Consider the following 72089-nt stretch of genomic DNA (forward strand, 5'->3'; position numbering starts at 1 on the left):
TAATTATTGCACAGCCCCTAATTTCAGAACCCCATGACTAATTAAAATATTGACATTTTTGAAATATATTTCCCACATGATGCATCAGCTCTAAAATTCTTCTAAAAGTCTTACGAGTAACATAACACAAGCTATGTGTTCCGGCTTGGTGTTAGGTGCTTAAATAGATTGAAAACATTTTGAATTTATTTCTACAAGCATGAAACATGAAACATATTTGTTGAATGACATCTTGTAATTGTTGTAATTCAGCCAGAACACTTCGTCAACGATGCAACTCGTTTTCCAGGAAGAATTTGTTTTGCGATGTGTATGTTTGTTCCGTAGCTATTGAAATAGCTCCACCCATAGGAGGTATTCACCCCGTCCCAGTTTAACCTGCACGTCTCCCGAACACGAATTGCAATGGTCCAAAAATGACCATGGTACTCATGTAGGTTGAAAGCTGGCTAACGTAGTACCAGAGAGTTGATATTCTTGAGAGGGCACTCTATTCACGTGGTTTCTTTTCCAACGCAAAAAGATCACGAATTTTGGTGGTTTGCAAATGAAAAGTGTCCGCACTATCGATTGATTACGTAACTGTTATGAATAATTTATTAGGTTTTTCAATGCAATCGCCTCGACCCATTAATACATATTATCTGTATTATCAAAGTACTTGGAATAGCAATCCGGTGAGTTCACTGAACTACGCCCTAATACTGATGGAGTTTTAATGGCGTTTAATGGCGCTAATCCTCTCCATACACAGATGAACAAATACAATAGATGAAGGTCAACACGTATGACCTCCTATGTGACATGTTATATGTGATGTACAAAAACCTGAATATCATAAAGATCAGTATTCGTTTGTGCATATGAACAGCACATTTTACGTTGCTAGATATTACTCATTATATATAATGACAAATATTGGTATTATGACAATACGGTATATACATTGTATATAAAACGACTTATAGATCCTACTATCATGGCGTCAGGTCAATGTTCATCATACCCCGTATGTTTCTTAAAATTCATTCATATTTGAGACAAATTGCTGTGCCAATTTTATTGGTGCACAAGTAGATCCGTGTTTTTTTTAATTTTCATTTCCTTTTAATGAAAGAATTAAGGTTTTCCACTGCACGTGGGCCACAAGGGTGATACTAATTTTAATGCTATATTTTCAAAACGAATACGTGCTCCCGGTTGGCTCTATAGCGATTTCACAGAAAAGGTATTTCTAGTGCAATGCAGCGTCGGACTCTAGCTGAGAGCGTAGCCTAAGTCATTCCGGACTCCAAAAAGGGCTCTCCATACACAAATGAACAAACACAAGGAGGGTAGTCTCCTCCGTGACCAGCTTGATTTCGATGGAGCGGAACCAAATTGGCTGCGGAGGAGACGGGTCATTTTTCCATGCAAATTTTTCAGTGTCAGCCGCCTGGTAGTACGCCATTATATATACTTTTATTTGTAAATGGATAAGCAATACATTACGTAATACCCTCTTCTTTTGTTACATCATAGTTATAATTTAAATCAGCGAATTATAATCTCTTCATCATCATGATGTTTATTTTCGTTAGCACCCTTCAGATAATCCTACATAACTCATTCAACCCAAGTATTAAAAGAAACCAACCGGTTGATTGTGAAGGAAATGATTTATACGTATTGGTATACATTATACAGCAAAATAAAATTTAAGACAACACTCACATTTTTATTCGGAATATTTCAAAGAAACCATTCTCCATTATCAGCGGGTTATACTATTTGTCGACCGATTGATTCCTTACAGACAGTCTTTCCAGTAGAAATTCATCCATTTTGGAAAGTTCACAACCTTGTCCATGTTGAGGTTGGAGCTATTCCCTTCTTGAAATTACATCACGGAGAATCACGCAATTTAGTATTTAAAGCCACCCACGGAAAATCGCGGAATTTGGTGTTTTAAATCACGGAAAACTTGCCACTTTAGTCTACTCCTTAATTTACAAAAGAAGTTACTTGCATTACATTTTTAATTGTTTTAAGGTTGATAGCTTTGAAGACAGACTTGATTTTCATTTTTTTTACCTCACATTCTCATTATTTTTCTTCAATTTATTTTTCTCAAGAAAAACACGTTTTCCGCGAATTTCCCTTTTTCTTAAATTCCGTAGATTTTTCCGTTTTTCCGTGACACGGAAAACTTGATTTTTTTAAAATTATAGGTGTCGCATCACTCGACTTCATGAATATTGATTAGCAACATTTTCCATTATGTCAGCGCTCAAATTGGACGCAATCATGCAATAGTTGAATTAAAGATCCTTGGTCAAATTTCTAACGTTTGCATCCGTCGATGAAAACCAGTCGACGTTTTTCAACATTTATACCACGCTTTCAAAAATCGATAGACATGTTGTTTCCGCTCCCTGACTTTGCAACCGTTTTACGAGGCATCATGATGCAGCGTTGATACCTACTCTTGGAGGGGCGCACGTACCCACTTCACTTCAATTAAACCGAGGAGTAATCGTGATAGGGCAATACAAATACACTTAAAAGTGGATTTATGATTCATCACGACTTTCATCAAGTCGTATACACACGGAGGCTGAAGTGTCGGAAACTTCGAAGCGTTTTTAATGTGTCTAATAACCAAAAACAAGATACCCCCCCCCCAAATCACTTTAATGAAACTGGGGATTCGTGCTGTGTGGACATGAGTTTTAGTTCACTTTTATTATCACCAAAAACGCTCTTTTGCATTCACGTATCTGTAGACAAGTAGCGTGAACATGCAAATAAATGCCAGTGGTTTCTTTCAAACTACTGAAAAAGACATTAAAAAGAAAAACGAGATTAGACCTATTTATCGTGTTTATGAAAATGCAAATTGGTCCTGAAATTTAAAACCTCTTTACTTATGGCAGTAGTATAATTATCACATCTTGAGAACATTCTTCGAGCTTTTCCATTTTTTTCGAAGAATTGAACATGCTTCGAGCTTTATTAAAGCCATAATGTTCGATTTTATAATATAATAATAATTTTTTGGCATTATTTGTAATGTTTACACATGTCTCAACTTATACCTAATTGGATTCAGCCAAATTCATTGTAATGTGTTTTAGGACAACAGAGCAAGTTTGAATTGAAGTCATATTGGGCTATTCCATTTAAAATCCACACTACCCCTGTGGAAGATTTAGCTAAAGTCTTCCACAGAGGGAGTAAGAGTTTTGAATAAAATAGACAATTAGGTATCTTCCATTTGAAATACTCACTCCAGTTGTGGAAGATAAAGGTAAAGCCATGATACAGGGGGAGTATGAGATTCAAAATGATCAACCCTGACCAATTACATTTGAAAAACATACTCCCCCTGTGGAAGATATTTCCGAAATCTTCCACAGGGGAAGTGTGGATTTCAACTGGAATAGCCCATTTATGACTTCAAACCCCCTACAGAACATCACAGTTAAGCGGCTAAGTGAGTTTAACCATGGAGGTATATAAATAAATGGAGAATGATCTAGCCAAGCATCTTTTGTACTACGTTGGTTATGACCAATTATTGTTGAATAGGCAATTTCAGGGAATATTGATTTATGCTAAGCTGATTACATTGTTAAGTCTGTTTCACTGGTCATTTATTTCAATGGGGTGCTAAATGCAGTTACTTATAATGTTTAATGGAAAGTCATTTGAATTTGGATTTGGAAGATACCTTCTCTTAAATAACAGTATTGCGAACCACCAGCATACATAACTCGATGTAGAGAGTCTTTCCTATTCAGAGGAAATATTGCAATTACACACCTTATTGCCTTTTAACAATAACCATTGACACTAGCACATATCAGAGAAGATGTATGAAAAGGATGGAGAACAGAATTATATCCTTGAGATAATCCCGTAGGTAATCCTGTTGCACCTATCATAGTCCTTTATTCTCAAGTGGTGGGTTAACCAACAGTTAACAATGAGAGGAAATTCCTGAACCTAGTTCAGTTGGGGATGATTTGAAGTGACCGCCAATTATGACCATTTGATATTTAATACCAGCAATGTGAAAAAAAGAAAGAAATAATGTAGTGCCAAAATAATGTACCCTTTTACGGAAGGAGCAAAGTTTAACAAGTTAGAACTCCGCTACTGAAGTACGAATGTCAGCGGCGAATGTCAGGTTATTATTTCCCAGTCTTTAAAAAAAATTGCAGGCAGAGGTGGGAATCGATCTCGGTACCTCCCGGTTAAACAGCACTGTGAAAGACCACTAGACCAACTAAATATCTGTTGTGAGATGTGTGACATTAATCTTTGATATTGCTTAATGGAACAAATCGCGGAATTAAATCAGTAATAAAAGAAATAGATTCTTATATAGCGGTCAAATTAGATAAAGGGAAATATTTGTCCCTGCTCGAAAGAAAATATAGGTTAGAAAATTATCAAATAAATTTAAATTACAAATTGAGATTTTATATTTCTTTCTTTCACGAGGCGACATTATCACAGACAAACACTGTATAAGCTAAAAACTCGACGCTCATCAGTAGATGCTGTCATTTAGCTCAATGGTAGAGCATCAGACTGCTGATATCAATATCGTTGGTTCGAGTCCTCCTGCCAGCAATGGTTATATTTATGATTTTAATGCTACGCTAAAATTTGTTCAATTTTTTTCGTTTATTTATTTATTTATTTATTTATTTATTTATTTATTTATTTATTTATTTATTTATTTATTTATTTATTTATTTATTTGTTTTTGTTTATTTATGTAAATAATTTGATATATTTGAAAGAGGTATTTGAGCAATTTTATAATCCTATGGGGTCATTTTGAACCCCCACCCCTCCCAACTTGCTAAACGCACAACACCTATGAGTTTGCATCATACATGTCATCATTAGTCACGATTATGCACTTTCAGTTTCCCACGCGTTTGAACGGGAATTGGATTGCGTACTTTTTCGATGTCTAGTGAGCAAATTTATTCATTATTTTGAGAAAATGATGTCAAATTTTCTATTCTATATTGTTTGGTAATAATGTCTTTTGCCAATAGTATGTTTAAAGTTGTAATTTTGTGTTTTTGATCGCAAAGATCGGATATTTTCGTTCCCGATTCGAATTCTGAACCCTTCGCAAGGGTGCCGATTTCGGCAGACCTTTGACGATAATTTTGCCTTTTTGGACACTTAAATGCTTTCGATCCTTAATTTTGTTTCAACCGAGTCTTAAATTATCAAGCACAATACAGTTGGTACCACATTTATATACATTGATGAAATTTTAAAGATTTTTTTCAAGTTTCTAACCGGCGCAAATCGTTAAGTGTGTATTTCCCATTGACATCCAAAATGGCGTAAGCCAGTCCTCAATATACATAGGTACGGCGTTTATAGGACTGGCAAGCGAGTCTATGTCATCATCATAAAAATTTGAAATTCAGGTCCCACAAAAATACAGTAATTGTGCAAAAGAGGACATAAATAATTTCTTTCTGCAACCATAATGGGCCGCAATGTATCACTAACCGCATAGTCCGAGGCAAGGTTCATTATTGTCAGGGTTAGGGTCTTAGGGTTAGGGTCTTATGGTTAGGGTTAGGGGTTAGGGTTAGGGGTTAGGGTTAGGGTTAGGGTTAGGGTTAGGGGTTAGGGTTAGGGTAAGGGTTAGGGTTAGGGATTAGGGTTAGGGTTAGGATTATATTCGTATTTATTATACTAGTAAAGTAAGAGTATATTGTGTGTATGCAGTTTATTCCGTAATCAATAAGTATCATAAACAAACACCTTTCTGGCACAACGAATCATAGCACAGTCGTGTAGGCATTAGACTATGGATACAAAGGTTGTGGGTTCGAACCCCAGGTGAACCGTTATAGAATTTTAATTCTATCGATTTCTTTTTATTTTATTAAGTAAGAGGAAATAATAATGGTAATAAACTCGTGTTATATCTAGCCTCATAGGCCTATTAATTACATGTATGTACTATGTGTTATCGCATTGTGGCCCATTATGGTTGCAGAAAGAAATAACGCACGCCGGCAACTAGACTACTATACAAAAAAATAGTATCAAATCTTTCCTGCTCAATCAATATAATACTTGCAAATAGATCATAGTTTACTAATCTAATCCTGTAATATAGACCTGTTATATCACCTGTATTTGCATGTAGAGTCTATACATGGTTTGTTATGGTAGGATTAGTGTCCGATCTCTGTAATGTAATGTAAATGAAGCATATTGATATGCAGGAAGAATCGATCAGGGCGCTATCTATTAGGGAAAGATAAACACTATTCAAAATATCAATAGACAAGAAGAAAGGGATGTAGAGATTTGTAATTGAGTCATGCATGATTTATCAGAAGGTTCTTTCCAATTCCCAAACGTAATGTGCTCATGTTTCAGAAAATTTGATATCAAATTGTCATTTTCGTCCAAAAATTGCATTGAAATCAGTCTTTTTGAATAAAATAGTACACCCTATCTGTAGGCCTATATCTGTGGTCATATTGTGACTCCCTACATTTTGGTCATGATTCGTGAAAAATGAAATTAGGCTATGACCCCCTATTTTTCTTTCCAAAAAGTTATGACCCCCCCCCCCCCCCGTATAGGCCTATTTGGAACCCCCTCTCCAAAGAAAATGATGGCCCCTAATAATATTAATAATCATTTAGGCCTAAATACTGATAATTATTTATTATAAAATGAGAAGTTTAATGATGATGACAAGATTGTCTAATCATTGTCACTTTTACCTGAATTCAGAAGTACTTCCGTTAACTTTTGCCGCTCGTAACTCAAATTGCCCAAATTGGCCCAACATAATTTTTTCACAATCGGAAGGTAAAAACGTTTTGCTTTTATTTGCACTATATTTGACCTCCCTCAGACCCCCTTAAAAGCTTAATATATGAACATGAAAACTAAGTATATTTGTCAAGTTACGGCACAACTAGTGTAGAAAACAGTTTCGTAACTTGAGAACAGAACATCCGAATTTCATCGGGTTTTCGCACAATCATACATTGAAACTATAAGCTATCAAAACTTTGAACTTCGAACAGCTAGCTGACGTCATTATACAGTCTCTTTTACAAGCCTTCCGGTACAGGTCAATGTAGGGTCAATTCCTATGAGGAAATTTTGGGAGTGACGATCAATGAACCATGGTAGAGTCTCATAACCATCGTGGAGATCAATAGCTTGGCTGAAGTGGCTGGTTCATTCAAGTTTGGTGACTCATTGAATAGAGGTAACGGGATAATCTCCACTTAGGAGATTAGAATTCTGGCGATCATTCTCCATTTATTTATATACCTCCATGGTTTAACCTTATTAGTTTGACTCAAAATGACAAGAAAACTTTCCTGACAGTTGCCCGAGTTGTTACGAATAATCTATATAATAATACGCTATTCTCTGTCTGTGGATCTGTCTGTAGATCTGTTTGTCTGTCTGTGACTGCTAATGTGAGGCCACCGTAGGTCATACGGGGCTCAAACTTGGTGGGTGGGTGCAGCTTGGTATGAGGAAGAACAAGTTTATATTTTAAAGGTCAAAGGTCAAGGACGGGTCAAGTTCAATTGAAGTCTAATTTCAAATCCTTAAAATGGCAAATCTAGCCATGCCATTGTGTTGACCTTGGACTATCAAACAAAAGTTTCCACAGTGACCTTTTTGTCAGACCAACGGTTAAGAGGTCAAAGGTCAAGAAAGGTAAACATTTCAAATTGCCCCTATAGAGCTCAAACTTGGTGGGTGGGTGGACCTTGGACTAACAAACAAAACTTTCCACGGTGACCTTTTCATCATACCTATGATTAAGCGGTCAAAGGTCAAGAAAGGTAAAAATTTCAAATTGCCCCTATGATATGCTATTCTCTGTCTGTGGATCTGTCTGTAGATCTGTTTGTCTGTCTGTAACTGCTAATGTGAGGCCACCGTAGGTCATACGGGGCTCAAACTTGGTGGGTGGGTGCAGCTTGCTATGAGGAAGAACAAGTTTATATTTTTAAAGGTCAAAGGTCAAGGACGGGGTCAAGTTCAATTGAAGTCTAATTTCAAATCCTTAAAATGGCAAATCTAGCCATGCCATTGTGTTGACCTTGGACTATCAAACAAAAGTTTCCACAGTGACCTTTTTGTCAGACCAACGGTTAAGAGGTCAAAGGTCAAGAAAGGTAAACATTTCAAATTGCCCCTATGGAGCTCAAACTTGGTGGGTGGGTGGACCTTGGACTAACAAACAAAAGTTTCCACGGTGACCTTTTCATCATACCTATGATTAAGCGGTCAAAGGTCAAGAAAGGTAACAATTTCAAATTGCCCCTATGGAGCTCAAACTTGGTGGGTGGTGGACCTTGGACTAACAAACAAAAGTTTCCACGGTGACCTTTTCATTATACCTACGATTAAGAGGTCATAGGTCAAGAAAGGTAACAAATTCAAATTGCTCATTATGGAGCTCAAACTTGGTGAGTGGGTGGACCTTGGACTGACAAACAAACGTTTCTACGGTGACCTTTTCGTCATACCTACGGTTAAGAGGTCAAGAAAGGTAAAAATTTCAAATTGCCTTTGGAGCTCATACTTGGTGGGTAGGTGGAAATTGGACTAATAAACAAAAGTTCCATTGTGACCTTTTTGTCAGACCTACGGTTGAGAGGTCATAGGTCAAAAAACAAAGATTTCAAATTGCTCATGGAGCTCAAACTTGGTCGGTGGGTGTAACTTTGGCCAAGGAAGCCCAGGTTTGAGATCTGCAAAAGCCAATAACTATGACAGCCGAGAACCGCGAAATACGGGTAACCGCCTAGTACTTTATAATACTTAAAGAATAACCAAATTAAAATTTGAACGAAATCGTTTAAGACTTTAAATAATATCAAACTTGAATGAGACAATAGCATTATTTTTTTTTCTTTCAGTAGCTGTTTTGAGAATACAACTTCCCAGATGGATATTTTTGATGAGACATGGTATGGGATATCCTATCCAGCGTAAGCAGAACATTCTAAATTGCACAGCGTCTTGACATGCTTAAGGGATCTTTCGGTGACCGAAAACCTTACGTGGACACACTTGGAATGTCGCGCTTGGGTGAGTGCGGGACGTGTATTTATTTTTCTGCAACCATAATGGGCCGCAATACCACCAACACTTAGGGTTAGGGTTTAGGGTTACAGTTACGGTTAGGGTTTGGGTTAGGATTAGGAATTGGTTCAGCGCATTACGGCCCATTCAGGTGGCGGATGACATGATCGAGTCGGCAACTCGTGAAACCGCCCCGCCGTATGGCATTTTCCATAATACTCGGTTAGTTTTGTGGGGTTCATTATCGAACCCCAACGGTTTTAACTTGTATTTATATTATTTATCAACATAGGCCTATTTGTTTGTGATATTTCAAGCGTTTTAAAATAATCCCATTCAATTACACGGTTGACGATGAAAATTTACTGAATTTAGGGACTGCACGTCATACACCACCTGGGCCCATTATGGTTGCATAAAATAAACACGGGCGGTTTCGATGTTTTTAGCACGTCTGAACACGGCTTAAGACTAATAACATTATGGTAAACCCTTCACCATGTTCACGTGAATAACAGGTAATGTTTAACCCCCCCCTGGAATTTCCATTAGCTCGATTGATTTTTACAACAACAAAAATATATTAAAAATTGGATTAAGAGCAAAGCATCTACATAACGATTCAATTCCAACAAATGCTCGATATCTTAACAGCTTATTCCCAAAATTTCAGCTGATTCCAATTTTGCGTTTCTGAGTTATGCATGATTTTGTATATTACACTGTTTCAGACAACGTGTTGTATTCTGGTGTACCAGAACGTAATTAAAATTTCACAATATTTTTCCTGAACGAATTAATCTTCAAGAATTTTTTTGTACCTAAGCAATATATATGCAAATTTATGAAGTACATAAATATGTTCATCACCTCATGTCCTGAACTTATCAAATATCTCTACCTACAAAGTGCTTTTAAACCATTTTAGTATATAATTTTTGCCCTCTATACTTTTTGTTTACCTATTACTATGGAATTATAGTAACTCAGATGTGTGCCTCATAACAAAACATAATTTATTCTATTCAAGGAGAGTACTTGAATAGAATAAATTATATCTTTTGTTATACCATCTTCAGACTCTACTCAATCAGGCATACTAAAATATCTCTTCCACAATGAATGGTATAGCAAATTTAACACTATGTGGCATCTATCATGTGTTGTTTGGAAAAGAGATTTCTATAAGGCTATAGGTCAGGTCAGGTAATAGGTCACCTGGTTGAGGTCAAATTTAGGCATCCATTTTGAACAACATGTGTTATATCAACATAGCATAATGAGGCATCAATTTTGATATTTTGTCTTTTACTGGATATATAATGCTATGATTAGGGATAACCATCAAAATTTCATGTTGCCCCTATTGCTACAAACTCATCAATAGAAGTATTTTGGTGGTTAAATGGTCAAAATCGGTCAAAAACTTTTCGAATTATGAATTTTCAAAATTTCCCATTCTGACCGGTCATTGGAACGAAATGAAATGACAAGGTCCAAAAATAGCAATTGGGAGCAAAATTGGCATAATCATATATTTACCTTTATATAATTCTTTATTTTAACATATATGCAAACATGAAACAAGCATATTGTGAAAGTATCAAAGGGTTTCTTATGAAATGGCACTTTACTAGTCAATGGCATAAATTATTTTTTCAAACCGAGGCATTGAAATCATGCATTTAGAGAACATTTGGCAAAAATCATCCAAGATGGCCGATATGGCACAAAATCAAAATTGCACTAAGTACAGGTGAACTTTTTTCACAACCAAAAATTTCAACGTTATTGGGTTTAATGACCAATTAGTAGGTGTATGCAAAGAAAATCTTAAGTGTCATTGAAGGTCACAACAATAGAGGTTATCCACTTCACTCATCATGCTCATGTGTGACTTCTAACAAAAGGTGCTGGTTCCCATAGTATTCCTTATTCAATACAATTCAATGCATGACCTCGAAGTTAGCTGCATGACTTTCGCGGGCTATTTTGAAACAGTTATGGTTGCACATTCAGGTACTTCTTTTGAAAGTTCTAAACAAGGTATAGCCAGCAGCAAGTTGTAGATGGTATAGGCCTAAATATAAGAAAACGTTTAGGGTTTAAATCAGGTGAACAATACATCAAATGAGCACGAAACTTCACATTTATGTTCAGAAAGGTGTCTTCTTAGCATGATTCGAAAGGAGTATGGAAATTCCAAAGGGAAGCTGGTGATTTAATTTGTAACTCGAGATCTACTTGTTCAATTTTTTAACCTTTTTACAGAGGGTATGATAGAGGTATTACTGGCAACTCTGCCAAATTACAGCTCAGTAGGCCACGTTGTTCACCTGATCTTATTGACATGAATATTTTGTGCCATTCTTGAGCAGTGCTGAACTCAGCCACTGGCAATTAAGCGCACTGTGGCGATGGACCAATTTTGACTCGCACTTACAGGAAAATGAAATAAGTTATGTTGCTGTAATTTGCAAGATAGTTACAAAACATAATTGGCATTAATATCCCCAATTTTTACAGAAATATTTTGAAAAATAAAAGAATGAGCTCAATTTAGAAATGTCTGTGCAAGCAGTGCACAGTTGAGCTCCCTGCATGTCTATGGGAGTGTTCTAATCAAGTTGATGGTTCATTGGTCATCCCTAATATGATGGACAGAATAACATTACTTGGGAATGGATGTAAATGGTGAGTACAATTTAGATTGTCTAGTTGAAATGGATTGGACAAACAAAGGTAAAATTGGTACCAAAATCACAAAAATGAAGCTTATGAAAAACTACCTAAACTGATGGTATAGGTGAAGAGAAATGCATTTTTTTTCAACATAACTGTAGTTTGGTTGTAGAAACTTTTAACCTATGGCTTAAGTGAAATAATGTCGCAAGTTAAAAATACAAAATATAGCTCAACATTGAAAATAGAAGCATTTTAACCAGTTCGTTTGTTGATAGCTGTGGAGCACTGAAAATCACCAAGTTCATGAGGTCATCAAGAACCACTTATTTCCATTTTACATATCAACATTATTTCTCTAATGCGTTAGCAACACGTATCCAAAATTTTAACGAAATCCGTTGATAGTAAGCTTTCCAAAATGAAGTGAATTTAAAACATCAGTGATGTGCCACCTTTTGGCTTCTACCTTTAAAAGCATGTAAGCTGCATTGATACCGATGCCACCAATAGAACGAGAAGATTTGCCCCTTCATTTTGCATACTACTTTGTCCAATTTTTCTCATTTCTTCACAAAAAACCCCCCCCCCCCAAAAAAAAAAAAACGCAATAAAAATGCAATGGGTGTAGTATCCCCTTACGAAGTTTCCAAAACAATAGGAAACTAGAAATGCTTTCTTTGTTTGGCTATATCTCAAAATCAATATTTTCGATTTCCGACTGATTCTGCTTGATCACATCATGTTCTGTGTTTTAACTTTACCTCCGGCTTTTCCTTTTAATGAGTTGGCCTATTGTACGAAAGTTCAATGAGTGGCCAATGGACTGCATGGACTGTAACATATTATTGTCAATGAGATGCTCCCGAAGCGATTGAAAACACTAATTGCACTGATTTTTAACAAATATCAAAATTTTTATGTATTAAATATATGTAGCTAGAAATGAAAATCAGTCGAGACCTATACTTTCATATCCGTGTTGTGAGTTACATTTAAATGTACTCAGGATCTATTTTGTATACCAATGCAAGCCTACACCCACAAACGAACAATAAGATAACTCTTACATCCGCAACTTAAACGCAGAATGCAGAAAAAAGAATAGATTTGAATGAGATGTGATAAGTGTATTCAACAGGAAGTTAAAGAACCGAATAGAGTGCATGACACGGTAGAATTAAACATGAATTTGCAAAGATGTAGCCTATAGATAATATGGTATATATATATAAACATCATGTTTGCTCTTTGGGAAAATTCCATCAGACATGAAACATGACCAGACTGGTTTATGGCTAACGATTTAAATGAGAAAATAATAAACGTTCTAACTTGTTTTTTCTTGTTTTACATAATACCATAATGTCTTTCATGGCCACCGCTAGATATGGTATATCTGATATGGTTGATGAACTCTAGTTTCTAAAAAAGCCATGTTGAACAATCACTGACCTCAATGGATGGGAGCTATTTCTATTTAAAACTTTCATAGAGTAGGAAAAACAGCAAAACGCTTGTTTGAGGTATGTTTTCCGCAAAGGGGAAATACTTGTTTGGTGCATTTGTGAGTTTATACATATGAGCATGATATCCACTTATGAAATACAAGTGGCACCGGAATTGTATTCAATAAAACAACCCACGACTAAATATTATGTGTCTGTAACAACATACCAGAGACTACTCGTAATTGAAACTCGTAATTGTCACTGATATGAAAATATCATGTTATCTATCGTATGTTAACAAGTTTATAAATACATCGTCTTCAAATACTTCACCTTCAACGCTGTACCTTTCTCAATGCAATGCCCTGCTGTTAGCGTATTTCGAAAAGTTTTTCGATAATTATTCTTGTATCACTATAATAGGTCTGACACCGATATAATTATTTGTTTCGGTGTCACAAGTTTAAGGTAATTTACGCTTACGCCGTTTTTTTACAGATCGCCTGAAATTGCATATTTTGGTTTCAGCGATTGATGAAAAAAAGAGTGATATGTTGCTTGGAATGCTAGATAAACAAAGCTCTTTCATCGACAATTTGCAACGTCTTTTACGTACTAGGCAAAAATAAATCATGGGTATTCCCAAAATTCGCTACTGGTTGCTATGTAAATCATGCCATGAACATTTGACATTGACCGCGATTCATGTCCATGAGTTACCCATGAACATGCCCTGAACAGAGCTCTTCATAATTCAAATTTAACTTTACTTTATATTATTCTTAAGAACGGAACACTGCAACACTTTATTCAACTGGAATTTCAAATTGACTGTCAGCTTGCTTTGTTCGTTTTCAAACCCAGAATACCGTCGGTTATTATTACAATCATTCACTAGTCGTCACACAGTCCACAGTCCCTACCTGAAATCGTCCCTGCACTTGCATAATGAAAAGGATATAAAAGATTGATGTCTAATGCCTTTTTCTCTTGCATTATGTATCATTTGGTATCGATATACGCCAGAACTTCATTATCGACCGTGTTAATTATTCGTTCTACTCAATTAGACATGATCTTATTAAGTCTGTTTTCTAGTCCATAATGATTGAGCTTGCTTTGCAGAATTGAAAAATATGAAAGAACAATTTTCCATTACGTTTTACTGAGCTCTTTATTAAAGCTGGTATACATTAGTCGTTGCTCGTTAGACTCATTCCCAAGTTTTTCATTTTCAATATGTAGCAACAACAACCAAAGTCGCTTAAAATGATTGATAAATTGGAAAATATCCTAAAATATTTATCTTTTCAGAAGTATCGACAACATATTCAAGAAAACTGAATGTCATGTGATTTGCATAGAGCACATTTGTGATCAAGTAAAATCACTCTGAAGTCGGGCATATTCACATTACTGGTCGAACACGATAAGATTTCGGTTAATATTACATAGGCGGTTTTCTGATAGCGCTCTCATAGGTCTTTGAACCTGTCTGCAGCCCTATAGCTTTTGATTCAACAAGTTACTTTTTTTGGGGGGGGGGGGGCGGTGTACAACCTTCAAGTAATTATTTTGTGTAAGCTAACCCTAAGCATATTCATAACCCTAATCCTAACCATAACTCTAACCCTAATCCTAACCCTAACCTAACCATAACCAATCAATGACAGTGGCTGTTTCAAGTCTATAAGTCTCCTTGCATGATCGCCTGTCGAATTCAACTACCTTCGTTCAGACCCCGGCCCTATTGGGTAGCCGTGTTAACGTGCCTAAGACTGAAATCCTATCGTATTCGACCAGTAATGCAATTTTCAGTTGTTCACAAGATTGTATAAAACAATTTGCAAAGCTACATTTTGCAGAAAACCCCATTGAAATTGAACATTTAGTTCCAAAGATATGAACAGTTGAAGTGTTTCCAAAACAATATGCAACACAAATGGAGTTATTGTCTTTGTTTGGCTACATCTGAAAATCAATATATCCGACTTCTGACTGATTTTGCTTGATCACATTATGTGAGGAATAGTGTAGTTTAGGATAGACGGAGCTCTGAATGTCCCTTTAAAACTGAATTTATACTACATCGCTGAACGATAGCGATTAGTTTTTAGTCAATGAGATAACATAACCCGCGTTTGGAAAAAGCGCGCTACCTTATTGGTAAAATACCGATCGCTTGTCGCTCAGTGATGGGAGTATCAATTCAGCTTTATGATTATAATCATTAGAAAACAGAGGAGTATTTCAAACCATGATGTTAATTCAGAATCCATGTCTACTCGTGCTTATTGTCGGGGGAGGTGAGACGTGATCATTTAAAAAATAGTACTCATCCAAGGGCCTTTTCCTGTCTTCGAATTTATATGGATTCTATCGAGCAAAATTACTTGAACAACGACGTCACGACGACCTCCTATATTATGGACGGGGTGCTTGCTTGAACACAGACCCTTCTTTAGGGCAGGGCTGTCAACTCTCACGCATTGGCCGTGAGTCTCACGCATTGGGTCACTTTCTCACGGTCTCACGCCAAGGTAGTATAATCTCACGCCTAGGTAGTAAATCTCACGCAAAAAGCTGGAAAATGAGTAAAATCTCACGCATCGTCATGAATAATTTGTTGCTCCTACCCCCCCGCTTTTCACATTATCGAGTGCCGCGGCTCAAATAATCATGCTACAAATGTACACTGTCGAGTCGGCAAATCCCGGTACGCTTGTGTCTCACGCCAAGCAATTCCAAAAAGTTGACAGCCCTGCTTTAGGGTCTGAGGATTGAACCCGGGGGATTGAAGCTGTCATGGCATTGCTTATTATACATGTTAAGGTGCAATGACAAAGTAATGTTGCCCTACGTTTTCTACTTCAACAATAGTTTTCGTCAAATCTGTTCACTATCTGGACGAGGGTTTCCCCCGTAAAGCGTACAATGCCTCACTTCAAATATATAGTTTTAGTTTTGGTTTTGGTCACGTGGTTTCCTATTGTCCTGCCTAACCACTTGAATCATAAGATATCGAACTCATTGTTTCTACCTTTTGTTTAAAACCGAACATTTGTGTCAGTCAGTTTCGGTTTTGGTTTCAGTTTCTTATAAGTGGTGTGACGAATAAAATTACAGGATTTTCGAGTTACCTGATCTAAGTATACAAAAGAAATGTTTAAATTTCGCAGTGCAATATTCACGAGCAGAGAAGTCGAACAAAGCAGTCTACATTTGAAAGCATTGATTTAGTTTGAAAGCATTGACTTGAGACTACGAAATAGCCTAAGCTGATTTCACTGTGAAAATATATAGACCGTCGAAATATTTGCATTCGACATTACAAAAGGGCCACTATTGTAATTGTATAGGTGCTATAAACAAAATCGATTCATGTCCTTAATCCCATGTACCAGAATCGATGGAAGGCCATTATATGACCTCTAATAACCTAATGACTTTTACTGAAGCAATTTTTACTGCAAAAGTAGAAGATAGAGGGAGAAAAGATTGTGTGATGTGTGTGTGTGTGGGGGGTGGAGGGCAAGGGGATATGGGCCGGGAGAGAGAGAAACATATGAGAGAGAGCATTGGAAGTGAAAGAGAAGGGGGAGGAGAGCTCGAGATGAAGATATCGAATGTAGGGGAGGAGGAGGGGGAAAGGGGTAATTTAGGGAAGATGTGGTTAGATGGGAGGGGAGCCCCTCTTAAAGAGGTATGGGTTGTGCTTCCTGGGGATAATAAACTAATTCATAATCAAATCATCTCCATGCATCGTTTATGTTTCATACAAACAAACAAATCCCCCACCCCACCCCATCCTTCAATATACACGCATGTATATGATTTCTAGGCCTAGAACTCGTGAGTGTAATATGCCACCTACCGTCGACAGAGAGCACCAACTGTCGTCCGCGGGATAGATTTCCGATATCAATCATGATAATAATTATGTTAGCACAATAGGCTATTGTATACTTCTGGTTATATACCCTATATTGTGTCCTCCCAGCATAATAGTGTTATGATTGCAGAACAGATCAGCTCTACTTTTTAATCCCTTGATTTTTGGTTTCTGAACAAAAGAGAAACCAAAACTATATATTTGAAATGAGGAATGTTGGCCAACTAAAATTTTTATAAGTTCAGGCCCTACTAGTTGATCTTTCTAAAATAAAGTAAATGTTCCTCTGAGTTCAGAAACATATTTCATATTTCAATCATATTTCAAAGGCTCGTAGCAACATTTGCTGAGGAGGACGCCCTCAATATTTTTCAAAATTCTGTTTTTTACACGATTGTAATATACGTTATTAAACTATGAACATGCCCTGCAGACTTAAAATGCTGCAGTTTTGTCAAAATTTGCGATATTGAATAAAACCGTCGTTTTATTATTACGATGAAAATATTAGCCAAACGCGTACACGTACACGGCGTGCGGGAAGATGGTACACACATCAAAGGCCCGTACAGTAGCACAACCGAAGGAGTGACATGCATTGGCGACATCTGCGCTGGTAGTAAATTTCAGTTTTCTTTGCTTTACCTCAGTTGTCCGGCTCAAAATTAAAAGCTCGACCTTTATAAAAAATGTTCTTAAACATGTATGAAACAAATTGTTTTATACAAGCCCCTCTTGGCACAAACAGGTATGTGTAGGTAGGTTTGCCTTTTCTTGTGACAATCTGCTACCTGTCAGACCCAATTGATTGGAATTATCTTCGGTTTTTGTCACAGAGTCTCAGTTTGTCACCTTTAATCAGTAAGAAGAGCTTCTCAGCTTACTATATCCGGTATAATCACAGTGTCAACTATACATCAGGGGATGCCTGAAGGAAATCTTAATGAGTTTTCATGGACTCAGAATATCTGACAATATCATAGCTGTTTTATGTTGTTTTCTACATTATGTTACTAAAGCGGAAGCAGGTCATTAATAATCATGGGGCACATTTCGAAAGACGGGGTCAACGGAACTTATGAATGACTCATGAAAAAGATACAAAAGGCAATAGTTTAGTTTAGTTTAGTTTTTATTTAGCTTTGCAACATATACAAAATACAGAAAAATGGTAAGACATCAAGTACAAAGCATCAAAATTTAACAACAATAATAAAATGTCCACAAACCACCAAATGCCATCCCAGTTTGGAACGGCATATACGCCACAACACCAAAAGTTGCAAGGCAAGGATAGCCCATAAAAGCCTGGATACGTATGCAGGCTTATTTCCAATGGGGTCCCAAAACAAAAATTGGCTGTGGACGTGGAGGAATATAGAAAAAAAGAGACATTTGGACACAAGCCTACATACGTATAAATTCTGCAGATTCCTGCTTCAGAGCACTATCAGCCAGGTGTTTTTGACAGCCTTTTTGAATGCCATCCTGCTGCTTATGGACTGAATTTGAGGTGGCAACTCGTTCCAATCTAAGATGGCATTATAGTAGAAGGACTTGTTGGCAATACCTTTGACTCTGGGCACAAAGAAATTAAAATGACTAGATCTGGTACGATGATCTGGCAATATAAATGGATAATCCTTACGCAACTTGCGATCAAACTGTTTGGTGTTTCATAAGTTAATTGTTTTTTCAACGCATTTTCGAATGTGACCGAAAACGCATTTTCGAATGTGAATATTGCACTGCGAAATTTAAACACTTCTTTTGTATACTTTGATCAAGGTAACTTCAAACCAAGTCTGCGGTCACCGGATTATGTAACAAACTGAAATGAAAACCGAAACTGTTTTCTAAAAGTTTTTAACAAAGAGTACAGACAAAGGTATCGGTAATGACGTCAATCAAGAGCTTAGGCAGGATAATAGGACACCACGTGACCAAAATCTAACCAATCCTAATAATCATAACTTGAAACGACCGAATCTATGATTGCAGACATACACATGTGATGAGTGCAACCTACTTGTAGTGCAGGGCGATATTTTCAAAAATTGTATTCATCTATTGCTATGGTAGTTAATTATGTTACATCATCACTGCTACAGTTGAATTGTGACGTCATTGCTTGGCAGTTTGTGCGCACATCATTACTATTCTCATTGCTCTATACCTGGCAGTATGCGCACCAGTGCATTTAAAACTCCCGCCACATCACAATAAAGCTGTTGAACAGTTTAGTTGTTGTATGCAGTTCGTCCAAGCATATCGATATACCAATCCCTAGCCGTAGTTTATTCACTTCGAATCTTTGGGTTGCTTCTTTATCTAGAACTGGAAGACGTCAAATATACATTGCATCGCAAACACCGTGGCAAAAAAGAGCAACAATTGACCTAGTCTCACAGACATTTAATTCATTTGGTATAGGATTAAATCTTTTATAAATCAATGGTTATTGGAAAGTGCAAGTCGTTCAAGTTAACCCCACCTATATAATATGAGAGACATCTTAAATGTATGAACAGCTGTTTAAAATAAAACCCAACTTTAAACCATCTTACGCAAACCAGCCGTTGTCATTCGATATTTTAAACAGCTGGTTTTGTGTTCGTTTTGCATAATGCAATTAAAAAGTATATAACTACGCGGTTATTTGATCGGCACATTTCGGAATTTGTTCCCAACTTGATTTAGTTAAAATTTTATGTCCACATAACCTAATTCCACAGATCAAAAGATACAAAAATTGCAGTTCCATCTATTCCAATGTCAATTTGAATGGATATGAATATGCAAATCATGTTTACCTGGTTTTTACGCTCAGTGGGATAAGTAGGTTTGGTAGCGGCCGGGGCAAGAAACATAATTGGCGCCCACCCCCACCCCACCCGAGAATATCTTAGGCGCGGGCAGTGGCGTAGCTAGGGGTTGTGGCGCCCAGGGCTAAGGATACATACATGTAAGGATACATAATTGAAATAATTGAAATTTTGGACAAATAAGGCCTACCGCTAATTAATTTTGGTTACTAGAAGTTGAATATCGGTCTTAAAATGTTCTTTCAATTGATTTTGTGCTGAAATGCGCGCGAAAAGTTTGACTTTCATCGCTTGGAGGGGCGCAGAATCGATGCTCAATTGGTCAATTGGGGCACGTTGCCTGACCTTGATATTACATGATACCAAATCATAATATGATGATTCACGGAACCTATCGCTTGGCTTGGTATAGAAAGAAACGCCTTAAAACAGGGGCGGCTCCATGGGGCGTGGCCCGAGCCGTCTCTAAAAATATTACTTAAAAAAGAAAGAAAGAGGGCAAAAAAAAAAGAGCATTTGCATTTGTCGTACAATTGTGGAGAGTGAATTTAACTTCAACTTCTGTGTATTGAACAGAAGCTGCTTTTTAATACGAGCGGCGCCACTGAATCCACCCCTGTCTAGAATATTCCTCACCAATTAGAATGCTAAGTGCTGTTGAATAATGATAAAAACACGTTAAATGTGCGTGACACAATTAACAATGAATAGCTTCACTTTATACAGTTCTTAAACATTGTGGTATTCTACGTATACAAGATTCCCCTTATTTCAGCGGATGTTCAAATTAACTGTCAACTTGTTTTCTTGGTTTTAGTCAGGTGCTTAGTGCGGAAGCACGTTTAAATTGTTAGTGCACCCACAAAAAAAAGTGAGTCGCCCTGACTCAAATTAATGCGTCATTGGTTTGTCCGTATAACGAAACACTTGAAGGATCATGTGAGTCACCATGACTCATTACAAATGAGTCTGATTATTCTAAGACTCACTTACAGCGAGTCTTCATGACTTGCTAGAATTTTACAGATGAGTCATATGACTCAGTTTATGTCACTTGAATGAGTCATTAATTTTGTTCGTATAATGAAACACTTCATACATGAAGTGAGTCAAGCGACTCATTTCATACATGAAGTGAGTCAAGAGACTCAGAATGGATATATGAAATGAGTCCATTACATGATGATGTGATGAGTTATAAGAAATGCAGGCCTTGTCTTTTGAGGTATTTGAGTGCAATAACACACCATCACACACCTAAAATGGTCTTAAGGAGTGCAATTTTCAGCACACCTAATTCTGGTAAAATAGGGAAAAAGTGCCCAAATGCAAGTCACGATGAAACAGAAACTAGCAAGTATTCTTACTTTACATGCATATAGATCATTGGCAAAATTAAATGGATTTGCAAGTCTCTTAGATATGCCTATTATGGACCTATATACTTACAATTTTAACAGAACAATCTGTAATAATTATAACACACACATCACAATCAGTTTAAGTAAAATAATTAGCATTGATAAATACGTGTCATCTTATTTATTTTCTCTCAAAAAGAAACATTCAGGATAACACTGATGTACTTATTAATAAAACATCAAAGTGGCTTTCATACAACAGTGACATCCATTAGAGACATCACTAATAAATGTTCAACTCAATGAAAGCCACTGCTGTACACTATGGTAGCTACCATAAAACATGGTGGAGTTTCAATTGTGAATATTACGTTTTCTGCTGGTTATAACCTCACCAATACTGGTCAAGAATGAAAAAGTACCTACAATCTCCCTTCTCAGTGGTCTTCACACGTTGCCTTTTTATATGATAAGGTTCAACTGAGGTGGCCACCGACCAATTTCCCAATAAAACCAGCTGTGGAAATTCTTCAGAGACAACCAAAAGATTAATAGATGACTGTGGAGTAAAGATTGCAGTACTTCCAAGTATTATTATGTATTCATTAACTTCCAATTATTTACGATTAATTAATACAAACCACAAATATAGAAGGGAGATACCAAAATTCCAGTTTTAGTCCTTGTCTTCTAAAATTCAGTCTAAAGCATAACAGTTGTTTAACAAACTTGTCTCTTAAGCTTCAGCACTATTAACCTCATCATTAGCCTCATCATTAATGACTGTATTCAAGTTGTGCACCTCACTTTCTTAGATGGGGCTGGCGAAACTATGTCAATGCACCTTCTGAATGAACGTGAGTGCGTTTCCCATTTTCTTGTTGTATGCCAAATTGAAATTGTAATGGACCAGCATAAGTAAAGAGACTGCTGATATCAAGTCGTTGGTGGTGCAAATTACTTCGTTCTCTGCCAAGATGGTGAACGATGCATTCAGAATTTCCTGAAATTTGTCAGTGCTTTCACCGTTGGCTTTACTCTCGTTGAGAATTCTTGCCATTGGTCCATCCGTTGCCTGGAAAGGAAAACATAAATGTGAAATAATTTTATTTCTGGTAATGTACACAAGACACAATTAGGTGAGATGGAATGGTCATGGTCACCAAACTCCCTAAAATTCCATTGCATATCAGGTTTGGACATCACCTCACATTGCATACTGGTAAATATTTTCCCTTTTCAAGGCTGGTGTGCTAGCTGTCCTGTAACTTAGTGATTTTCACACGAATAAATTAAGTTTGACCGATTTAACTGGTGCGATGAGTGACCCATCATTCAAAGTAGAAAACTCCATTGTGAAAAATTGGACCATGCACCTTTAAAATTAATTTTTTTGCCAAAATTGTACAAATAAAAAACACCACGTACCGCTTCAATTCACTCACTAACTCAAAAATTCTGCACAGAAGTTTACACCAGCTTGAACCTAATGTTATGTTTTAAACTTACCTTGCTCTGCTGACAAAGTAGTGCCTTCTCTCCCATCAGTGTAGGAATTAAAAGAAGTGCCCCAGATGATTATGATCACTGCAAATTAAAAAGAAATCAAGACTGGATTCATTAAATATTATATTATTCATTAATAACCTATAGGTTAATAAATGCGTATCACTTGTTGGGAGTGAAATTGTACAAAATATGTAATGCATGTGTACTGAGATGTTGATGCGTCTAATGCATCTCAGTGTAAGTGCATTATTGTGTACAACAAGTGATACGCATTTATTAACCTATTTCATACATGAGAAAAAAATCCCGTGATTTTTGCTATTTTTTATAACAAAATTGGTTTCTTGCCCTGCGGGGCTCTTTTATATTGGAACGCACTCTGGGTGTTTAGTTGTAGTATGGGAGTCTCCGGCCCTGCTGAACATCAAGATCATGTTAACGGTTTTATTCTAAGAAATTGGAGGAAACCGTTTTTTACATATCCTATAATTTAGTCCAAATTCGTGAAATCTAAAATGGACTTTCCCTTTTATAGGGAATTTTTTATTTTTCCAAAAGGTTTTTTTTTTCACCTTTCCAAAAGGTAGATACATACATGCAATTACCACAATTAACCTCTACGCCTATCCCCCCTCTTTTTCTGAGAAATTGAAAAAGACAACTTAGTAGGCCTTCCATTTATTTTGTCCATTTATTCGAAAAATCGAAAACGATCCTTCCGCTTTTATCGCGAATTTTTTATTTCTTCAAAAGGTTAATTTTATATTATACCTTCTCAAAAGGTGAATACAAAGATGTGTAAATACCATAATTAACCTCCACGCCTATCCTCCCTCTTTTTCTGAGAAATTGAAAAAGACAATTTAATAGGCATTTGTTGCCCAAATTCGAAATCGAAAAGGGACCTTCCCTTTTACAGGGATTTTTTAAATTTTTTCAAAAGGTTAATTTTATATTCTTACCTTTCCAAAAGGTGATTACAAAGATATATAAATATCATAATTGACCTCCACGACTACCCCTTCTTTTTCTGAGAAACTGAAAAAGACATCTCTAGTATTGGCATGTGATTTATCTAGTGAACTTCGAGAAATTGAAAAAAGGCCCTTTCCTTTTATAGGGATTTTTTTTTCATTTTCAAAAAAAAAAATTTTCCGTTTTTATTTTTCCAAAAGGTTCATATAAAGGTGTGAAAATACCATAATTAACCTCCACACCTATCCCACCTCTTTTTCTGAGAAATTGAAAAAGATAACTCATTAGGCCTTCCCTTCATTTTGTCCAAATTCGAGAAATCGAAAATGGGACTTTCCCTTTTATAGGAACTTTATTCGTCTTTTTTTTCAGAGTCTGTAAATATTCAATAGATATAATTTAAGCTTACATAAGTTTTCAGTCCGATAGAGCTTTTATTAGGCCTCTGCCTATGCTAATACTAGATGAGGGGATGGTTCAATGTAATACAATAGACAAGATTCAGCCGGCGAATCCAGTCATAAAAATCGTCTAAAACAATATAAATAATTACCTTTGCGTACCAATTTTGCTCTCGTTCTCTTCAGTAAAACAACTTCTCCGCGGCTTTTGGGTGTCACTGATGAAATCATTCGTAAAACTGCACGATTGAAACGATTTTATTCACAGATCTCTCACTGGCTGCAGAGCAATATGGCGACGTCGGCAAAAAGAATGTGCAATTTTGGATGGCGTCACGCAGCCTCGCTTTCAAGTCAAGTTGACTCACATTTTTTCTAAAAAGGCTCAAAATACGATCTTGACTCATTTTTTACGACCAAGTGAGTCAGTTAAAACATTTGCAAATGCGTCAGCTCATTATTGACACACTGGTGAAATAAAAATGAGTCAAGAGAGACTCATTGGTTGTTGCTAATGAGTCAATTTTCACCTGACTCACGAAAATTGTACAAAAATGAGTCAAATGACTCACTTTTTTTTGTGGGTGTGGACATTGTTATATGCTCGAACTAGTTCGTGATCGACATCTTTAACCAAAATGAAAACAGTGTACTGTATTATGGAGCTAACGAATTTTAATTCATTCTTAAAACTTCTTTTACCATATTCGGAATACCGTCGTTCATTGTTCTACATTCATTTTCACCAGTCACCACACACTCATAACGCATTAATCTGAAATTGCATTATGAAAAGGATAAGACATCCTAAGATGTCTAATGCCTTTTTCGCTTGCATTATGTATCATTTGATATCGACATACGCCAGAACTTCATTATCTATGTTATGAAGTCTTTATAGTCCCAAATTATTAAGTTTGTTTTAAAGAATTGGAATATGTAATTTTGCAATAGATTTTAAGCTTTTAATTTAAGACTAGCTGGCAGATATTTTCAATATCAATACGACAGAGATTAAGACTCATTCCCACATTTTGTATTTTCAAAATACAGTTGTTACTAAAAATGTAAAAAGCGTTCAAACAACAGTACGACAACAACAATATCTTCAACTAGCTCGAGACGTTATATTAAGGAGACTTTTGAGGCTATGCCGACGGCCAGATCTGTCAAAGTTTCTGAAGTCGCGCTTAGAAATGATTGATCAATCGGGAAAATGAATCATTTTCGTTTCGTCAATAAAAAACAAACAAACATGAAAGGCTACGTTCGACTTTAAGATTCCGCCTCCTATTGGATATGCATGGAATTCTTTATGTCTTGACATGAAAAAAAAAGCGTCTATAGCTTATTCCTTGTCGGGGTTAGTTACTGAAATAGTAAATATTTTAAACCTGCAAAAACCAAAACAGTGCCAAAATGTATAAGGAATAGTGTAGTTTGGGATTGACGGATCTATGACTTTCCCTTTAACGAATAATGAGAAAAACAGACGACTGAATATTTCAACCCAGGATGTTTTTCAGCATCTCTCATCACGCATATTGTCAAGGGAGGATAAGACGTGTTCATTTTAAAGATTGGTAAATGGTAATCATCCGGGATGCCTACTCCTACCTTCCATATTATATGGATTTTTATCGAGCAAGAATATTACTTTTTACAGCACATCTACATCTCGCAAACTGGTAATACAATTGGACAGGGGCCAAATTATCAATTATCTAAGTTCAAAGACGACACATGTACAATTATGCATTGTTATTGTACCATTTGATTTATCTCTACATAATTATACCTCATTAATAAGCCATCCTGGAGATACACGACCATTGACTTTTCCAGAGAACCAACCTGTGTGATATTTCATTTACTCACTTAAAGCACTCTAAACATTTAAAGGAACACTCCGGCAATCACAACATTATGCCTGATATGTTAGAAAAACAATTATTAAACAAGAATCATTTAAAATTATTTAAAACAAACTCATATTGACCATAAAGCTAATAAAAAACAGTTGGCTCTCAACACGCTATATTTAAAATTCATGGTTATTGGTGCTCAATTGTCGTCAGCCTTCGTTGTTTTACTGGGACGTCATTGCCACAGGCAATTTCGGTGCCCGGGAAATTTGAATTTTTTTCTTTCTAACATAAGGAATAATGTTGTGATTGCCGGAGTGTTCCTTTAAGGGCACCCAGTGGAAACTGAAACTATAGTCAGTCTACTCTGAAGTACAAAGTAGCGACGTGGACGCACACATTGTGCCGACTTTGAAGGCACGCAAACATGCAGCATAGACGCATAACTGCGCACTGTTTACGCGCTGTATACGCGCGCGTTGTCACTTTGTACTTATTTATTTATTTATTTATTTATTTACAACATGTTTACCCAGAGTAGCCCGATTCAGCCGAAGCTGGTCTAACACGGGGCCCTGCAAAATAATAATTATACAATTTACAACTCAATCCATTATTAAAAGATACATTAAAAGAATATAAATCTCAAATACATTTGTACAGTTTGCAATAATTATTAAAACTCACATGCCATTATTAAATGAACATTGATCCATAAAAACATCATATAAAACACATAATAACTCAGTAACATATATATTTCAAGATGTTATTTATATTATACACTATTTTTTTAAATTTTTTTTTTAAATGTCGGGCATATCTAGGCATTAACAGCTGAAATCTAGGAGATAACGCTGACGAAACTTCGGCCAGATACAAGTGACCTGGTGAACGAAGGGGGTGCCGTAGATAGCTGGTCGGGGTATAATTTTATAGGACAGGCAAGTGTAACCGACAATCGGGCGTTACCCTGATCGGAACCGCCTGTAACAAGGTCTTTTTTTATCATGGATCATCTGCCCCGCCATTACCAGATGAACCACGGGGAGAGCAGAGATTTTTTTTAGGTCCTGCGGGGAATCGAACCCGGGACCTCTCGCACCAAAGGCAAAGACCTTAACCAGTGGACCACGCTGCTCCCCTGGTGAAAATATACATTTTTGTAATACCGTTTAAAAGTTTGCACATTTATTGAGTTTCTAATATCATTTTCAATGTTGTTCCATAATTTTACACCACTGTAACTGAACGATGATTTAAAACATTCTAAGTCATATCCATGAATTGAAGGTGGCAAAGCCAACTGACCAGCAGCAGCCTGTGGTGTGTTAACATTGTGAGTTGTACATACATGGTTAAACATTTTTGCAAGATAATGTGGCGCCAGGCCATTAAGAGATTTATAAACCAATAGTGCTTTAAAATAATCATTACGAGTGTGAAGCCGTTCCCAACAAAGAATTCTAAACATGAAATCAGATGAAGTTAAGTTGTTCACGCTCAAAATCACTCTTGCACAGCGTTTATGAAGAACATTAAGTTTGGAACTGTCATCTTTAAAACGACCATACCATGAGATATTGCAATAGTCAAATATAGGCTGAGATATTGCAATAGTCAAATATAGTACTTCAGAGTGGACAAACTGTATATACCCTCCTCTATATATTACTTGAAGCAAAATTAATCCATTCGTACGCAGCTTTTGTGGTTACACTTGGTCTTCAACGATCTCTTTCTTCGACTAAAAGGAAACGACCCATTGCCAACATAAAACCGAGGATTTATTGTCCGATCGCCATTGCTTTAATAGGATTCAGCTTAATTTTCGTCTCACATCACGGTGGACAGATTCCATTGCATGACAGAAGAGATTTGTGGATAGGAATGTAATGAAGCAAATAAATATTTAAAAAATCAATCAAAAAATCATCAGTTAACAGGGTTACAGGGCATCTAATTTTAATATCAAGTCACTGTTATAATCCGTATAATGCATAGTGATGGAATCGACATCCTGAATGGACATGATGGATGAAAATACCATCATTGCCCGGCATCATTGCCCTAATTAGCCCTTTAACATGTTTAAAGCGTCTATATTACTTCTGCAAAATTGCATTCTAATGCCCCAGTTCTTTGGGTTCGCTAGTATCCCATGATGATAAATCTGATATACGATGGTGACGCCACCAACTAAAACTTCATATATTTCACAACTTGAGGTCATAATTTGAAGCTATAGATTTCTATAGATAGAAGGGTTATTTAAACTTACACTTAAAAACTGTAGTAAAAGTATCGTCATTCCACATGGTAGCAGTTCTTTAAACCAATAAGTCAGTTCTTTAAAGGTCATATATATTGCTCGGACAACATCATATCATTGGCAAGCTAATATTATGAGGACAATAAAAATGACTCCCTTTTTGAGAAAATAAGACGTTTAAAATTGATATTCCGCAAAAACCAACTTAGCGGTGAGTTCCTTCGAACGAGACAGATTTGACCTAGAAAAAAGTTGACGTCATGAAATGAGACGTGCCTGCTTTGAGAGAAGGGACTGTAAACGCTCTCAATGCACAGAACGCATACTGTTGTTGTTCTCAGAAAAAAGGTCTAATCAAGTGTTACAAATGTAATGGTTTTAAAACATAAAATCAGCCGCTTCTTTTTTATGTATTAGTAAATTGTGATATTACATTTCATATGTATATCAAGTTGTTGAGAAATATTTGGACAAAACAATAAAAAATATTTTAAACCAATTTTACAGTGCAGTTTAGAATTGGAGCGTGATGTATATCCACATTGTATTTATTATGCAAACAAACAATTTCAGTGGCCTTTTGTTCGAACCTTCCCGATTTCTCGTGTACAAGGTCGCATATTATACACATGACTGAATGTCAAAAGAGCTCATATCCAGGGATCATGTGTATGTAACATGACTCTTCATTTACTGTGACGTCACCAGTCTTCTGCCCTGGAATCAATTTTGCTTCGAACGGGGGAAGGACCGTACATTTGCGTACGAGGCAGCATTTTACAAACACAATTTCTCTTTTTTCAGGAGAAATACGAATAGAAAAATTGCAACGAGTGTCAACTTCCCAGCAAACACAAAACGTTTTCGACATCATTTGCAAAAGGTTATAAAATGTTGTCAGGTCAGAAAACGTTTAAATGTCGGGTTATATAAAGGGTATATTAAGAGTATAAAATGTTTTCATAACCTTAAAAAACATTGTTTGATAATCTACTGCTCAGCAAACAAAAATGTTTTACAGAAAACGTTTAAATGTCGGGTTATATAAAGGGTATAAAAACGTTTTAATAACATTCCAAAAACATTCTTGAAAACTTGATACAAAACATTCTAAACAAAATGTTATTTTGGGGTTGAAAAAATATTTTGCGAAAAATGTTTGCCCAAAATATTTTCAATAACATTTTAAAAACGTTTTCATGACCTTTAAATAACCCGACATTTAAATGTTATTAAAATGTTTTGAAAAAACATTTTAAGAACATTTCTGTGTTTGCTGGGTTCAAATATTTTAACATAATGTTATTTAAGTATTGACACAATATTTGGCAAAAATGTTTGCAAAAAGGGTTTAACAATAGCATTTTTTGAAAACATTTAAAAATATTGTTGTAGTGTGTTTTCATACAAAACGTTTTAAAACGTTATCATGACCTTTATATAACCCGACATTTTAATGTTATTAAAACGTTTTACCTAAACCAAAAGCCAAAATATAACTTATTTAAAACGTTTTTAAAACGTTTTTGTGTTTGCTGGGTTGTAATGTAATAATTATTCTCTTCGAATTGAGTTAAACATGTTTTTGCAATAGATATGCCCTTTAAACCAATAAATTTGTATAATAACCTTTGAATGTGTTAGGTACAAAAACTCATACTCCAAAACTTGATATGCGGGTGAACGATATTGGCTGTTGAAATGTCTATATTAAAGGCCCATTCAGTGATTTGCTCATCCGGACGATCGTAAAAATCATCAAAATTCAGATTTTGGTACCTTTGTAATTGGCATAGATGTGCTAACATAGCCTGCTAGTGGTTCGGTCGAAAGCCGTGTATTTTAGACAAAATAAAGCATTTGCATGATTCTGGACTTTTGATACTGACAGTACAAAAAGTCCGACTCGAGATCGAAAGAAGCTCACTCTCCACGTACCAACACGCGTTGCGTATTGTTTCTACTACTTATTACATCAGTAGCTACTATTTTAAACAAAATACACAATTTTAACTGTTTTTCATATTTGAATTGACCGTTAGTTTGCCTCGGTGACCTTTAATTGCTTATTTTGTTTTCTACTACAAAATTGTAGCTTAAAAGCGTCTGTTTTAAATCAATTTAGACTCTACTTCCCCGTGTTAGAAACACTGGACTAGGAAGTTTTTCCAGTCGATTGGTGGCGCACTGTACGAAAATCTCGATTTTCTCAGAGTTGAAGTAGAAAACCTTTCTAAAACTTCTGTTTTTTGACTAATTTGTCGATGTATTCAGGGGAAAAGTGGTTTAATAAAATTCTGTAGACTTATTCTTTATTTCTAAGCAACTCTGACAAATTTCCATTTTTTTTAATGTTCCTGTGAAATCACTGAAAGGGCCTTTAATGCAGCTTTTATAGTTAGCATTGTGAAATAAATAACACTATGGAGTTATTGGACTAATGCTAATTTAGGACTATGCTTTAGACCATTGGGCCATGTGAGGTCACACGTACTTAGGGAATGTTCATAAATACCTTGGTGGGGGGGCTGGAAAATTTGTAGGGGGTCAAAAAGTTTTGACCTTCCAAAAGGGGGGGGTCAAGAAAGTTTTGACATGGCAAAAGGGGGTCAAGAAAGTTTTGACACCCATAAAAGGGGGGGGGGGCAAAAAAGTAAAATACAAAATTTTTGCGCGCTACGCGCGCACATTCTCAAGATAAGCCCTTTTCATCCCGATCATGGGCGTAAATATGTAAAATACAAATACATTTCGCGCTACGTGCACACATCCAGTCAAGCATTTTTTTGAAGCTCCGGTATACGTATGTAAAGCAACTGCAATTGTTTTTCGTCTGTGCCCCAAAATTTTATTTGCCCCCCCTCCCTCAAGAAAGCTGGTTACGCCCCTGATACATCAATGCAATAACTTCTGAGACCTTACTTGAAAGTAATTTATTTTATGATGTCCTGAACTTATGGACAATTTAGGCCTATTATAGACACAAGGCCTTTAAGAGTGACACTGATAAATGATAAGTATATTGCAGATCTGTTTGTTTAAATGTGTAACAAGGTTAAAACTGCGTTAAGTTTAATCAACTATAGGCCTACTAGTAAAATAAAGCATTACCTATTATAGTGGAAACAAGAGCGGAGTATTTTAAGTATACCTTCATTATGTGTGCGGGGGGGGGGTAAAAAAGTTTGGGTGTATACAAAAGGGGGGGTCAAAAAAGTTTGCAGTCCATAAAAAGGGGGGGGGTTCTAAAAGTTTAACATACAGACAGAGGGGGGGGGTCAACAAAGTTTTGACATACCGAAATCAAAATTTTCCAGCCCCCCTACCAAAGTATTTATGAACGTTCCCTTATGATGCTAAAGTATAGCAGTTGGTAGATTATATTTGAACTTGACCAGTACATTGTTTTAGAGAAAGGGGGAATACATATATCTGATGATCCATGGTGACACTACCACTTATGTGACACGTATGCAGGGCTGTTAAGATCCCCCTTTTCAGCATCGCTACCACGTAAGACCCCATATTTTTTTCCGAACACATGCTCTGTCACCCAAAGACCCCTTATTTTTCCATTCAATCTACCACCCAAAGGCACTTATTTTTTCAATTTGAACGTCAACTTTTATTTATCACTGATTTTGTTACAAATTTATTTAGAACTAGAAATTCAATGTTCGAGGTTTCTTTTGGCTCTCACCAGACCCCATATTAACAAAATATAATTTTCGTCAAATAATTTAGGTCAAACAGTCCGTCTCTCACCCATTGACCCCATATTTTGCTCATTTTGCTCGCACCTAATGCCAAAAATCATGCTCTGACCCAATGATCCCATTTTTAAAATATATATTTCACCGAATGCCCCTTATTGCGAAAGTGTCAGCCTTACACCTGCATCTCATATTGAACTGCCCCTTGGATCGGAATGATCATAGTGCTTATGATGGAACAACAACTTGTACATTATGGGAGCCATAAAAAAGAAGATTTTTTATTTATGTTTTAGTTGCTTATCATGCTAATTTCCGAAGAAAATTCGGTTGAATTTCTTGTTCAAAATGCTCTCAGGCCAAAAGGCGACTGATGAGCACCGTCACGATGATCTTCTGTACATATTACGATTATGTAGAACCACGTTTTACTCACTAGGGGTAGTTGGCAGGCAAACCGGGCCGACACAGTTCTTCTTTCTCAAAAAAATAAGTATTAGAATCCCGAAACACAATTTTCTAGTCTAAACCATATTTCAACAGTTCGTATACAAGCTTATACATTTGTGATGAAAAGAATTGACCCGCTCGGCCTGAAGCGAATTCTTTACAATCCACGCACGAATCAAACAAGTGTGAAGGCTGTGAGTTTTCTTGTTATTGTGACAAAACTACCACCTGTTATACCCAATTAATTGGATTTAACTCGGTTTTGTTGGTTAATGCAGTCTCAGTTTGTCACCTTAAATCTGTAAGAAGAGCTTACTATATCCGGTATAATCACATTGTCAACAATACACCAGGAGATGTCTGAAGGCACTCGTAATGAGTTTTCGTGGATTCAGATCTGTTTTAACACTTTGCTGTGGTGATGGCAGTATTATAATAGGTTGCTTTCTGTAATATCTTACAAAGGTAGAAGTCATCTATGATCATGAGGCACATTTCAAAAGATGGGGCCTGCTGAAATAATATGTGTATGATTAGGGATAATGAAATAGATACCCAAAATACAAAATACATCACAATAAATTAAACCGACTTTATTTCCAAAACACGATGCAACAATAATGGACAACAAAACAAGTGAAATTGGAAGAAAGTTAATAAGACCCGTGATAACCTTACTCCCTATTTAAACAACGTAAAAATGTTCCAACATGTTTCCCTGGTCATGGGATTTGTTGCCACAAAGATTGAGCCCCGTACCCCTTACAGATGTCCAGATATTGAAATTATAAGATTGGACCCCAGCTGACCTTTGACCTGACCCACCTATTTGAGCCTCAATGCTGTTTGTGAAAGAAGAAGCATTTTGAAGACATTTCGATTCAGACCGAAAGTGCCCCTTAAATGACCTTTGACCCCAAATCTGTGAACACCCTAAAGTCACATGTAAATAACAATGCATGTGTGCAAATGGCGTCACCATGCTATGTTACTTGTGGCAGAAGAAGCATTTTGAAGGAAAAAATTGCCAGAAAGAAGAAACCAGAAAGAATGGATAGGATTAGAGTACCTACAATCAACGAAAAAAGTCTTGGAACGCTTGCGTGTAAATAACGGAAAACTGTCACACCCTCTCCCCGTGCAATGTTAAAAATATCAATGTCTTCAGCGGTGTCCCAATGTGTTCCAACATTGATTGATGGGGAGAGGGGAAGGGTAAATCATTGTTGTAGATGTCATGTTTATTGTCAGGCAAAATATACGTCATAATTTCCATGATCATATGAAATTCTGCACGGAATTTCGACAGAGTGTACCAAGCGTTCCAAGGACTTTTTTCGTAGATTGTAGCTAGGTCAACAAGTGATCAACTGTTCACTCTGAGACAAATTATGGAAAAACACCTTAGTCGAAAAGGACAAAGGACTCTGCTGCTACATTGACTTTGAAAAGGCCTTTGATTCTGTGTGGCAGGAGGGCCTGTGGAAGGCACTTGGGTTCTTAGGATTCCCCAATAAAATTATAAAACTGCTTGAAGCACTCTACCGGAAATCTGAAAGCGCTGTAAGAGTTAACAAAGAGTTAACAGAATGGTTTACTACTACTATAGTTGGAGTGCGACAAGGGTGTGTGCTCTCACCTCAGCTATTTAACATCCTCATGTTATATGCTCTACACGACACAAACATATGAGTAAACATTCAGGGGCAGCTTACCAATAATCTACGCTTTGCTGATGACATTGCACTTGTTGCTGGGAGTGAAAACGACCTACAAACTCTGGTTGACCTTGTGCATAATAGGGTGCAACTCTACTAATCTTATTACAAGACTGCCCCACTCCAACCCTAAACCCTAAACTCCGTAAACGAGGACTGGACTCAAATCTAGCAAGTTGCACCCTATTCGGTAATCGTACCAATTATTGGAAAAGCTGAAGTACAGGCAATCACCAAATTGTACACAAATATAGATATAAAAATCAATGGAACACCACTAGCCCAGGTTGAGGAGTTCACATACTTAGGAGGGAAGCTCTGTCAAACGGAATCCTGCACCGAAGACGTAAAATTACGCATTATGGGAAAGCCATAGGAGCTCATAGGGACTGTTCAAAAACTACACAAGATATGGAGGGCCAAAAGATATACAGAGAAGCACTAAGATCGAGTTCTACAAAGTACTTACCCTCTAAATACTGCTGTATGGAGCGGAAACATGGACTCTAAATAAAGAAGATGAAAACAGAATTTCAACATTTGAAATGATGTGCCTTCGTAAAATAATGGTCACGTCTCAACAGGATCAGAAACACCACCATTCGCAAAACCATCCTGGACAGAATATCAACACAAAAAGACTCCGATACTTCGCCCATATCCAGAGAATGTTTTCATCACGTTTTCCCAAATTAGCACTTGAGGCGCATATCCATGGCAAACGCCCAAGAGGGAGACCACCAAAAAGATGGAGTGACTGCCTGAAATCCGACTGTAGTAAAGTAAATATCAGCTCTTTGATCGAAGCTAGCAGGCTAGCTCAAGACAGAAGGAAGTGGCAGGACATCATGAAGCAGATGGCACCACTCAACCCCAAGTTGGAGTGAACGCCATCTAGGTCAAATAGGTCAAATTTCAAATATGTATAAATAGCGCCCTCAATTTACACACAAATGTACAGTTTATAGATAAAATTACCACAAAAAAGCAGAAAAGATGAATAATTTGATATAGAAACGAAAATCTATATTAAAAACAACGAAGAAATATAATGTGTAATAGCTGTTGGTATTTTCTAGGTCTAGAATTGAACATTGTATAATGATCACATTAAACAACCGTGCGGTAGATTTCTCTAGCTTTCTATTAAAAGTAGTAGTATTGTCAACATCCGCGCACACAGCCCCGTCAATATTTTAATTCGAGCATTTATATGTAGAAAAGACTTATTGACGTAAATATGAAATGACATAGATATGAAATTACAACAGATTGCTAAGCTCCTATATCATATTGCTCTGCCTTTGTTTGCTTTTGTTTATTTCATATTATTCATCGTGTAAATCTGTACCGGAAAACGATTTCACTGATGTACGACCGAGTGCTTGACAAATATTTGCCTATCGAATAGGTTTTTGCCCGGGTTTTTCTTTTGCACAAATTAAATTTGACCATTTACATATAAATTTCAATGCAACCTACAATAAACTGATGCATTTGATTGAATATGCATATTGTTAAAAGAGTTAACTTGTGACATTTTACAAAAAGCATCACAAATATTATTATTAAGTCCTATACTTTTGTCCAGTTTCTTTAACACGCAAAATGTAGGTCAGACAGGTCACCAGATGACCTTCTCAACAGGGAGGATTACGTCCCTATCATATTATTTTAATTATTAAAGGAGTATTTCGTGATCCTAGCATCCTCTTTTTATGAGATTTTTCAGTACATATCCACGAAAAAAGCATATTTCCAAAATTTCAGTTGATATGATTCCGATTTTGTTGTGAGTTATGCATGATTATGTGCATTACACAACTAAAATTGGGCATGATGTAATGCATCTTTAAATGGATCTGCCTTGTGATTGGTCGCCCATACCTCGCTATGGTTTAAATCATCTGGGCCCGCGCCATTACCATTAACTACACCGTAAACAACTCTTAAGTTAATCTCTCATCAAACATCTAGCGCGTACTTGTGGTTAATGGACTGATAAACAAGTATGCTTGACAGTGTGTTTTAGAGAGCAAAGTCCAGGGGGTAAAGTTCTGCTTACAATTCAAAGTTCATAGTCGAAATTTCGGGGTTCGCTATCAAAACTGGTAGATTCCAAAATCAGAATTGTTCAGTATTAAAGTGAGCCGTTATAATTATGCAAGATAATGTTGCATTCAATTACTTTTATTGTCACTAATCGTCTGATATTTTTAACTCTTTATGACCATTTTACTATTGAATACTTTAATTTTAATAAACATCAGTATAATTTTGAGTTCAACGAAATGGGTTCATCATGACTAATAATAACATATTTTTAATAAAATTCGACTATGGCATAGTCTACGCTCTCACAAACTCAAGTCTCTCCTATAATACCCCATTCCCACTTCAGGGCACTTCCACTTCCCTCTTCCCAGTGGCGTTGCACATCATCCACATCAAGTAAATAATTATTTTGTATAGGCAGTGAACGAACCGTTCTATAAATGCCACGCCAACTGCTGAGAGTAGCTGGTAGTTACAAGTTATACTACGCGCGCAATGAGCGATTGGTATTGGTATCTGATTTGCTAAAAACTAATCGCTATAGCTCAGCGATGAGTTCAGCTATGAGTTGTTTTTCAAAATATCCAGGCCCTATCCTATTGTTGAATGTCGGACAATTAAGCTTGTAGTTACACTGTCTCTATAGAATTGAAAGCTCAAGATGAATAATTGTGTGAATGCCACTTGACATTTCTTGACATACACAGAGAAAGGCCTTATGAATGTAGCTACTGTAACAGGTCATTCAATCATTTACATCATGTGAAGCAACATAAAAAGCTACATACAGGAGAAAAACCTCATAAATGTAGCTACTGTAACAAGTCCTTCAGTGACATGAGCAGCACGAACAAACATGAAAAGATACATACAGGAGAAAACCCGTATAAATGTAGCTACCGTAACAAGTCCTTCAGTCAAATGGGCAACAAGAACCGACATGAAAAGATACATAGAGGAGAAAAACCTTATATGTAGCTACTGTATCAAGTCCTTCAGTCAAATGGGCAACAAGAATCAACATGAAAAGATACATAGAGGAGAAAAACCTTATAAATGTAGTACTGTAACAAGTCCTTCAATCATTTACATCATGTGAAGCAACATGAAAAGCTACATACAGGAGAAAAACCTTATACAAGAACTTCAGTGAAATGGGCAACAAGAATCAACATGAAAAGATACTAAGGAGGAAAAACTTTAATAAATGTAGCTACTGCAACAAGTACTTCAGTCACATGGGTAACAAGAATCAACATGAAAAGATACTTACAGGAGAAAAACTTCCTAAATGGAGCTACTGTAACAAGTCCTTCAGTCATATGAGCAATAAGAATCATCATGGAAAGATACATAAGAGAAAAACTTCATAAATTTAGCTACTGCAACAAGAGTAGCCCGGAAGAGTAGTGTACAATGTAGGTTTACGCTGACGGAAGCATTGTGGAGCAGGAGTGAAAATGTGTCTTCATGACCTTACGGAAGTGGCGCGAATGAGAGGAATTCGCGCCTTTTGACATCCTCCTGCTCTCTGATTGGATAAAAGTAGGATGTTCTGGTCAAACAAGGTGAAACGTGTGCCGTTACTCGTTCGATGTGCACGTTGTACTATGTTTATAGCCCGGGGGTCACTCCCATTGTGGCTTGTACACCATCCGCGATAATCAACTTTTGAAAAGCACCCTAAACAAGGATTTAACCCTTTGCTAAAACGAAACCCTAAACAGGGATTTCATTCCTAACATCACATTTCATACCCTAAATTTCATTTCGGCGTATTTAGCAATTGCAATTTTGCTACCCTTTTTTCCAATTTTTCATGTTTTTGACACCCTAAACGCGATACACGCGTATCGTGCCTACCCACGAAAAACGACCCTTTTTACGCGTTTTCATTATCGCGGATGGTGTACAGGCCACAATGGGAGTGACCCCCTGGGGTTTATAGTAATTATTTTTCTTGTTGGTGGTTTGAACGTTTCAGGGTTACAGTATAATAAATGTTAATATGTTTAAGGGCTTACATTTCTGTTGGGTAAATAAACTGTACAGTAGTACCGAATAATACTAGACTAAGTTGTACCTGAAGTTGAGTCTGATGCATTTGTTATGCAATGGGTGTGGCCGTTCTTTTGACCAAGTCTTAAATATTGGTATTTTACAATTTAACCTCAAATGACCTTTGACCTCAATATATGACCTTGAACACCACTACCAATTAGTGCAGATATGACCCAAGTTTGGTTGCATTAGGATTTAAACTGTTCATGAGACCTAATTTTAACCAATAGTCTCGTATTTTACATGTTGACCTTAAATGACCTTTGAATATTACCTTTAATCTCCACCAATAGATGAGGGTTCCCATAGTGCAGCTATGACACAAGTTTGGTTGCAATAGGATCTAAACTATTCATATGACACCAAATTTACAAGTTGAACTCAAAGTTGAATCTTTGTCCTCAGTATATGACTTTGAACCCCACCCAAAAAATATAGCCAGAGTTTCTGACAATGGCCCACCTATCCTTGAAATCAATCCGCCCATCCATGCCCGAGATACAGCATCCGGACAATGCAAAAAACAGTATGCCTCCCGGTGGAGGCATGAGCAGGTGTAACACTTTCAAATGGCGCACCCAAAATTGCTTTCCCCCTCTCGGCCTGCCAAAAATTGCTATTCCGAATCTTGTTAAGTCTCCATGGGCACTATAAAAGTACATCGTAGGAACTCAAAACACAATAACAATACAATGTGTGTTTTATTATTTACAATGTTTTTATTAAAAACAAATTGACACTTTGAAACATCAAATTTACCCTCAGAAAGATTAGTATACCTATTACATAATGGATGGATCAATGTAATATTTACATACCGCAATTGCCTACCCTATTATTTTGGGGTCTTCAAAATCTTACGTTTATACAATTTTACATATGTGTAAAACTACCTTTATTCTGCATATTTTGTATTCAGCATATGTGAGTGGACGCGGCGAATCAGCCGTAAACTCGGCAAATTGTATTCTAAGTTAAAGTGTAAAATGTATGTGAAGGTCGTATTCATAGGTGTATCAATTCGTTGCGACAAGTATCTTATCAAAGCTGTTTAAATCAATCAATAATACTACTGCTGAAGAGGATAATAAGCTTCTACCTATTTCTATAGAATAGTTCTTGTCTTTGTTTGCTTTGGCTAAATCCTGTTCAAGTGGTAGATAACAAAGCATTATATTTTGTCTAGGTATATGTATAATCAACAATGAACAATGAGAGGATATTTCTGAACCTCGTTGACTTGGGGATGATTTGAAATGACCGCCAATTATGACTGTTGGATATTTATTACCAGAAATGTAGAAAAAGAGACACATGTAGAACCTATAAAAATACAATTTTGTCGAAGGAACAGAGTTCAACAAATCATAACCCCGCTTTTGGATATCGTTTGAAGTCAAATGATATACCATTTTAAAGCTTATGGTATATATTTTCTAAACACGAAATAAAACAAAATTGACCGGGCCGACTTTACGGCTGATTCGACGCGTCCAGTCACATATCATGTGGCAAAGGGAAGTACTTTGGTTAACATCAAAGGTTAGTTGGTTGATTACCAAAGGGCACAGGAGCTGAAAGTTTAGGGTAGTGAGAATTAACTGGTCCCAGCAAATTTATGATGAGGTTTTGATGTGGTTTTTTGACAATTTCAACATTGTTTTGTTTGGTTTCAATTTCATTGTAATTTTGATCAGTGTTCATGACCCATTAAGGTTAAATCTGGCAAACCAAAAGGAAAAAAAGGAAAACTTTTATGTTTCTTTACAGACTATTCCGAATCGTATGAAAAATAATGTTATCAAAATCCTTTACAGAAGCTAGACATTTTGAGTTGCACAAAAATGAAAATATCTTACAGTTTTAAAGTACTAATACAAAAAGTAGATAAACAAAAATAAATTCTAAACTAGAAAGGCTTTCAAGTTTCTGTTGTTAACGCAAGCAAAGAGTAATACAAAACGGTACAAAAACAATAAAGTAAGAGTAAAAGAAAATATGAATGCAGGATGAATTAATCCTTGACTACTCTGATTACCATTACCTCTGATTGTCCGTTCGTACAGGACAACGGACAACCCAAAACACCACTGTTTATTAAGTTAGCATTATTCTACTATATGGACAACCAAAAAATGTGACGGACAACCAAAAAAGGGACTCAGTTGTCTGGTGGACAACCACTTTTTGTTTCGTATTTCGACCTCTGATTCAGGTGCATAAATATTGCTTTAAAACTTAGATCATCTGCAAGATGATGCATAACAATCTTTCAGCCCAATCTGAAAACTAAATTGCAAAAGGTAAATTTCAAAGTGCAAATTGCACAGCGAGTCAATAAGGTTTGCTACTATTAATAGAATGTATGTCCCTTATTACTCTTGCTACTTTTGGTATACAAATTATTCAATAATGAAGAACATGATTCTTTTGTCAAATAGATAATAAACTGTTTCAATAATATTACATACTGTATATACATTAGATATCTGCCTGCAAAAGTATATGTATCATTCTGAAATACAAGGCACTTTCTTGAAAATCTAACACTCAATAAGAAACTGGAAGTTCCACTCAATTACATAGACTTATTATTTAGCAAGTAATTGCTATTTACATGAATCATAGTAACATTTTAAAGTGATAAATTGGAACTATTCGCTTCAACACACTATAAAATTGGCTCATTGCGACGTGTTAGTTTTAACTGGATTTGAACTGTCTTCATTCTTGCCATTTTTAAAATCTTACCCATTTTCAATTACATGGGTAATTATATAATTGAAGGAACTAAATCACAATGTGAAAAGGAATCCAACTGTGCAGAACAAAGTTACCCATCCACAAAATTTAATTGTCTTACTGAGTATTAATTTTTTCAAAAACCTTTTATGTGAGTGTAACCATACTTTTGTGAACAATTTATTAATGTATGCAATAGTATGTAAAAAGATTTATTTCAGTACCGGTGTATGTGTATAAACGGCACTTAGTTAAATACAGTGTGTAAAATATATAACTTTCATAATGTAAAATTGCTATAGTATTTGTTCTGTTTGATTTAAACAAACTAGCTACATATTGTGTGTCAATAAGACACAATAAAGGTCTGTTCATACTACCACCGCATTTGCGATCGTTGCTTAGCGATGCGATGCGTTGCTGTCGCACTACATCGTACTGCAAACTACTGCAATAAAGTTAAATACATTTTAACTTGGAAATGCGACGAGTTGCGTTGAGTTACGGCAAAAAGTAATCGATATATCGGCATCGCAAAGCAACGCATCGCAAATGCGGTGGTAGTATGAACAGACCATTAAAATGCTTATAATGTGTTTGTTGTTACAGATATAATAAACTGTAAAATATTCTAGTGTTTATCTGTTCTAATAATCAACAGTAGATTATGCATGTACCATAAAAACTCGATAGTTAGCATATGTGCTTACTATCAAGCGCTTTTGAAAACATAAACTTGTACCAAAGTCTGGCGCTTTACCAATTGAGCTAATGCGGCTGAGACACAAATTTGCAGGTTTACTGAATGTAAATATATGTATTGCTGATTTGCTCAAAACCATTTACAATATTGTGGATGGGGCTCTTCATGTTTGCATGTTTCAAAAGCACTTGATAGTAAGCACATATGCTAACTATCAGGGTTTTACGGTATGTTATGAAAGACAGCAAATAGTGTTGCATGTACCCCAGCAAACACAAAAATGTTTTAAAAATGTATAAACATGTTTGGTTACGACCAAAACATTTAACTAACATTTAAATATTAGGTTACATAAAGATCATGAAAACGTTTTTAAAACATTTTATATGAAAAAACACTATAACAATATTTGATAAATGTAGTCCCAAACATTATTGCAGAATATTTTTGAATTTCGCAAAATATTTTGTCAACACTTAAAGAGACATTTTGTGATCCACAGCCAAAACAAAAAGTTGACATTTTTTATATCACTGGAAACCACTGGCTACAAAATGTGTATGTACCAAATAAAACTTCTTCCAGATTAATTTGTTTAGCAAAACTATCATCAAATTTGAATTGCGTTCAGGTATACCAAAACAAAATTACAACACAGTGGTCTATGGAGCAGTGTAATACACATAATCAACTGCCACTTTGGGAATAGGCTTAAATCATGGATATCTACTGAAAAATGTTATAAAAGAGGATACTAGGATCACAAAATACTCCTTATAAGAACATTATGTTAGAATGATTTGCATTAAGTTTTCAAAAATGTTTTCTGAATGCTAAAACGTTTTACAACCTTTATATAACCCAACATGTTTGCTGGGTACCCTTGTTGACTTATTGAAGTATAAAACAAGCTATACATGTACATCAGATTATAAACAGGGATTTACATGTGTAAGCCATATACAAGCAATTTTACAGCACAGAATATTGAAATAATTCTCCTACAGCTGTTCTAGCTGGTTATATACTGTGATGCAACAACCATTCATATAATATATGATGGACATTTTTCATATAGGATAGTGAACTTATAATTGGCCTTGCAGTACACTTTTATACAATAATAACATTGTTGATATGGGACAACTACCCTAACCCTAATGCTCCAAGGGCTTTTAGGCGACTGGAAGGGAAAGAAGGAACGAATAAAGAGAGAAAACAAACAAAGAAGTTGTTTGCTCCCGTCAGGATTCAAACCCGAGACCCCTCGCATGCCAAGCACGGGGTCACTTAGGGTGATTGCGTCATCACATCACATGAGATGCACGCGCACACAAAGTGTATAGTATTTTGTATTACCTGGTACTGTTGGGGTTAAGTCAAAAAGATACAAAGCAAAAGGATAAATGTTGACTCCCACTTTTTTATATGTCCGCCATGGAGGACTAAATAGTGTACTTTGGTATTATAGAGACCACCCTTTCAACACCATAGCTATTTTTATAAATAATTTCAAAATGTGTGTGGCTTATTGTTTTTGTTTTTTTGCATTACACAACTAAAATGTATATTATTTGCTGCACACAAAAACCTTATAATAAGTTGACAAAACTACAGTATCGTACATATATATTTATCACTGTGTATAATGCTTATTCTTGTTTTCAACAATCTATATATAAAGCATTACGTTTCTCTGACTAGCACCCTTTATGAAGTTCTACTTCTCATCACCATTCATATGGTGTTTTTTGTGTACATATTCATATAGTTCAGCTGTCTGGTATACAATGTCGGTCTGACTATTCGTCTCTCACAAGTGTACAATAGAATGAGATATAATACATACACATTTATACACTCGAGGCAATTTATAAAGTTTATACCAATGGACACTCAGGCACAAATTGGTTCTTGACAATGAGTAACAGGTGGTGAAATACCATTTATCTCACTAGAACAATGCTGTGGGGTTAACATTACTACAGTACTATCCATATACCAGATATAGTGAAGCAGCTACCTGAGAAATTGAGCTATGGAGAGAAAATTCATTCTTAAACACTTGAGAAAGTTCTTAGCCGTGTGATATGACGCAAAATTACGCATACTCGCTATTTGAACCAATCGGGAGATGCATACCAATAACGGGTCTGATAGATTCTAAGCCATGGGTAATTCCTTGTGGAAGGTATTTCCAAAATCTTCCACAGGGGTAGTGTGAATTTCAACTGGAATAGCCCACTGCGGGGACTGCATCTTGGTTTCATTCAGGGAAACTGCTTGTTGAGTATGCCACAGCTGTAATTTCAGGTGATCCTACACAAGTTTGGTCACACTGAAATATATTTTTTTACTTTGTTTCTCATGCCCCGAACAGGGCTTTTTTTATGATCATAGGGTTACGGTACCTACAGGGATCCCCAGGGTTCTAGTTCAACAGTTACATCCAAGGATAGGGGTGTGGGGAAGTATGTGAATAATGCATAAATGATGTAACACTGACAAACTCTTTGGCGCTGCATGTTATTAACACATCCACATATACATGTAGATACCTGTCACGTATCGTGGTATTGCATAATCAATTTTTCCAACCCTATGACACAATACCATGACTGCTTTGAAAAAGGACCCATTGTGCAAATACTGTGCAAGTACAGGTTGTATACAAATGAAGCTATTTCACTTGCTACGGGTCTGGGATCTTGTAGTCAGGTGGTGTGTTACCCTCTCTTCTCTTGCCAATAGCTGCCATGAGCACATCTACAGCTGTTTGGACGGTAGCTTCTTGTTGTGCTGGTGTGCCAAGCTGTGGATTCACTTCCACTAAATCAACCACGCTCATCAGATCTAAAACAAAGAAAGGAATGGCAAGTTTTCAAGGTGAATGGTAGAAATCTTTAATTGATGTACTATGTCTGGAACTATTTCCTTATTACCTGATATAATAAAGGCCATTATAAAGATACTATTAAAGATACTAGTATGCGTCTGACGATCATGTCCATAAAACTCCCACGGCCCATAGTTAGTTAGTAGCGTATATCTGGTGCCTCCATCAGAGATAAGGAATCACAGAGATAATATCAGCCAATGTTGATACTTGAACCAGACAACAAGCAACTTCTCAATAACACCTAGTTTGTATATAGGCCAAGTATAACTCTCAAATATAATTGAGACAACAATGTGAATATACTATAGTACTTATGGCATGAGAATTGTACCCAACATGATCAAGTTAGGCAATCAGGAATTTGTCAGTCCCAATACATACATGTAGAGCGTGGGGTGATTTTGGTCATTTTTACTAACAAATTTAAATACCAAGTTCTACAAGTACACCAATTAAGAAAGCTCAACAATAGTTAACTAATTAATAACTTTAATTAATAAATTTACCTATGTTAACAATTCCGTAAGAATCAATATCTGTATCACAAACGGATGCATGATCAACATCCGCCACTATGTGAAACGGCAAAAATTGGATTTGATGAAATTTAGGCACAGAATCAGCATCATTGGTCAATAATTTGGTATATGCTTCAAAAACGAGCTGAAAACCCCAAATCTTCCATTTCACATAATGACGGATGATGTGGCATAACCTCTTCGTACATACTGTGTACAATTGTACACATGGACTTCTATTGCTCCCTGTATACCAGGGGAAGCTTATTACTCAAACAAACACCATGTGCACAATTGTGCATTCATATGCTATCCTCCAGTGCAGAGCGCCCTCGCCTAACTGAATGTCACTTTTCATAATCTAAGAGGGCATCACCCACTACAGCACGTTGCCAGAAGACATGTACTTTCCTTTTTAATTTTATATGAAATATCATTGTGGACAAGCTAAATTCTAGTCAGGGGGTTAGTGTAAGACCTGTAGAAAACATGGAACACTATTTTTGATCAAATGCTACAAACATATGTGGTGTAGAATTTTTTTTAAATGGTGTGTACAATTGTACACAGTGTGTCTCACCTTGTAAATATAAGACTAATATATTGTGTTCAGTTGTACACAGTGTGACTAATCTTATCAATATATAGGAGTTATTTAGTATACTTTGTACATCATTATAAGTTATTTTTAAATCTTTTGTCAATACTTCCATTCAGTTTATAATTTGCTCTGGATGCATTTTTTGGAAAAACCACTATGTAGGCCTATTATTACAGCGATAGTTAGGAGTAACTGGTCGTTGATGGGCCCGAAATGGATCGTATAGAGTGGAGTAACAAAATTAGTCTCAGAAATCAAGTTTATTAAGTATGATGTCTTTTTCGGTCTCTCCAAAGGCAAGAACTGTTTATTAGCATTTTATACCAAATTAATGAGAGAGCCTACAGATACGGACGTATGAAGGCAACAGAAAAAAGAAACAAAGGGTTCAAGTTTGTTGCTTCACATATGTTACCAAGTTTTACTGCCATTACTTAGTCATAATGTGTACAATTGTATCCAAAAAATCATTGTAAACATCGCCACTTAGTCACAATGTGTACAATTGTACTACACATGCCCTAAGGTAATTATTTTTTTTTTAGTTTTTCACAAATTACTATCCAAAATAGTTATAATAAGCATAAAAAATATTTGTTTGATCGAGCCATCTTCCTTCGTGTCCGAAGGGGTACAAAAAGACACTGAAAGTCTGATATGCTCTATTTCACATAGTGATGTACTGAGCTTCAATCCCCTATTTCACATAGTGACATATAAGTTTAGAGCTGGATATATATCCTGTAAAAGTTATTCCTTTTTAACTATTTAAGATACAGTTTAATAGTTTAATCATTAAAATTCAATTTCAAATGGAATCGGTTCACTGAGAGATAATATTGGAGGAGTACTGACTAAGTTATTAGTAACATATCCTTCAAACATGTTTTTCTCAGAAACATATTTTGCATTTGTCCTGCACTTACGCCACTATGTTTTGCGACAGACAAATTGACTTTAAAATGGTACTTAATTTCTACTTACTTGTTCTTGAAACTTCCTCTGCAATATACATTCCTTCCCTGTAAGTTAGTCCGCCCCAAACTATTTTGATATAGAAAGAAAAACAAAAACAATGTTAAATTTATTTGCACTAGGTTATATATGAATAAGTAAGGACACACTTATATAAGTCCAGGGCAAAATCCACAACTCCTTATTAATTATCAAATACATAACTACCTCTGATTTTCCAAAAGTAGTTCCATAAATTTATAGTGCACTCATGCTTTCTGTATTTTGTTGTTTGTATATAGATAGGAGATGCAACAAAGTGTGAAAGGTAAAAATATTTCTCAATCAGGGAGATTTTAAAAAGTGTGTTCATCAGTCTTTGGGATGATCAACTTATTTTCAGGGAACCTTCTACAGAATCAGGAAGAGTTGGCAGCTCTGCAAATAGAACAATAAACCATTTCTGTGTACATGTACTGTGTTCACATTAACTTGAGTTTGGGAAGCTAAGGTGCATACTAAAAAATAGCACGCCTACAAGTGTGTTTGTGATTTCTATGTGTGACAACAGTAATTCCACTTTGTGAAGTATATCAAATTATGGTTCTTTTTTCTCATTTGTTTGAACTATTACAAAACCCATTTGCAAAGAGTCTGTCTGCAATCCTACCAATGCAGCCAGATTTGAGAGCTAGGCTACTTTGTTGTAAAATTGAGAATTGCTTCTTACCTGGCGTTCCTGTACTTGGTGAAACAATGGGATCTAATGAATCAATATCAAAGCTCAGATGAATTGGTTTGTCACCTCTGCAAATATAATGAAAGAAAGAAAAAATGAAAAATTATTTTTGGTAATAAGCTCTGCTTTCCAGAATTCAACTAATCCAGAACCTGATTTACCAGTTTCTTTCTTGTACATATATTTATTGATATTACAAGGCTATTCCATTCAATCTAATATTTATTGGCCATGTTACCCCAAGTCAATAAATTTTGTACAATTTAATTTAGTTTTTCTTTGCATAATTCCCATGTCAAGAAGTGTATTTACTATTACCAATCATTTGCAAATAAATGTATTGACAGAGACCTTCAAACTTAGCATGAACAGGGTTCAACTTTAACTTAACCCTGATGCTCAAAGGGCTCTTTTGCAAAAGGAAAGGAAAGTAGGAAGGAATAAAGAAAGTAGGTGAACATAAAATGTCATACTATATTTGGTACCTGGTATATAGTATGTACACCTAAAAATATTGTTACACTTGAAAAAGCTACCATGATTTAACAACCAAAGAGTTTTGAACAAAATTAATAAACTTGCCGAATGTAGCATTTCATACTGTGGATTTTGACACCTTGTTGAAAAAAGTTCAATGGTAAAGGGTGTGATCTCATACATTACAGAAGTCCCTATACAAAGGATTTGCATAGATTACTGGATGAGTATCCAATGCGGTATTTATTGTGTGCAACAGTTTCATTCAAATTTGAACCATTATGTTTGTCACATGGTTGATTAATTGATGATCAGCAGCCTTAAACCTAATAGAATTTCTATGTGAACTTGCATTTTGAAATACTGTGAGCCCTACAGTAAGCATACAACTACATGTATTAACCCCATGAGCACTACCTGCCGATCTTACATTGCCTCTGATTGGTCAATTACTTGATATCTTCAATTTAATCACCAATCAGAATGGCGCTTTGCAAATAGTTCACCCCAATTTTTTGGGTGGTGAAATTATTCTAACAATGTTGCTGATTGGTCCAACTGATAATAACAACTTCTCTTGTGTGACCAATAGGCAGGTAGTTCTCATAGGGTTAAAGTAGATGAGTGATCTTCAGCGCTCGAAATAAGGCGCGTCCTTGCGTCAAATACCCGTGAAAGTAGGCGCGGACCCGCAAATTTCGACGGTGCGGGTCCGCGTGACCCGTAAAAAATTAAACCAAGCAAAGGGCAAAAAATCCTAGTTTTGTTGTTCCACTGAAAAATCCGATTCATATAAATACGTACAGCTCCCTGAGTAGACTTTCATTTTAGTTTCCCATCAAGTTTTCAACCAGGATCGCCGTAGCTAATTCTCATTCTTGAAATTTCAAAGGCAAGGGTCCGGGGTCGGACCCTTGAAAATTGGTGAGGACCCTTGGAATTTTGTTCTTATTTCGAGGCCTGGTGATCTTACCTTGGATTTACCCATTCCATTGCTCTGCTAAATATTTCTGCAATCCCATACTTGTCAATCTGGTGGATGTCAAAGCACTTCATTCCATAGTTGTCTAAAATGTAACTGGTGATTAAAAATATGGAATGTGATCATGAGTCATATGCATGTGAGTTGATGAGATGCATGAAACTTGGGTTCTCACTAAGTGTTGCGATCGACTATTTAATCTGTAGTTTTTTTCAGTTACAAGCCTTTACAGATATACATGTTAGGCCTGTTATCGACACATGATTTCTAATTCAACACTGCGGAAAAAATACGACAATCGACACGTGTTGAAACTCGAAATGAGATTTTAAAATGCTGAAAAAAGTCTACTTCCTGGTTCAGGTCAACTTCGGGAGGTAATTTTTGACTTTCCGATGAAAACTTGATCGTACGGTAAGCTTAATCGGACAAAATAGCATGGAAATTTCTTTCTTTTTTTTCCTTTTTGATATGTGTCGTAAAGTGTCGAAAAAGGACAATTTATTTTGACATGTCGGATTTAGGGTCATATTGACAATAATACGACACATACGACAGTAGATAACAGGCCTAATACACATATATAAACCCTTACCTTTCCCCAGGATCAATGTCTCTGAGTCCAATGTAGGCAATATTGCTGGCATCGATACAAGGTGAACACCACTCAAAGCCAGGAACATTTGGAAGATATTTCTTTGTTTCCTTACAAACAAAGGAGAGCACCATACCATGCAGGTTTCTTGAAGGTGATGTCTGTGGAAGATTGAGGTCAGCGTGAGCATCGATCCATATCACACACATGTTGGGTTCTGCCCTGGCATGGCCATGTAATGACCCTATGGATAAACTGTGATCTCCACCAAGCACAACACATGTTTGTTGGTGCTCACTTACAATGCTGTATACAGAGTCTGAGACCTACAGAGAAATAAAAGGGGAGGAATGTTCAAATTTATTACTTTTGTAAGGTATGTGTAATTTTCGGTGCCCCGAATGAGTTTTACTTTTGCAAGGCACAACATCTAATTTTATCTTCATACACTCCTAGATAGTGAGAACCAATCAGAGCAAATGTTAGTAAAATACTAGCCGTGCATAAATGTTGTACATTTGCATTCATTTTTCTTGCGATTGGATTCATTTATGTTTGCAACATTTTTAGTGATAATTTTTGTTATAAAAATAGCCAAAATCACAGGATTTTTTTACTGGTAGTATGAAATAGTTTGATAAATGTGTATCACATGTTGCTCGAGAAATTGTACAAAATAATACACTTGTACTGCGATGTTGATGCGTCTAATGCACTTCCCCTTAGGGGCTTATGCATTAGACCTTTAGGTATTATGGTCTCAGCATTAGACGCATCAACATCTCAGTACGTGTGCATTGTGTACAATTTCACTCCCAACAAGTGATACGCATTTATTAACCTATACTTATAGCGTTATCAGTGGCCCGATATAGGTACAAATGGCTCTTTCTATTGTACCCTGAACATTGCATGATTGCATAGTGCTTTTGTTTTTTATTTGAATGAAAAATGGTTACAAATATTTTACTATTATTTTTGATACAATTTATTACATCTGTGGTAAGATCTGTAGCAAGATGTTGCAAAGGCATTGATCTTGTTTTCCATGTCCTATTGGTGATTATTGTACTAAGGTAGTGATTTAAAATGTCCACATCAACTAATTGACAATCATCATTTACACTTACAGTTTTCAAGGCGTTGCCAAGTGTTCTTGAATGTTTGATGTAACCAACGCTTTCATCGGCATCCTCCAATGCCACCTGATAAGATATATCACCATGGTCCACAATGGGTCTTCCTAGTATATGTAACAAACAAGTAAACAAAAATAACACATCACACATCTTGGTTTATAACAGTATTTCAATTTAGCAGGCGCGTATCCAGGGGAGGGGCGAAGGGGGCGCGCCCCCCGGGTAAAAAAAGGAGAGGGAGAGAAAGGGAAGGGCAAGAGGGGAAGGGAAGAGAGAGAGGGGGGGAGAGGGAGAGGGAGGGAAAGCGAGAAAGAGTGGGGGGGAGGCAAAGTAGAGTGGGATGTCCGCTCTGCGGACATATTGTATTTGACTAAGATCTGATTTGCGCCCCCCGGTCTACGAATTCCTGGATACGCGCCTGTTTAGCATGGCAGGGGTGGGTGGTTCATATTGGTAAAGTTGGTTATCATCATGGCTGCACATGTCAACACAGATGCACAAAACTGAAAGTGAAAAGTATCAATAATTTGAAGGTAATCCACATCCTTGCCGAATATAACATATTCTATTACTCTTACGACACATTATTCAAAATCGTGCACTGTGATTCGTTAAAACACGTCATGTGAGAGCCTATTATTCTGCAATAATGGGTCAAGCGCCGTAACACATTCTACGCACAGCATAAAGCCTCCAGCATACAACCAATGACAAGCCTTTATTGTGTCTGTTTGTCTGCAATGCGCGTGCACGCCGCTCAGCGGCAAGCGGCAGGGTAGTATGAAACCAGCATTACGCTTGGTTGCGCGTGCAATATTTCCGCGATACGCGCTGTCACTTACACGCTCCACCTTGAAGTAAACAACTTTAAATATTTGTGCCAAGAAATGATATTTTATCTTAAAAGCGCACTATTCTGGTACGGTAATAGAATAGAAATAAAGGGGGCAGTATTATCCTTTACACACAAATAATGTGTCCTCAGCAGTAAAAGCGTTTAAATAATGGGTTCGGCTGCGCCTCACCCATTATTTACGTTTTACTGCCTCGACACATTATTTGGGTGTAAAGGATAATGCATTACCCTTTATTTCTTAAAGGTTAAAGTCAAATGATTGGTTTAACATCGTAAAGTTTATAAGGGGTATAGGGGCAAGGTGGAATTATTGCAAAACATCCCTGTATTTTTTTTCATATATACATAATACAATTTATTTACTACTCACCCATTTCATATGTATATATTTTTGATTTCATATACATAATACAATTTATTTACTACTCACCCATTTCATATGTATATATTTTTGTTTTATACATAATACAATTTATTTACTACATGTACTCACCCATTTCACTCAGTCTTGAGATGAGACCTGCTTCTCTGATAACATTGGTACCATACATTACACCACGCTTCTCCTATAATGCAATAAAAAACAAAATCAATATGTTGAAAACACTCAGAGAAAATTAAGATAATGCTGGGCCAGAACATTTTAGTCTCTAGTTTAGCCTTAAAATCATGAATATCAAAAATAAAATACACTCTCAATTGGATTTTTTTACTTTGGTCCGTTTTGGGGCATATCTGAAATGCTTGTACAGCTTGGAACTATTGGAACCAGCCAAATGTATCAATTGTATTTGCAGGAAAACTGAGTAATTTTGTATTATTTATTTGGATACGGTAATAATAGAGGCCGTCAGCGTGACGTCATTTGCCGCCCGCCATCTTGTGGGTACACTCTGCGATGGTCGTTCGAACTCCATGCGTGGACAGCAAAATCACAGCGTTGATGCGTGATAACAGCTGCGTGGCAAGCTGCGCTCTGCGTGTAGTGTCCGACACATGAACACGCAGATTATTTGTACCCACAAGATGGCGAAAGGCTGACGGCCTCTATAAGTCCAGTGGCAGAGTATGACCACATATAGTTTGAAATGAACAGACTGGAAAGTTAGATCTACTGGGCAGAGATAGGACCAACAGTGCTGTGAAATTCTTCCTTTCAGCCCATGACCAGGGCTGTCAACTCTCACGCATTGGCCGTGAGTCTCACGCATTGGGTCACTTTCTCACGGTCTCACGCCAAGCTAGTATAATCTCACGCCTAGGTAGTAAATCTCACGCAAAATGAGTGAAATCTCACGCATCGTCATGAATAATTTGTTACTCCTACCCCCGCTTTTCACATTCTCGGCGCCGTGGCTCAAATCATGGTACAAAATGAACATTGGAATCGGCAAATCACGGTACGCCTCTGTCTCACCCCAAGCAATTCCAAAAAGTTGACAGCCCTGCCCATGACACACTAAAATTCAATATGCTTATAATTCGCCATTTGCCCTTAACCAATCGTTCAAAAATTATTGCCCGGGCAATAATTTATGCATATATGTCGCTGATATATAATAATAATAGTAACAATCAGGTAATTTAGGAATAACATGATAATGTTATATAATGTTTTATAATGTAGGTTAATTGCAGTTTGATCAATCGTGCCTTTTTAGGCTTATCACCTGTGCAATATATATATTGCTTGTCTTTTTAAACTTGTTTTAATATATTGTTTTGTATGTTTTAAGATTGTAAATTTAAATACTGTTCATATATCTTGTTGTATGATTTAAATACTGTTCACATATCTTGTTGCATTCCAAGGTTTTTTTTTGTTTCCGTGCGCTGTGTTTACTTGTGAATGCGTATTGGGGTAACACTTCTCTTATTTAATTTTTGCATTTATAATGCGTGTTGCATGGCTTCTTGCTTTTTCTTTTATCTCGAAATTGCTGTTGCATTTATGTTGTGCAATATGTATTGTGTGCATTGTTTGCTATTTGTCGTTTTATAATGTATATTTCACAGTCATTTGCATTTTGTTCGATCTTGCCTTTTTAGGCTCATGCTGTGCAATATCTTGCTTGTCTTTTTCAAACTGGTTTTTAATAGTTTGGTTTGCTTGCTTATATAGAGGGGTTTCCTCAAACTATGTTTTAAAATTGTAAATTCAAATATTGTTCTCATATTTTACAAATGTATGTGCTTTTAATTTCATGTTTTGTAAAGCGCCTTGAGTTCTATTGATGTAATTGCGCTATATAAGAAATAAATATTATTATTATTATTATTATTATTATAATTTATAATAATTTATAATAATAATTATGTACATGATATGGTGGGATGTACCAGGTTAATTGCACGAAATGGCCCCTTTAAAAAAGAAATATAATAACAATTAAAACTTTATACTACAGTGAAAACCCAGGTTGGAAAAAAAATGGGGATGGTGGTAAGGCTAATGAAAGTTGACTCCCAGTTTCCTGTTACCCTACCAGCTCCGCTCAAAACAATTTGCTGGCCAAATATTTCATTATTTTGAATAAAATGTTGATTTCTAACAAACTTTAACATACAAATAAATAATTGTGGTTTTTAATCATAAATCTCTTTCTGTTGATTTTCAGGAATTTTTTTGCAGTAGGAGCAGGTATATGGTTAATAATGAATTATTAATGAATACCTACTCAATATTCTCTGTCCCGCACTTTTTGATCTGCTCTGATCTCATCCCGTAAAAAATATTGTGAAACTTTTTATAATAGTTGTACAATCACCTTCATGTGGTTGTAAACTACAAACTGTGATTTATCACATGTATACATGGGTAGTTATTGGTTTACACCTGTAACAGATGCAATAATGAAATGGTATAAAATAATGAATAATGAAATGGTCACCTACACAGTCATGAAAAATAATGTAAGGCTATTGAAACTTGATGTTGAGTTTAGCGTCCCATTTTTTTCAGCTCATAATGAGGCAACTATTTCATTATTCATTATTCATTATTTTCAAGGTTTCATTATCAGCGGCTTTTTACCAATGCTTATGCGCTTTTGTTCATTCTAATGGGTATCGCCAGTCGCAATATAATGTCACAAACACACATAAGCATTTATAAAAGTATAATTATCTTGCTATTTTGTTTTTCAAGTTTTAAAACAAACTAAATGTATTCCGAAGTATACCATGCCAGTCTTCTTCACTCCAATTTGTACTAACCTCTCCGCTCCGTATACATTTGAAGATATGGGGAAATGGGGGGGGGGGATTGACTCATTTTACACAAAAATAACAATCATGCAGAACGTTATGAAATAAATATTTGGCACAAATTTGTCAAAACTAGGTCTTTCCTAGTTAGATTATTTACAACATCAACAATGTCCATCTGGTAATAACATTTTGGCCAAGTTGATTTTTCTTCTAGTCTACCCTGGTATCCCAAAGGTATAATTGAAATAATTGGATAGAGCAAGGGTCAAAAACCTGTATATTTTTAATGCTAAAATATTTAGATGGATTAATCTAATAGTTCTCAAGGCTTTCTATAGTTTTTGAAGGGATCAAATACAAAAAAAGGGGTTTAAAAATTTTGCAGAACAAATTTTCTTTCTGGTTTAGTAGTAATTTGCAAAATAATGAATTATTTTCAGATTTTGCATATCAAACGTGGCACAAAATTCATTAAACGCGGGCGGTGGACGCTAAACTCAGAATCAAGTTTCAAGTGCCTAACGGGAAACTGGGAATTGACTTTCATTAGCCTAATCAATCAACAGACAATGTAGAGAGGGCTTTAATGCGCATGTTTATAGAGGATGTATAAAATGGAACTTTAGATTATACTGCAATAACTTTTGAAATCGCAGAAAACAAATATTCTAGGTATGACTTGTTGTACGTTGTACTACTACTAGTCCATACCCGGAGTCCATTATGGTCATTTTCACAGTAAAGGGTGTAACTTTTGATTTTTAGGGTCAAAATTTCAAACCACTTAAATATGTTTCTGTTTACTGAAATCATGCATAGAAGCAACTTAAATTCCAGTAAAATAATGTTTCAAGGCTTAAACCTTTTGATTTCTAATAAAAAATTTGACATTTCCATAACATTTTGGTTAAAATCTAAGAAAAAATGTATTTTACATAACCTCAGAAAATTATGACATGAAAGCTGGAATACATGTGAAATCCCATTCCAAAGTAAGTCAACAGATATAAGTTAAATTTTATACCATGTTTTGCTATGTTTGTAATTGCAGTTTTGAAAATTTTTAACATCAAGTGTCATTTACAATGGAAATTTCCAAACCTTAAACATATTTTTAAAGTTTTAATTGGGTTCCTAAAATAATTTGAATGTCTAACTTCATGTACAAATACTACTTGATGAAAGGAACCTCCCAGCCAAGTTTCACAGAAATTGGACTTATTTTTTAGAAATGGCAATTCAAGCGATTTGTGTTTCGGAGGCTTCAGTTAACAACACAGGTGATCATAAAAGTAAAATATTTGGCTAACTACTACAAGTTGACATAAAAAAATAGGTAAAAAATATCACAATTACCAATTTTCATGCTTTGCTTCTAAGTATTGAATTTCAGTTGTGACAAAAATTAAATTATCACAGCAAGTCATTTTTTTTTTTTTTTGAGTCTTCATGTTAACAATTGTTAAACATTGCAGAAGTAGTTTTTTGAAAACAACAGTGTTGGGATCATCTAAGCTGTTATTTTCTTGTGTGTATTGAATCAATGCTTCTATGCGGCAGATATTGTAGCTTTATCACATGTTAATTTTTTTACCCATTTGTTAAGTGTGGTGTTTTTTGCATGTGAAGCCTCCGAAACAGGCTTTTTGGGTATCAGTATATTTTTCAAACATTAACCATAATGTCAAATTTTTTTAATTTATGACATTCTGCACATATCAAGTAATAATTACAATGCAGATATCAGTATGAAACACACCAATTTAGATATGCATAGATGATAATTAATCTTATTGTTGTTTGGAGGCTTCATTTGTTTCGGAGGCTTCAATTGTTAACGGAAAGTTTGTATTGGGTCCCATTTTCAAACGGTGATATATATCTCCACGATTTAAAAACATGTGACTTGAGGATCTACTTTGCTACATTTTGATAAATAGATTGGATGAGCTCTTTTATTTATATTTGCACAAGCTTGCTGAACAGTTTGTTTCGGAGGCTTCAAAAAGTTAACGGAAAAACGGCTCTTTGAAGTCAAGATTTTATAAAAATTTTAAAAGCTTGCAAATCGACTAATTTTTGTTACCCATTTCAAGTTAAGATAACAACTGTTATGAATCAAGAAGAAGTGAAGAAATAACCAAGAATTATGAACCAAAGCTACACCCACAAAGTTTGTTAACAATTGTTAACGGAAAATGAAGCCTCCGAAACAACAAATATCAAGTCCGGTTCTCAAAAATACAGGGCTGTTCACAATTAAATCTAATGTGGCAGTGTTTACTGAACATATGACTGTACTTTCAGGATAAGAAAAATTATCCATGAACTAACTGAAGAAAACACAGGGTTTTACAAAAATGTTACTGTTTTTTATAGTTTTTCAAAATGGCAATATTAAGTACATTTAAGCCTGCTAAAACTGAAAGCAGTAACTCCCAAAGCTGATTATGCTACCCAAGGTAGCTGCTAACTAGATGACTTATGTGGCCAAAAATCATGGAATTCTGTGGCTTTATTAGAACACTACGGATTAAAATGTTAAAAATCCAAAGTTACACCCTTTACCGTGAAAATGACCTTATATTAAATTATTATTATTAAATTTAAGTACTAATTGAGAAATAGTCATGTAATACACTATCATTATTAGATTCTGTATCCATATATTAGCTACAAATTAAATATACCAGTACCTGTCCAAGATTCAAAGGAACCCTAAAATACCAACATCGTCGCGACGAGATACGTGCAATCTTTTGGTCTTCTTCTCATAGTTCTTCACTGACAAGTACTCAAGATGTTGATGACGACGTTGTTGTAAGCTTACAGCTCCGACCACACCATTGCTGACTTTATTAATCGACGCTGGCAAACGCGATTGAAGAAGCTTTGTAAGTGGTCTAGCTTTACTGAAAACGGACGACATCATGTATCAATCCGTGCATGTATCGCTTCAAAATATTATTAAAAGGAAATAATGAATTTCATTTGCATCCCTGCACTGTTGATGTGATCACGCCACTGTACTGCGCAAGAGTTGACCTCTCACCTGAACAGCTGAGATATGTACCGTGTAGTACATGTACAGTTGGATTCTTGCACCCTGGCCCACACAATCCTATTGAGGCTCTATTGATTAATAGGCCTAAATGTTTTGGAATCATTTGTTTGTAACATAACAAACAACCAAGACGGGAAAATCGAATGTTCAAAAATGTACCCATAAAAAGCCGGTCATAAAAGGTTCGATAATCTCACATTGATTGACACATGTGGCGGTATAATGTTTACAAGTTTGCCGAGCCCCCGATGTCAACCAATCAGAATACGTGCATGTGGGGGTGTGTCACATCAGGGAATTGCCCCGGGGAATACCACTTTTCTTGACATTTTCTGCCTAAAACTGAAATAAAATGAAAAAAACATTTCAAAATGCACCTCTTCTAATCTTTCTACTGCATAAAGTCACGTTCAGAATCCGTATCTCTATATCTTAATTAAATCTTGATCTTCATAAAATCTTCATAATTGATATCCTACATGTGGGGCACCGGGCGATATGCTAACCCGGTGATATCCATTATTTTTAGAGCTCAAACATGTGTTTTGTGATCATTTTTCAGTAGATATCCACGAAAAAAGCTTATTCCCAAAATTTCAGTTGATTCCGATTTTGCATTTGCGAGGTATACATTTACAATGCTCCATAGACAATGTGTTGTAATTTCGTTCTGGTGTAGGCCAACCTGAACGAAATTCAAATTTCACGACATCTTTGCTAAACGAATGAATCTGCAAGAATTTTTTCTGTCAGTTCCCCGGGTCAGTTCCTGAGAACTGACACCTTCTAATGCAGGTTTGACGATCATGTGACAAATCGAATCTGTGACGTCAATATTGATAGGCCTATCGAAATTAACTAGGCTGTTCCAGTTAAATTACATACCTTGGCTGTTCCATTTAATTTACATACTCCCTCTGAAATAATGGCCCCAAAATAGCTGTTCCATTTAATTAAATACTCCCTCTGAAATGGCTGTTCCATTTAATTTACATACTCCCTCTCGAATAGATTTCCCCTAATCAAATTGCATAATTGTGAACTTCTGTCAAATTCAGGTTTGACGATCATGTGACAAATCGAATCTGTGACGTCAATATTGATATCGATATCAATTAGGCTGTTCCAGTTAAATTACATACACATTGGCCATTGGCTGTTTCATTTAATTTACATACTCCTCTGAAATAATGGCCCAAAAATAACTGTTCCATTTAATTTACATACTGCCTCTGGAATAGCTTTCCCCTAATCAAATTGCATATTGTGAATTTCAATCTATCAAATTGCATAGCTTCACTGTGAATAAGAGAGGATTTTTTTTCCTCCCCCTTTTTTTTTAAAGATCGAATTTTTATTTATTTATTTTCTTACTTTTTTATATATATATATATATATATATATATATATATAGGCGTAAGAAATTTGAATAGACGACAACGTAGCTGAGTAACATTAACTTTAATTCCAAGCTTTCGCCCTCAGGGCTTCATCAAGGCATAGGCAAACTGTTAAATGAATAAACAGAGAGAGGATACATAAATACCAGGCAATAAATCCCTACATTACAAGAAAATATTATACAATCAAAAACCTGAACAGACCAGAAACAATGTTCATGTATAAAGATTATACAGAAAAGGTATTATATTACAAACTGATGATGCAAAAAATTGCAAAATTCTGATGCTATGATGTTTAAAGTCAACAATAAAAAACATAATGAGTATGGGAATCTTATAAAAACCAAAGCAAAACCTTAACTTACCGAGAGAGGAGATGCTAGATGTAAAGTATGTGTGCTGGTTACGGAAAGACAATGATCAATGTGGAACAAGAACAAAGACAAAAACAGCGCGAAAAAGAAATGAGGGCGTAAACGGCCGAAACCAAAAGTGAGGGCGGAATTACGTAAAAAGTCCGAGGCTGAAAAAAGTAGGGCACTGGAGTACCGACGCGTTATGAAAAACAAAACTAATAGGCCTATAATTAAGATTCGGCGTTGATACCGTGGGGTTTTAAGGTGTGTAGTTTAGCTATCCAGTATGCCTCGCGTTTGCGGATTATGTTTTCACGGTGGTTGTGGATAGACTCGATGCCCATGATGGTAACATTGGAGACTGAATGACCGGGTGAGTTAAAATGATGCACATAGGGGAGTTTCTTTTTGTTGAGTCTAATATCAGATTTAGTACCGGTAAAGCGGGTGTACAACTTGTTGGTGGTTTTGCCGACATATTGAAGTTTACAGTTGTTACAAGTAATGAGATAGATGACCCATTCAGACTTACAGTGAATCTTTGTTGTTATGGGGAAAGATTCACCGGTCACAGAACTTGTGAATTTGGTGGCTTCTGTCATGAATGGGCATACTGAGCATCTCTTGGCGGCGCATTTGGTACTGCCGGCGGTTACTTTGTCGTGGGTGGGGCGTAATTTGGATGAAACAGTAAGGTCCCGTAAGTTCCGTGGGCGGCGGAACGCCAAGATGGGGGGAGTTGGAAAGATCTGTTTTAATCTGTCATCGCCCATCGGCGTCTAATATGTGGAGGTGGCGGGATATTATGGAGCGAATGTTGTTGAAAGCAGGGTTGTAAGTGGTGACTAGTGGAACGCGGTCCATTTTCTTTTTGGGTTTGTACGTGAGAAGTGATTTGCGATCCTGTTGTTTGGCCTTCCCGGAATTTTGCAATTTTTTGCATCATCAGTTTGTAATATAATACCTTTTCTGTATAATCTTTATACATGAACATTGTTTCTGGTCTGTTCAGGTTTTTGATTGTATAATATTTTCTTGTAATGTAGGGATTTATTGCCTGGTATTTATGTATCCTCTCTCTGTTTATTCATTTAACAGTTTGCCTATGCCTTGATGAAGCCCTGAGGGCGAAAGCTTGGAATTAAAGTTAATGTTACTCAGCTACGTTGTCGTCTATTCAAATTTCTTACGCCTATATAATATTTCACGAATGGATGAACCAAGTCGTAAAAAAGCCAAGACCAAATCTCTCACACTATATATATATATATATATATATATATATATATATATATATTTAAATCTAAAAAAACAAATTCTTAATTTTTATTTTTTTTGGTTACTCATTTAATGTTGTAATTACTAGTATTTCCAGATAAAGTACAAGATAAAGTATAAACGTTTCAGTTGAAAACCCGTAAGGGCTGGGGTATGAACGTTTGGACAGTATTTATTGTGGGACATTAGAGCACATCAGACATATCGAATTGCATTCTGAATACGAAGAATGTCATTCTGATATCAAATAATTTTGATTTTTGAAATTCGCAATTTAATACACATTTTATGACAAATCATATTTTTGATATTTAACAGTACTTGAAGTGAACTTTATAAATCTGATGATTTATACTTAAAGTGTAGGCCTATGTAGGTGGGATAAAAAGCCGACGATCAATTGAAAATTCTGACCTTTCGTATTGAAGATATGGATTTTTTTCCCCAAAACACCAAAAAAAATTAGGTCTTTTTGGAAAAAAATCCATATCTTCAATATGAAAGGTCAAAATTTTCAATTGACCGTCGGCTTTTCCTCCCTGCTTCATACACTTTAAGAATATGTCATTAGATTTATATAATTTACTTCGAGGACTGTTATATATCGAAAATTTGAAAAATATCAAATTTTTATAATTTGTCATAAAATTTGTATTATATTGTGATTTTCAAAAATGAAAATTATTTGATATCAGAAAGACATGCTTCGTATTCAGAATGCAATTCGATAGGTCTGAGGTGCTCTCATGTCCCACAAAAATACTGTCGAAACACAATAAACGCTCATTTTAGATCCCTTAAAGTTAAATAAGAAATTAAATAAAAAGAAATGAATGCAAAGCAACCCTTCAATACAAATTCTGCAATAGGCCTACATGTATTTCCATTAAAAGTCTGCTTGTTATCTCACGCAATTCAGTATCGAAGTTACGTAATGTTACTATGTCAACGGGATCACGCGCTTGAGTTATGAACCACGATCGAAACAATCACCACACAAAGTATATGGCACTTGAAGGCATATCAAAATAGCGTGATCCGGTAACCAAGAGAATTACGTAACCACTTCGATGCTGAATTGAATAATATTAATAACCGTGTCCGATTGAACTGACACCAATTTTTTTCAGGAATATCTTGTTTGTACCTAAGGCCATGTGTTTTGAACTCGCCACCCTTAGCGTTACATCACAAATATTATGAATTTTTACACCAATCAAGTTTCAAATTATTGTACAGGGTGACCTTGAAGTTATACAGGGTGGAATAAAAAAATCCAAATAAAAAATGGGTCACTTAATGCATTGCTTATTACTAACTTGCAGTTATAAACTGAAAGTAAACAACATTGATTTGGTTAGAGGTTAGGGGAGCCTACTGACTTGGAAGAAAAAAAATCACAGCTGTTTGGTAATCTCGGAATACATGGTGTCCCAAAATATGTTCAAATTTTTTTACAATTCAACATATTTTGACCTAAAACATTTTACCCCTAACCCATACAAAAAAGTAAGTCCATATATTTAGATTCCTCATCAAATTTCCTCTCAGAAAATATAAACTTTGACTATGATAGGATAAGTAATAAAAAATTTACAGCAACTTTTAGATTTTGAAGACATCCGCATTGCTTACAACAGTGTTTAATATGAAAACGGGTAGTTTTGTATATACATAAAAGTTTGCATTTTAGGCCTATAGACTAAACCAATCATAAAGAGTTCAAAATGATTAAAAACAATTAGCAGAATTAATAATCTTTCAAAAGAGCTCTTAACCATGTCTGTAGCCCATATGGATGCAAAGATATGATCAGTTAATTCAACGCGCACACACAAAATCTTTATTTCCCATAGACTTTGCACATACCACCACCGCCTCATTAGACTGTCCCACAGTCTCTGTTCCATCTCTGGGTAAATAATTATTATTTTAATTATTTATTATTGTTTATTATTAATTAGAGCTAAAACCACCTTCTCCTTCACTCCAAAGATTAAAAGCAACACACCACGAAGCAAACTAATGGCAGCAAAGTTATAGTGCTCCTGGAGCACTGTGCGTCGACGAAAACTCAATTAATCTACAAACCAACTTGTTTATTTTTTTATAATAGCTCTCCTAATCGGGTTTATTTTATGTTTTATAATCTACATTACCAGTCGTTCTCCATGGACCCGAGGGAGGGCCTACCGCCTCATCCGCCACCGCCTCATCAACCACCTTGGTCATTCTGAACTCAAACAACTCTAACTCAACTATCTTACCTGATAAACAATTCTCCTTTGGAGGTCTGTTAGGGCACTCATGTAGCTGCAAAATGACACCAAACACACTTTAATACCTTTTGTTTAAGCAGAGATATAACAATTTGAACGAGTCTCGATTTGGAAAAGTGTAACAAAACCACCATTTTTGGGTGGCGAGTTCAAAACGCGTGGCCATAAACATTATGTAGCCAGAGGTTTCCAGTGATATAAAAATCTGAACCTTTTTGAGAAAAGTGGGGGATGATGCTGTGGATCACGAAATGCCCTTTTAAAGCTTGGAAAAATGGAAATTGTAGTTTAAAATAAGTAAATGTAATGTTATAGGGTACAATGGGGGATTTTGGCGAGCCTAATAAATAACGGGGGGGGGGGATGGTTGGCAAGCCAAAACGGGAGGGGGGGAGCAATTTTGGGGAGCCGAGAGGAGGGGGGCAAGGGAATTTGACACACATTCGTGTGGGAGGGGGGCTTTTAAATAAAACGCTTTAAAAAGGCGTAAAAAAACAGTACGGAAACGCTTTTATGATTAAGCCGGTGTAAACCATTAAGGGTTTGCAAATTGGGATCCCAAAAATAAGACATGTGCAAAGGGGATTTTTTGACAGGCCAAGAAGGGGGTGGGGGAGGTAAGCGATTTTTGGCGGGCCGAGAGGGGGGGGGGGCGATGTTTGGCGAGCCGTTTGGAAATTTAATTTACTCTCCCGAACATCCATTTTAAAACCCAGGTGCAAGTGAGGGAGTGACGGAGGGGTCGAGGGGTGAAAAGAGGAGAAGCGGATTGGTGGTCGAGATTGGAGGGGAGGAAGACAAAAAGAAATGAAGAGGTGGAGAAGGAGAGCGAGGTACTCATTCCCCTAAACTGTAGGCATAAGAAAGAATAAGTGCAGAGAAAGGAAAAGAAAAGAATGAATAAAGAAAATAATAATAATTATTATAGAAACTAAACATAAGAGCACTAGGCAGATATTCAATGATGCCAAAACCTTAATGCCTTACGTAATTAAAACACCAGTCAGATGTATTTCACACCTGCCAAACACAAGTCACCCAATTTCGATAACTGGACCGTGGACGTTGAATGTACACTCGCATGAATATTGATTGGCAACCGTTTCCAATATGTCAGCGCTCAAATCGGACACAATAAAACAGTAAACCCTGCAGTGCGTTGTTCAAGCCAATGTGAAAAGTAGGCCTACTGTTAAAACAGTTTTTAGACTTTAACCATGTTTCTAAACATTTACGGCTTGGTGTTTAGAAATTGAACACATGAGGTTTGGAATTTGACAGTGCAGTGTTTGGTGCAATTTAGTGCAGCCTATAGTAAAGCTAGTGTTAGAAGTCTAAATACTCTTTACTCTAGGATATGACTTTTCTATTGATATCAAAATTTAATGATCTTCCTTTACTTTTTTCTGAAATGCTTAAAATACTTGGATCGAATATGCGATCAGTATCACGTATCTCTATTCAAGTAATGTACATATATTCACAGGCTGACCGTTGACGTTTTCCGACATTTTATTGCCTGAGATTACTAATTGTTTCGCCGGCACGTGCAGTGGTACAATGGTACCATTCCACCATGACACTCAAAAGGAAAAAAAATATGACTTTTGTTGTTTTGAACAAAATATATTGGTCTAGTGATTCGCCAAAGTACTAAGAATGACCAGGTTCCTAAACTTTCGGAGTGCAGAACTTGCATAACTTAAGGGGTCGGTCACCCACTTTTGCACATTATTATATTTTGATGAATCCACGTAGTGTGTAAAAATATTGGATCCAACACATAATAATGATAAAATTGGATGCTACGCCCAATATTTATTGCTCTCGCTATGAGTTTTACGTCTCGTCCAATATTTTAAAAGCTTTTAAAACTCGTAGCTCGACCAATAAATATAGGCTCAATCCATCCAATTTTATATCAGTATTTCTTGTGGTGCCAGAGAGCACATTAGACACACCAAATTGCATTATGAATGCGAGGAATGTCCTTCTTATATAATACAATTTTTGTTTTTAAATTTGCCATAAAATTTGTATAATTGCAAATTTAAAAAAAAATCAAAATTATTTGATATTTGAAAGACACTCCTCGTAGTTCAGAGTGCAATTTGATGTGTCTGATGCACTAGGGGCGTAGCAAGAGCCTCGGGGGCCCATGGACAAGGAGTAGTGCGGGGCCCCTTTAACATATCCTTTATCAGCCCTATCCCTAACCCATATAGTCTAAGTCCATATCCCATTCTCTCCATGACATTCAACATGTTCCCAAGGCCTGTTAATACTACGGATATTGTTTCAAAGTAAATCACACAAGATTCTTCACATAGATTCACATAAGATTCGTTTCTCTAACACATCTTAAGCATTTATAAACATAAACAAAAATTATGTCACAACATAAATCATATACTTTCATACAGTTATTAAGTAAACAGAAGTTATAATCAGGATAATAGTATGGCATTTATTCGGTGACGTTCCTTGCCTATCATTGACACTCTATTGTTTAACGATTTATTAAAAATCAAAAGTTTAATCCATATTTGATTGTTTGAGCAAGCGAAGATTTTTTTTTTGCCAAAGGGGTGTGGGTGGGGTCGGCGGTGGATAGTATAGTGAATTTATCATCTTTTGGCGATAGAATAAGTATATGTAATAATATATAATAATATTTTGCTACTTATTTCAATTTGAACTTGCCTTCAATTTTTGACTTGAATTTGTTTTAAACTACAGCATGTAGTTCTTGTTGTTTGCTTTATATTTTGTTGTCTGTCCCTGAAGAAGAGCAGTTTATCTGCTCGAAACGTCGGTTGTTTTTTGTCTGTTAAGTGTTTGACTGCTATGTACACAGTGATTTTCATCACTTCCAGTGTACTGTTTTCCTGACACTTTTGTGGGCTCTGGAATTGGCCATTTTTGGCCATCGAACTTTGCCTGTTTTGTGCCTACTTGGATGTTTGGTTTAGCGTGTCTGTTTATATGCACAGTGATTTTCATCACTTGATTTTCATCACTTGTTCTAGTGCAGTTTTGTATTACCATTGATCCTTGTTGTTTTTGCAGGTTCAGCACTTACTTCTGTGGGCCTTGGAACTGGCAATTTTTGGCTATCGAACTTTGCCTACTTCTTCTGCCTACGTTTGATGTTTTTGTCCCCCTGCATACTGTCTAGTCTGTATTTTACTTGTTTCCCCACATCAAGTTGGTGTACCTTGCTTTTTCCTTAGCAATTTGCAAAATTGCTAAGGTCTGTTTCTGTCAAGTTCTTTCTTTCTTTCTTTCTTTCTTTAAGTTAGGCGTGCAGCCTAACTTATTTTTTTCTTGCTGTTTATATCAGGCGGATTTATCCGCCTGATATACTGTGAAGCTCCTAAATCTTCTTCTTTCTTCTTTAGTAGAACCAAAAATTTCTACTAGTGCCAGACGCTTGAACCAGTTTTGACCAAACTTGGCCACAAGAAGCACTGACCTAAGCTTAATAAAATTTCTACACGGATAGGGGTCAAAGGTCACGTAAAGGTTATTAGGGGTCGTTTTGTGCAAATCTTAAAAATGCTACTCCTCCTTTAAATAACATGCTATGACCACCAATTATGGTCAGCAAGAACCGCTGGCCCAAGCTTCAAATAAGTTGTACCACAGATTGGGGTCATAGTTCATGTAAGGCTTAATAGGGGTCATTTTGTGAAAATATTTGCATGAAATGTAATGAAGCAGCTGTCTTTAGAGGCAGCAATGTGGTAAGTAACTTGTGCTGGGAGACAGCTTGTCTGCTATTTTGATAACAAGCATATTGTTTCCAAGAAAGTGAAGTAAATATTATTAAAAACAGTATCCTAACCACAGAAAGGACCAAACTGGACGTGTCTAAAATCGCCCAGTGGAATAGCCCATTTTGTGGTTAGTTAAATAATCACAGGAAATTATGGTGTCCCATGATGCATTTATGAAAATACACACTAAGGGTATATGGTAAATGCTATATAGTTGCCTCTGATTGCGCAATAATAGTGAATATTTGTGCAGTGGGGGTTTGGTGGTCAAATGTTATTCCTTCCCATGATGCATTTATGAAAATCAATACATGCACACTAAAGGCTACTAGGTAAATGCTATATATAGTTTCTACCAAAATTTGGAAATATGTCCAATTGAGCTAAAACTTAGTACATGTACATGTACAAATAATCATTGATAAGGGGATCATGAAACATCAACCGAGGTCAAAGGTCAAATGTTAAAGCTGCTCCGATGGGGCTGTAACTCGGGGAAAACAATCCCTCGCACTTAGGGAGTATGAAACGGCAAAGGTCATTTGAGGTCAAAGGTCAGGTCAAACTTAAAAGTTGCTCCGATGAGGCTGTAACTAGACGAAAACAATCCGCGGCATTTGGGGAGTATGAAACTGCAAAGGTCATCAGAGGTCAAAGGTCAGGTCAAATTTAGAGTTGCTCCAATCAGGCTGTAACTTGGGAAAAATGATCCCTGACCCTTGGGGTGTATAAAACCACAAAGGTCATCTGAGGTCAAAGGTCAGGTCAAATTTTAAGTTGCTGCGATTGGACTGTAACTCTGGGAAAATGATCCCCTTGAGGAGTATGAAACTGCAAAGGTCATCTGAGGTCAAAGGTCAGGTCAAATTGAAAATTGCTCCGATCGACCTGTAATTCAGGGAAAACAATGCCTGGCACTTCAGGAGTATGAAACTGCAAAGATCATCTGAGGTCAAAGGTCAGGTCAAATTTAAAATTGTTCAGATCAAGCTGTAACTTGCAGAAAATTAGAAAATGATTCCTGACACTTCAGGAGTATGAAACCATAAAAAGGTCATCCAAGGTCAAAGTTCAGGACAAATTTGGAGTTGTTCTGATCGGGCTGTAACTTGCGGAAAATGATCCCTGACACCTGGGGAGTAAAGGTCATCCAAGGTCACTGGTCAGGAAAGGTCAAATGTTAAAGTAGGCCCGATTGGGCTTAAATGCAAATTATCCTTGAGTTAAGAGAGTATGAGTTGTCAACCTGAGTTTACCCACGGTCAAAGGTCAAATGAGGTAAATCAGAAGTCACCGCCTGATATTTGTGGCTTGTGAGCCACAGTAGCTCTAGTTGTTTCTTTCTTTCTTTCTTTCTTTCTCACAATTGACTACTAGTGCTACATCCGTGATCGGATGTGGACCAAACATAGCCAAGCCGTATTGGGTAAGTGGCTACAAAAGTCTTAAAAAGTTTTAATATCGGAGGTCATCCAGGGGGTCACAGGGGTCAAAAATGGTCATTTTGCCTCATATGTGCCGCACCCCCCATTATAATTAGGGGCAAAACATGGAGACATCTAGTCTAGTGTTTTGATAAACAAGAGATAACCACAGGCAATGGTTCTGCTGTCTGTGCTTCAAAACGTGTAAAATTTCGTCTGGATTCGTCTAGTGCCAGGTGGTGAGTGCCGTGCATTCTCTAAATTCAGTAAATTTCCATCGTCAACCGTGTGGAAAATGTCATACGGCCGGGCGGTTTCACAAGTTGCCGGCTCTATCATACCGGTCGCTGCCTGGCTATTGCAGCTGCAATCCATACATCAAAACGTGTACATTTTGGCTATTCCAACTGCAATCCATACACCCTTCATGCAAGACATGACTGGAATCGTCCACACAGGGAGTGAATATTACAAACGGAGTCACCCATTGAGGTAGGCCCATTCGAAATTCACACGCCCTGTGTGGGAGATTAAGATAATGTCTTCCGGAGAGGTTGTATGAATTTCAACTGGAACAGCCCAGTTGGGGTGTATGAAACCCCAAGTGGGCGATTCACACGAAACAAACTGAGGTATGTTCAGATGCCAAGTTTGTTACATATCTTGAGTGTAACTTGTGATGTGATGCCTGTATGCTAGATATAAACAGCTACATCATTTCCACTGATGGCTATAGGGTGTGGGGGGGGTGTGGGGGTGTGTGTGTGGGGTGATATCTTGGCTAAAACTGCATCACGCCTTCCCATGATGCATTTATGAAAATCAATAATCCCACTATATAGTTTCTACAGATGACGCAATAATGGTGAATAAGGGGGTAAGGGGTAAGTAAAATGTTGAAATATGACCGCATTAAACCACAAAGGTCATGTGAGGTCAAAGGTCAGGTCAAATTTAAAGTTGCTCCGATTGGGCTGTAACTCAGGGAAAATGATCCCTGACACTTGGGGAGTATGAAACCGCAAAGGTCATGTGAGGTCAAAGGTCAGGTCAAATTACAAGTTGCTCCGATTGGGCTGTAACTCGGGGAAAATGATCCCTGACACTTAGGGAGTATAAAACCGCAAAGGTCAAGTGAGGTCAAAGGTCAGGTCAAATTTGAAGTTGCTCCAATTAGGCTGTAAGTCGGGGAAAATGATCCCTGACACTTTGGGAGTATGAAACCACAAAGGTCATGTGAGGTCAAAGGTCAGGTCAAATTTAAAGTTGCTCCAATTGGGCTGTAAGTCGGGGGAAATGATCCCTGACACCCGGGGAGTATAAAACCACAAAGGTCAAGTGAGGTCAAAGGTCAGGTCAAATTTGAAGTTGCTCCAATTAGGCTGTAAGTCGGGGAAAATGATCCCTGACACTTTGGGAATATAAAACCACAAAGGTCATGTGAGGTCAAAGGTCAGGTCAAATTTGAAGTTGCTCCAATGAGGCTGTAAGTCGGGGAAAATGATCCCTGACACTTTGGGAGTATAAAACCACAAAGGTCAAGTGAGGTCAAAGGTCAGGTCAATTTTGAAGTTGCTCCAATTGGGCTGTAAGTCGGGGAAAATGATCCCTGACACTTTGGGAGTATAAAACCACAAAGGTCATGTGAGGTCAAAGGTCAGGTCAAATTTGAAGTTGCTCCAATGAAGCTGTAACTCGGGGAAAATGATCCCTGACACTTTGGGAGTATAAAACCACAAAGGTCAAGTGAGGTCAAAGGTCAGGTCAATTTTGAAGTTGCTCCAATTGGGCTGTAAGTCGGGGAAAATGATCCCTGACACTTTGGGAGTATAAAACCACAAAGGTCATGTGAGGTCAAAGGTCAGGTCAAATTTGAAGTTGCTCCAATGAAGCTGTAACTCGGGGAAAATGATCCCTGACACTTTGGGAGTATAAAACCACAAAGGTAAAGTGAGGTCAAAGGTCAGGTCAATTTTGAAGTTGCTCCAATTAGGGATGTAAGTCGGGGAAATGATCCCTGACACTTTGGGAGTATAAAACCACAAAGGTCAAGTGAGGTCAAAGGTCAGGTCAAATTTGAAGTTGCTCCAATTAGGCTGTAAGTCGGGGAAAATGATCCCTGACACTTTGGGAGTATAAAACCACAAAGGTCAAGTGAGGTCAAAGGTCAGGTCAATTTTGAAGTTGCTCCAATTAGGCTGTAAGTCGGGGAAAATGATACCTGAAACTTTGGGAGTATAAAACCACAAAGGTCAAGTGAGGTCAAAGGTCAGGTCAAATTTGAAGTTGCTCCAATTAGGCTGTAAGTCGGGGAACATGATCCCTGACACTTTGGGAGTATAAAACCACAAAGGTCATGTGAGGTCAAAGGTCAGGTCAAATTACAAGTTGCTCCGATTGGGCTGTAACTCGGGGAAAATGATCCCTGACACTTGGGGAGTATAAAACTACAAAGGTCAAGTGAGGTCAAAGGTCAGGTCAAATTTGAAATTGCTCCAATTAGGCTGTAAGTCGGGGAAAATGATCCCTGACACTTGGGGAGTATAAAACCACAAAGGTTATGTGAGGTCAAAGGTCAGGTCAAATTTAAAGTTGCTCCAATTGGGCTGTAAGTCGGGGGAAATGATCCCTGACACTTGGGGAGTATAAAACCACAACGGTCATGTGAGGTCAAAGGTCAGGGCAAATTTGAAGTTGCTCCAATTGGGCTGTAAGTCGGGGAAATGATCCTGGGAAGTATTAAACCGGAAAGGTCATTCGAGGTCAAAGGTCAGGTCAAATTTAAAGTTGCTCTGATTGGGCTGCAATTCGGGGGAAATGATCCCTGACACTTGGGGAGTATGAAACCGCAAAGGTCATGTGAGGTCAAAGGTCAGGTCAAATTTGAAGTTGGTCCAATTGGGCTGTAAGTCGGGGGAAATGATCCCTCACACTTGGGAAGTATTAAACCGCAAAGGTCATCCGAGGTCAAAGGTCAGGTAACATTTAAAGTTGCTCTGATTGGGCTGCAATTCGGGGAAAATAACCCCTGACACTTGAGAAGTATGAAACTGGAAAGGTCATCCAAGTTCAAAGGTCAGGTCAAATTTAAAGTTGCTCCGATCAGGCTGCAAGTTGCGGCAAATGATCCCTAACACTTGGGGAGTGTAAAACCGAAAAGGTCATCCGAGGTCAAATTTAACGTTGCTCAGAATATGAAGCCGAAAAGGTCAACGTTGCACAGTATTGCTGCGTGATGATGTCATCACAGTCATACGCCTAACTTACCTCGTGCCCTTGCAAAGGGCACAGTTGCTCTAGTTCTTTCTTTCTTTCTTTCTTTCTTTCTCACAATTGACTACTAGTGCTACATCCGTGATCGGATGTGGACCAAACGCATAGCCAAGCCGTATTGGGTAAGTGGCTACAAAAGTCTTAAAATGTTTTAATATCGGAGGTCATCCAGGGGTCACAGGGTCAAAAATGGTCATTTTCCCTCATATGTGCCGCACCCCCCATTATAATTAGGGGCAAAACATGGAGACATCTAGTCTAGTGTTTTGATAAACAAGAGATAACCACAGGCAATGGTTCTGCTGTCTGTGCTTCAAAACGTGTAAAATTTCGTCTGGATTCGTCTATTGCCAGGTGGTGAGTGCCGTGCATTCTCTAAATTCAGTAAATTTCCATCGTCAACCGTGTGGAAAATGTCATACGGCCGGGCGGTTTCACAAGTTGCCGGCTCTATCATACCAGTCGCTGCCTGGCTATTGCAGC

At 36.6% G+C, this 72089-nt stretch overlaps 1 protein-coding gene and 1 long non-coding RNA gene across 2 annotated transcripts; both read right to left on the minus strand.

Moving 5' to 3' along the window:
• Positions 1–22053: 22053 nt before the first annotated feature.
• On the minus strand, positions 22054–24574 carry LOC140151871 (uncharacterized). Its single transcript, XR_011858985.1, has 3 exons — positions 24354–24574; positions 22826–22903; positions 22054–22391 (listed from the first exon to the last, which is right to left on the minus strand). It is a non-coding gene; the product is annotated as an uncharacterized lncRNA (long non-coding RNA).
• A 15852-nt stretch (positions 24575–40426) lies between these two features.
• LOC140153130 (arginase-1-like) lies at positions 40427–57777 on the minus strand. The gene is made up of 8 exons (XM_072175772.1): positions 57447–57777; positions 52034–52106; positions 50676–50788; positions 49546–49871; positions 48942–49046; positions 47483–47559; positions 46783–46842; positions 40427–44633 (listed from the first exon to the last, which is right to left on the minus strand). The coding sequence occupies exons 2-8, from the start codon at positions 52089–52091 to the stop codon at positions 44473–44475; spliced, it is 900 nt and encodes a 299-aa protein (XP_072031873.1). The 5' UTR covers positions 52092–52106; positions 57447–57777; the 3' UTR covers positions 40427–44472.
• Positions 57778–72089: the final 14312 nt, after the last annotated feature.

This window comes from Amphiura filiformis, chromosome 5 (assembly GCF_039555335.1).
Source record: "Amphiura filiformis chromosome 5, Afil_fr2py, whole genome shotgun sequence".
Taxonomy (NCBI): Eukaryota; Metazoa; Echinodermata; class Ophiuroidea; order Amphilepidida; family Amphiuridae; genus Amphiura; species Amphiura filiformis.

Coding starts and splice junctions, on each gene's coding strand:
- LOC140153130 (XM_072175772.1), bottom strand. CDS start 52,091: ATGTATGGTACCAATGTTATCAGAGAAGCAGGTCTCATCTCAAGACTG. Junction 50,789..52,033: donor CTCAAGACTGAGTGAAATGG/GTGAGTACATGT, acceptor TACATATACTAG/GAAGACCCATTGTGGACCAT. Junction 44,634..46,782: donor AGAGGAAGTTTCAAGAACAA/GTAAGTAGAAAT, acceptor TCTTTGTTTTAG/ATCTGATGAGCGTGGTTGAT.